The 72,089-nt window shown below is 38.5% G+C and overlaps 1 protein-coding gene across 1 annotated transcript; it reads left to right on the forward strand.

Annotated features, from left to right (window-relative positions):
• Nucleotides 1-5,127: 5,127 nt before the first annotated feature.
• LOC139743082 (uncharacterized) lies at nucleotides 5,128-47,481 on the forward strand. Its single transcript, XM_071653589.1, has 8 exons — nucleotides 5,128-5,166; nucleotides 18,860-19,043; nucleotides 34,191-34,373; nucleotides 37,956-38,068; nucleotides 39,559-39,759; nucleotides 40,594-40,693; nucleotides 43,354-43,443; nucleotides 45,191-47,481. The coding sequence occupies exons 1-8, from the start codon at nucleotides 5,128-5,130 to the stop codon at nucleotides 47,311-47,313; spliced, it is 3,033 nt and encodes a 1,010-aa protein (XP_071509690.1). The 3' UTR covers nucleotides 47,314-47,481.
• The last annotated feature ends 24,608 nt before the right edge of the window (nucleotides 47,482-72,089 follow it).

Here is a 72,089-nt window from a genome sequence, read left to right on the forward strand (position 1 = left end):
TTGTACCCCCCCCCCCCACCCTTGTATTATACAAGGGGAAATGATGTGATAAGATGAGATATAATTAAGTTATTCCTCTGTAGGAGGGATGTCACAGGAGGCATATTTTCAACTGTCTTTCTCTATCTTAACGAGATCTTTGAATTATGATATTATTCATGAAGTTGCAATCAGAATTTGATCGTGTTGGTTTTGGCGTGAACTTGAATCCTGAGTTCGTTTGTTTTGTTTTGCTTTTTTTTTTCCACCAAATTTACATGATTGAAATGTTCACGATTTGGTGTTGATGCAGGCTTAATTTTTTTACAATTTTTATGATTACGCCTGTAGACATAAAAAAAGGGAAAATGGGAACTGCAGTTTTTACACCAAATTCTTTAAACTTTTTTTAAAGCTAGGAGTAAAGACTGGGTATTAAAGTGAATTTTTTGAGGTATCATTCTAAGAGAGCATAATGGCTCAAAGTTCATCACCGAACATTGAGCTTCCGCAGTCTGATTCAAGATATACGGAACTGCCAATACTCTGAAACATGGTGATTGTGCAGGTAGAAAGGTCTAAGACTTGTGCTGGTGTAATACAGTACCAATTTCAGTCATGTGAAGCTGTGAAAACAGAAGTTGCATAATATTTGAGAAAAGATTTTCACAGTGATGGTACTACATGCATACATTGTACTAATGAAGTTCCGTTTTTTGATGTGTAAATAGGGAGAGCACTAATCATGTGGTGATAACGTGTGCAATCTTTTGGTGTTTTATTAATATTGAATAAATTAGATACATTTATACATCACCATCACTTTGTATTTTGAAAAATTTGATGTCATGTGTATGCAGTGGAAAAAAAAAGGTTGTTGCAAAAAGTTTGAATGATGGTAAGGAGTTGAGCATGGTGTGTTATGAGGCACTCTGAAAGAGTTATTATGGTCATGTGAATACTATTACCAAATGATGCTGGTGCAATATTCCTGTTGTTTGTGTGCATGTTTGTGTGTGTGTAAAATGTCTATTTTATTGCTTATCTGGAGGATGTTCATAAAGATTATGAAATGTTTTTATCTTCTCAGGAAGAATTCCAGTTTTCTCACAATGTCAATTAAGATGACATTTTGGTCCTTGTGTGTACACAACAACACCAAAGTTATAGCAGGTCGCTGTGCTTAAAGGGATAGTATAGTATTGGTGAAGATGAGGATTGGGTTTTTAACATTTTGTGAGATATCAAGAAACCACATATTATGAAATACTGTATACGCCATATATTTCGCGAGTCTAAATTTTCGCGAATCGGGACTTCACGACAATTTTGCAAGTAGTTAAATTCGCGATTGTGGAGTCCTGTACTGAACGGAGAAAATGTGTACATGTACGTCACATTCATATCGGCATCAGAGTCAATATTTTCGCGTGTTTTTAATTTCACGAATAGCAGCTGACTCGCGAAATTCGCGAAAATAAAAACCTCACGAAATATTTGGCGTATACAGTAGTACAGACTATACCATTCCAAAAAGAATTCAAAGTTAATTTGGCAAAAATCGGTTTTGGAATGGCTCAGACATCCAAATACAAAGTAAAACAAAGCGATTGTAATGAAAGGTTGGTCCCACCTTTTATAATAATTGCTCTGTTTTGGATATCTTAGCCATTTCAAAACCAATTTTCATCAAATAAATGCTGAATTGCTCTTGGAATTGCATGCTGTTTCATATTTCAAAAGAGGTTTCTCATCTCACCAAAAAAGGTTCGAAACCTGAAATTAGGTCCCAACCAACACTACATGAACCCACTCAATGATAAAAGTGATGATAGTGCATATGACAATAATAATTATGATAATGATTATTGTAATGATTACTATGATGATGATGATGATGATGATGATTATCATCATCATTATTAAGTTGTGAATTTTCTTCTATTTGTCTCCCTCTGTTAAAGGGAGGGAGACAAATTCCTCACCCCTCTGCTTAATATTCTCTTGCTTTCATTATTATTATTATCATTACAAGGAAGAAGTTCTAAGGAAAAGGGCTTAAAAGAGAAAAAGAAACAAGAGGAGGCCACTTTGACCTGAAACCATCCAAGATTTTGAAAGAGTGAACAAAGTATTACCAGCAAAAAGCAGGTTTCTTTGAATGCACATTCAATTGTAGACATTGCAAATATAAAACGTTTAGACCACTGAGTACTTGCTAATATGAGAAGGAGAATGTTGAATCTCGTACTGACAAGCCACCCGGATAGATCCATAAAAATACCAATGTGGTATATATGTGAGTAGTCGGCCCGCCATATCGTCCATCAATGAGTGCTCCCATCAGCAAGGCAAAAAATCTGGTCTTCAGTGACTGTGATGTGAGATGACTTGCTGATTTCCAAGTTTTTGGAGACTTTCTCAAAACTGTTTCCCAAGCTGCTGTCTGAACCCACACTCCTATCACTCTAAGACAAGTCTTCTTGTAATGGTCAAAACTCAGTTTGCAATGGCGTGATGCAGAGTATAGCTTCAACCAATTACAAATGGAAAAAAAAATGTCCATAGTTCAGTTAATCACAATCTCACTACGTATGCGAAGAGACAAAATATACCAAATATCATACTATAATATAGTGTATTATATATAGTATATTATACCACATGTAGGCTTGAAAACATATCTTCCTTTTTGTTGAAAAAACATCAGCTTATTCACACTTTCCTATACATGTATAGTCCCAATCCAAACTCAACATTGAACGTTGAAAGTAAACATGCTGATCTATGTATAAATCAATATGTTTATGAATGTGCGTGTTTGTGTTTCTGTCTGTTTGTCTGTTGGTATGTTTGCTTTTTACAAAACTAATAATTATTGCCTATTTCAAAATGTTAGGAATGCTTGTCATGAATGAGATCTTTGTGAAGTAAAAACCGTGTAGGCCTGATTATAGTACCAGGTATATAGGGTCATTCAAAATTTAAAACATAATTTCTCTTCTGTATGATCTCCTCCTTATGATCCAATGCTTTAATTGCATTTAAAGAAACACTGACACTCAACTCCTGTTAAGATGAGATATTTGCAATAAAAGCTGCTAAAAGACAGAGAAAATAATAAGAAAAATCAGAAATCTTTGAGGTTTGTCTGTATAGATTAATTCAGAAATGCTAGTCTACCAGAAATCGATTGCATTTAGTAGCTGGTTTTTATTCTCCTAAATAGCTATAAATTAATTTGAAAGGGCAGACAAATTGATAATTCATGTGAGAGAAATTAAAATTCTATTAACCTGTTCCATACTGAATTCTGAAATGCCCAAAGACTTAACACGCATGCCACCAGGTTCCCGTATGGAACGGGTTAACAGGTAACCCTTTGATGGGTGCATTATGTACATATACTTACATATGCATGCATGCATACATACAAATATACAGCATTACATATGTGTGCATATATATATATAGAGAGAGAGAGAGGGAGAGAGAGTTTCATTGCAAAACAAGCTAACTCCACTTCTGTTAAAGGACAAGTTCACCTTCATAAACATGAGGATTGAGAAAATGCAACAATGTTAGTAGAACACATCAGTGAAAGTTTGAGGAAAATTGGACAATCGATGCAAAAGTTATGAATTTTTTATATTTTTGTCTTGGAACCGCTGGATGAGGAGACTACTACAGCTTGTGAGTCATATGCGTACAACAGTATAAAGAAAATGTAAAAGAAAATTCAATGTATTTTCACTTTTTTCGCATAATAAAAGAGCACTTGACTTGCCTCTTTCTAAAGGCAGGGGGAATAATATTACCCATAACATTTGTCGGTAACGAGTCAGGGGAATGTATACTTTTTTCAACAGATGGAATTTTGTGAAATTCTCTTTATATTTTCCTTATATTGTTGTACGCATGTGACATCTAAGTTATTCATACACTGCAGTAGTCTTCTCATCCAGTGGGTACTGCACAAAAACTTCAAAAATTCATAACTTTTGAACGGATTGTCTGATTTTCCTCAAACTTTCAATGATGTGTTCTACTAATATTGCTACATTCTCTCAATCCTTATGTTTATGAAGGTGAACTTGTCCTTTAAGTTGAGATATTTGCGATAAAAGCTGCTAAAAGACTGAGAAAATGATAAGAATGTTCAGGATATTAATGATAACTTCGAGAATAATATTCTTTGTTATGTTACAAGTGAGGTATCCCACTGAAAAAGTTTTTAATTTGCTTGATCACTGGAGATACTTTAAAAGGTTTAAAAATGATGCACAGCCCGTTTTGCAATGAAATTCTTCATATGATATGCATGCATGAAGGCATATGATTCTATATATATATATATATATACATGTATATATATGTTATAATTACATATATATATATATGTATATATATATGTATGTTATAATTACATATATATATATATATATATATATGTATATATATGTTATAATTACATATATATATATATATATATATATAAATATATATATATATATATACATACGTATGAAATACTGCACATACCATTTATTTCATGAGTCTAATAGTTTGTGAATTGGGACTTGTAAGACAATTTCGCAAGTGATCAAATATGAAATTGAGAACCACAGAGTGGTGATTGAATGAGGAACAAGTATTTTCCTTTTTCATGAAAATGATTTCCTATCTTGGAGGCAATGTTGGGCCTAGTGGGCATTTGTTTATGGATCCTAGCAAAAGTTAACACAAGTTCTTGAGTTTGCACTTATCAGTTGACCCATAAGAATTTGCAAATTCTATAACAGAGCATATTGACTAGCACAGAGTGAAAGACAGGTCAAAACAAGTAAAATTTTACCTATATAATTCATTTTTTAAACCATTAATAAAATATTTGATGACTCTATTCATATAGCGTCTGCAGTAAAATGTAATTCATAGAGTTATAAGCCAAAATATGACCATGGAGCTACAAACGAAGCTCCATGGTATGACTAACATCTGTAAGATTCATGAAATGCGCCAGCGTGAAGTTAGCAATTAGTATTTTGTATTACGTACAATCACTTGGAAGGCACCATACATATCGTTGTCCAGAGTGATGTTTCATGATCGGCTAACTTCAGCCGAAATATAGAGTAAATATAAACAATGGCGTCAGTGGGCCAGGGCGCGGAGGTGATATACAAGGTAAATTTGAAGGTTTTGATGTTTGATTCAGCCATATTTTTCGTGTAATTCATAGTATTTTATCTGTATGTAGATTGCCACACGGATTTTAGATAAGAATAAGTGTTTCACATCTATGAAATGCCCATTTTTCCATGTCATTTTCGTGCGTCTGGTGCGGATTGTGGAAGCGCGTGCAGCCCAGATATCACCACTGGTTGTGGGACTCCCAGCGGGCTGGACTCGGCTGTGTTGGAGATCAATTCCGCTCCACTGCAGAAGACCGAGTGGTGCGAGTGGTGCATAGTGGGTGTGCGCGCAAGTCAGTGTACATCGTACCAGTTCAACGCGGGTAGCCCAGCCAGCGCAGCGCGGCAGCACATACACAGTAGGATCCGGAAATGACACAGTTCTATTAAAACAGTAGCGGTATTGACATTGCTTAGTACTCGTACTCATTTTGTAGTTGTACGGTGTATCTTGTAAGTGAGTCAAAGCGCCCATATGACAGTATTTTCAGTATCATTAGGTGCCTAAATAACGATCAAATTCAATTTGCTAGAGTGATTTTTAGGGGCAGAAATTACAGACTTTTGAGCCATGGTTGCCGGTTGCACACCAGATAGAAAGAGGCCCGCATAAATAATTACAGTGATGCATGCAGTATATTTACAGTCAGTAAATTAATTCTGAGACACAAGTCCATTCAATACTCAACTATTGTGTTTCCATGGATCAACTGACTTGATTTTAGCCAAGACTGAATTTTACTCCTGCCAATTTGAGGTGCTGATGCGATGCCCTCACATCCCCTACGCCGCGCTAAAGTCTCTTTTAACCCATTGAGCTGAGGATGAGTCCCGAGTATACTCGGGCAAGTGTCTATGGGAAATACGAGTTGTACTGTAGCAAAATCAGCCCATCTTCAACAGGTTAATATTGACCTGTGTAGTGACATCAATCTTCTATAAATTATAGTATAGACTGCTAGGATTTCTTTTAGGCCTAGCATCTAGTTGACATACTACAATAGATCGCCACAAGAATGAGATATGTTGTAATCTTTTTTATAATTGAATATTCAGTACTTCTGTGATATTCCACTCACTAACAATGATTTCTATGAAATGAGGAAAGGGGTTGCACAGGCTATGATAATTTTTACCAAAAACATTCATGAGATTACTGATATTTTTGTCTCTGCCAGCTCCGATAACAAGGAGGTTTATGTTGTTGTTTATTTTTGGGGCATTGGTTTGTCATTCTGTCTGTCTGCCTAGCTATCTGTTTGTTTGTTTGCAAAATAAGTAAAAAATTGATGAATGGACTGAGATGAAATTTGTAAGAAGAGCTGATTTTGACACAAGGAACCGGTGATTACATTTTGGTAGTAATCTGGATGACAGTCTAAATCCTGTTTTGTTTTTGTTTTTGGAGTTTTTGTGTGTGTGTGTAATTTTTGAAGGATTCTTTATCATTGGGCCAACATAGGGCCAACAAATGAGGGAATTAAATCTTTGCATATTTGAGGTATGCATGCACGCACAGAGGGTGTGCTCGAGGTGCAGTGCTGTGAAAGAAACCAAGGTAGAGACACTAGAAAGGATTCTTTACCATTGGGAAATAAAGCCGTTTTTGGCATGGTTGGAAATGAGCTGCTTTGCAGAGATCTAATTCTTGCTAGTTTTGACAAGCAAAATTTGAACGTTCCAAGAGGATGACATTATTGTCATCTTATTTGTATGTGTGGCTGAGACGAATTTATCACTGTCTGTTGAAAACATACAATTGTAATAAATCCATAACTTTCTTGTAAATACTAATTATTATCTCAGGTCAGATTTTGCCTAGACTTTTATGATTCTGCTCATTAGATTTTCCTTTAAATGTGATTAACTTTGAATAGATCCAGTGTGACGTGTGGAAAGTTACACTTTGAGACTTCAATTTCTTAAAGTGAGTTCCCATTGCTTTTGTGTACTCAATTCTTAAATTGTATTTTATAACACACTATGCCTGATCAAAATAATGCCATTCAGCTACAATTCAATGTACCTGGAGTCACTGGAGGTGCTGGCCATTGGGGATTCTTGCCTATGTTCCAGAATGTCTATATTCTGTGCCTCCAGTTGTTTTTCCTTCCTGTCTGTTTAGACTGCAAGCTCAGATTTGGTTGCAGCATTTAATTCATTGTAGCTGGATGCCATTGTTTGTATGGAAATATATGCACTTCAGTACAAAAAAGATAAAAACATTACATATAGTTGCCTTCTACTTGAGTAACATTTTAAGCACAATGTTCTAAACTTCATCCCTTGAACCCCCTGATTCTATACTACAGCCAATAACCACATGTGTATACTACATCACTATGCGTCTATTATTGCGTGTGCATGGTAGATATACGTATGTCACCCATTGTACCATTTCACATGCTGGTCATGTACACGCATTGATCTACTAGTACAGTTGAACCTCTCTTATCCGGCCCCCCTTTATCCGGATCTCTCTATTATACGGACGCAATCTCGCCGTGATTTTCTTTTTTTTTTTTAATAATTACGGGAGGAAAGGGGGATTCCCAACTCCTTGAGAACTCCTACACAAACACACATGAATTACATATACTTGATACATTTCTTAATAATTATTTAGGTAAATCATCCCAAGAATTTATAAAAGAAAATGATTTCATTCTTGCAAACACGAACCTCTATTTTGGGGTCTGTTACTGAGTGTAACAATGAAAAGGTTGCAGTATACACATTACTACATGTGGTACTACAATGGGCTACATCAGTACATGTGTATGTACATGTACATGTATAAAGCATTGAGTCTCCCGTATCCGGCCAAATCCCTTATCCGGATGAGCCCCGGTCCCGACTTGTCCGGATACGAGAGGTTCAACTGTATTATGTAGACCTTCACCCTGTGTATTACGCTCTCTTATTTTTGATAGGCTAATTGAATTTCAGTCTGTACTTGATGGCATTCGTTTGTTTCTTGTTGAGCCACTGGATAATTGAACATTGGCCTACATTATATGTCACCAGGGTTAGCCTTACCCAAGTTTGTCTTTGAAAAAATAACAACACCAAGTATCACAATTCCTTGATCAGGGCTAGCAATGTGTTCGTTTGGCAAAATACTGTTTGTTTTTTTCCCCTCTGTTGTATAACATTAGAGTGAAAGTTAGAAAGAAAATGTGCCAAAAGAATTGTCATAGAAATGAATTTGTCTGTTTCCCTTTTCCAATATCCTCATACCCGTGATTCGCCATTTTCCGTCCAAGAACTGTTGTTATCTTCTGCGACATATATGAGGAATTACTGGATCCCCATACATGGTGTATTACTGTAAACGTGGAAATTTTCGCGGTACATTAATTTTCGCGGATTTCGCGCTACGTCTGGCTAGCGCGAATTCAAAAACGCGCGAATATATCTTCACAATTTTCTACGCACATTTTGAACGGGATGAATTGTGTGCGCTTCATCGATGATACTGCTACGTAGTACAATGTACAGGCATGTTTACGCTACTAGTACTGTGCGAAGAGACGATACCCTAGATTGCTGTGTACTGTAGCATGCATGTGTGCACCGCACGCGTCGATGCTACAGTCCCCCGTGACTACGGTACTAGAGTCACAGCTGTACTACGTATTTGAGTGCTTGTACTCGCAGTCGAGCCGCTCGCTACGTCGCTTGTCGTACGCTGGCATAGCAAGCTATGTAGCAGAGGCTTTGGATGAAAGCAGTGAATGTGTACTACAGTAAAGTAACCTGCTGCGGAGCGCGAATTTAAGAACCCGCGAATACGTTTTCGAGCCGCTCAGCGCGAAAAATTAATCGCGCGAAAATATTGACGTTTACAGTATATGGTTTGCTGTTGTAATGAAAATGTACAGCATCAGTGACAAGATATTCACTTTTGAAAGTACACAATCCAAAATGAAATTGAAATTTTTCCAATCTCGTTTTAGAAAACTTTAATGGAAGTGGAATTTGTCTCACAGAGTTGTGTGGCAGAATGCAACCAGAAGAAACCAGGCATGACTAGAAAACCAGGGTGATTAATCTTGAAGATCAGTGTGGGTTTTATTTTTCATTGAACTTCTTCTCTTAAAGTAAAAAAACACAACACACTACATCACTTCCATCATGGTCCATTTTGAAACAATAAAAGGAAATCGACAATGCTGACAGGGTCTTCCCTTTCCCCACACATAGTGAAATAAACAGGAAAGACGACTAAACACTGCGCCAAACCGATCGATGTGGAATGGGCCGGCCACATTTTTTAGAGGAGAAAATCTTACACCCCCGTTTCGAGGTATAATAAAGAGACTGCTTGACTGCGAACAGTGACCACTTATGGTTTGGCTCTTAGTGATGAGACGTACACAGTACCAATACCAGTTTCTTGTTCTTGACCGAGTCAGATGATCTCTTCCAGCTGATCTCTTCCAGCTGTGTGTGTTGTCTTGAAACAAGACTACATTGTATGTAGAGTGAGTCTGGATTATACCACTTGCGTATATATATATGTGCAATATGTATTCATGGCTCAGTCATCTTTTGTATTATACCAAGGGATATTATTACCAATCCAAGTCCAAGATAAGGTCCCCTCAGAAGGCAAAATTTCATCTTCGCTCAATATTGACATATTTGGTATCATTTTGAAGCTTATGAGTTGAAGTTTTGATTTCCATGGAGGAAAAAATGATTTTATGTAAATTTATGCAAATTTCAAAGGCTTCATTTGCATAAATGTAAAACACAGCGTTACGTATGGGACATTTATACAAATTCATATTTATTCAAAGGAAAGCAAATTATATTTGATTAATGTGTGGACAGAAGAAGTTCATCAAATAGTTTAACTTGGTATGAAAATTTAGGGTTTATGCAAATGAAATGCAAATTAGCTCGTGTCCTATCATGAGATGTCCCATACGTAACAAAATGAGGTCTTTTTTTAGGTTTTTTCTGAAATTGCTAAGGTTATTTGAATGCCCTTTTGGAAAGTTCTAATTTATTGTTTAGAGAAATTAAATACCATAGAAAAAAGAAAAAACAGCAAAAGAAATATTTTTTATTAGACATTGAAATAATGTTACGTATGGGACAAATGCGTTTCGTATGGGACATCCTCATATATATTGCATGTGAATGCATGTAGGTAGCTGGGAAGGTCTCTCAGTACACAAATGGTCAATCATCCTGAAGAAAGCATCCCAACTTTGTAGCTACTTTTTGAGTTATAGACACTTGAAACAATACATGTACTTGACTGAACAATTTTCAGAAAGGGGATGGGGAAGATGGCAAAATACACAATGAAAATCAGCATAAAGGGATGGTATAGTTTTTGTAGAAATGGGGATTCAGTTTTCAACATTTAATGAGATGACTGGAAACCAATAGTATGAATTACTAAAGAGCATACAATTCTAAGACTAGGGGAATTCAAAGTTAATTTGATGGAGATCCAATTTGAAATGGTTGTGATATCAAAAAAAGAAAATAAAGTAAAATGATTTTTTTTTTAATTGCAAGTGATACACAAATTGTCCTTATTCAGTTTTCAGTAGTAGCCACAACAAAATTCATGGGTATACATACTGAGATGTGACTCAAATCAATGACCTGACTGCTAGACAGACATCATACATCTACTCGATTACTGGAATTCTATGCAGCAGGTATTGCTTATCTATTAAAATTAATATTTCTTGTGTCAAGTTGTTTTTCATTGAAACTAAATGGCAAACTGCCCTTCATCAATGGAAGTAAACACTTTAAACTATTCAATTTTTCAGTAGTAACTATCCTGATAAAAATAGGGCATACATACATGTACTCAGGTTGGTCATAAAAAATATAGAATATGATTGAATATGATTATGATGGTAGATATTTGGGGGATATTGTTCCCTTGACAATCTGGATCAGTATTTGAGTAATTTCAACTGATTCCACCTCAATAATTATGCAAAAATTTGTTTATGGGTATTTTGCAAAATTATTTTGCAAAATACCCATAAACATGGTTCTCCACACACTAAACGAATGGGGGACAAAGGGCATACATACTCAGGTTGGTCATAAAGATATAAAAATATGATTGAATATGACTATGATGGTGAATATTTGGGGAATACTGTTTCCTTGACAATCTGGATCGTATTTGAGTACAGTCAAACTCGGATACCTCGAATTCGTCGGGACTGAAGAAAATGGTTCGACGTACGCGAATTTCGAGGTACGCGTACGTCGAATTTTCTTCGACTTATCCGATGTTTATCGATGTTCGACGTTTATCGATGTTCAACATGGTGTCTGTTATAGTGCCTACTGATTGTTTGCATGCTTGTCAATTTGAATTGAATCAACTTTTATATGAATGAATTGAGTGAAAATCGGAAATGAAATCAAAATTTCAGAAATAAAGATTTTGGTGGCCCGATCGCGCCACCAAAAAAAAAAAAAATCGGATGTTTGCCTTTACTTTTGAAAATGAACAACGGTAACAATCGGCTACGTAAGATGCTAAAATAAATGTCAGGGGTTTGCGTTTAATTGTGGAAATGAATGACGGTAATATTCGACTCGGTATGATACTAAAATAAATGTCGGATGTTTGCTCATACTTTTGGAAATGAATAACGATAAGACTCAGCTCCGTATGGTGCTAATGTTAGATATTTGATTTTGCGTTCGGAAATGAATAAGGATAACATTCGGCTCCGGAAGATGCTGAAATAAATGTCGAATTTTTGCTATGACGTTCGGAAATGAAAAACAATAACATTCAACTCCGTACGATGGTTAAATAAATGTCGGATGTTTCCTTATACTTTCGAAAGTATATAGCAATAGCATTCGGCTCCGGAAGATGCTAAAATAGATGTCAGATGATCGTTTTTATGTTCGGAAGAAAATAGCAGTAATATTCTGCTCCATCATGTCCATATGATGCTAAAATAACTGTCTGATGTTTGCTTTTGAATTTCGAAATGAATAACAGCAACATTCAACTGCGTTTAATGGTAAAATTAATGTTTGATGTTTGCTTTGACGTTCGGAAAAGAGTAACAATAATATTCAACTCCTGACAATGATGAAATAAATGCTGGATGTTTGCTTTTACGTTCGAAAGTAAATTGCAATAACATTTAGCTCCGGAAGATGCTAAAATAAATGTCGAATGTTTGCTTTGATGTTCTGAAGTGAATAACAATAATATTCAACTCCGTATGCTGATAAAATAAATGCCGGATGTGTGCTTTTACGTTAGAAAGTAAATGTCAATAGCATTCAGCTCCGGAAGATGCTAAAATACATGTCGAATGATTGCTTTTACGTTTGGCATGTTTGGAAGTGAACAGCAGTAACATTCTGCCCCATACGATGATAAAAAAATATTGGATATTTGCTACGGTACATTTCGATATAAATATCAGTAACATTCAGCTATACGTTTCATAGTCCAAAATGTCTGATGTCTGCCTTGACGTTAAAAAATGAAAAACAGTAACATTCGGCTCCGTGCGATGATAAAATAATTGTCAGATGATTCATTTCACTTTCGGAAGTGGACAGCAGTAACATTCGGCTCCGTTCGATAATGAAATAAATGTCGGATGTTTGAAATGAATAACGGTAATATTCTGCTCCGTACGATGCAAAAATAAATAACAGATTGTTGCTTTAACATTTGCATGATTAATGGTATTAATCCGCTCAGTTAGATGCTAAAACAAATAGCGGATGTTTGCTTTCACGTTTGGAAATGGATTAGGATAGTATTCAGCTCCGTAAGATTCTAAAATGAATGTCGGTTGTTTGCTTTTACATTTAAAAATGAATAACGGTAACTTTCGGCTTTTTACAATGCTAAAACAAATGTCGGATGCTAACAAATGTCAGCAAATGCTCCCATTTTCTCATTTCAAACGTAAGTTTTGACGTCCTCAATATAATGGGCATCAACTTTTTAAATAATCTCTACGCCTATTAACAATTGTCAAATCTTTAAACACAGAGTAAGATGATTGAATTTTCTATTCATTTGTTTTAGACATGGGCATCGGTATCACTTCAATAATGCTTAATATTAATTTGTCTATGTTTAGTAGGACCGATTTAGTTTTTCTAATGTTTTTCCTGATTTTTTTTTTCTTTTTTTTTGTTACCAGATTTTACTTTCGACCACCAGAAAATAAAAATCAATGATATTGGTGGCCCGATAAAACTTAGTGCGGAGCCCTGTGTATTCTATTCTTCATTGTGATCGGCCTATACTTCCAGATTTTCATATAAATCGCATTGCTGGAAAAAAAAAAACGTTTCAGTGCTTGCGTTCTCGGGGAAGTAAACTTCGTGAAAGGCAAAAAAATATATAGTTTTAAAAAAGGCACTACGAGGGAGATTGATGTTTTGACAGTGGAGCGTGATTAATGGCAAAGATATAACTGTCAACGTAAGCAGGTGCGCCCCGACGGTTGAGAAATCTACGCGCACGGTATGACTGTCTCGATCAAAAATCAAAACACAGTGGTTAAAGAAAAGCAAATGATGGGGCAGCGCGTAGTGCTATCGTAAAGCACTCCATTGGCACGGGGTGCTATGTGCATACCATGTACGTGTGTTGGTAGGTGTTGGGGATTTTCCTTGTCAGCTGTGTATATAGTATCGGGTATTTCTTCTTGGGCGCGCAATTGTTCTGGTCTCAGAATATTTACAATCGAGTGTGAAAACATTTGTGACATGTCTTCGCTGTCCACGCGCGCTTAATCGGAGATGCTGAGTGATGTTTGCAATTTCGATCCGAGCAACATGCTAGGAAAAACAATAAGTTAATTAAGATCGGGACATTAGATTTCCCTTCGAGGTAACCGAACTTCGAGTTATCTTTTTCGAGCTACGCGAATTTTAATACACGGAAACTCCATCGGAACAATCGGGACTTTCATTTTGCCCCCGAGGTAAGTGATATTCGGCTTATCCGACGTCGAGGTATCCGAGTTTGACTGTAGTTTCAACTGATTTTACTTCAACTGTATGCAAAATACCCATAAACATGGTTCTCCACACACTAAATGAATGGGGGACAAAGTGTCCCATACGTAACTGTCCCATACGCAACACGTCATGTCTGTCTTTAATTAGAACCTGTAATTAGAGCTTTTTGCCTAATGACATGAAACTTACCTGTGATAATCTTGAGTGTTGTGACTTTCATCACAGTGAGTTACAAGTTGTAGAATGAAATACTTTCAGAGAGTTTTGAGGTTGAAAAAAATGTTCAAAAAAACAAAATTTTTCTGGTCCCATACGTAACGGCACATATTTTCTCTTCTAGAATGTAATTGTCAAGGTCATTTTTCTCAATTTTTTACATGATTATACTTCTTCTAGATATCAATCACCATGGTAAAGTTCAATATGATCAAAGGCCAATAACACTATTTTTCAGGTCATAAAAGTCTCTGAATGTCCCATACGTAACGCGCGTGTTATCTTGGACTTGCCCTGTAATGAAACATGGAAAAAATGTGTTGATAACTCATAGTCCCCCCCGCCCCCACACACACACATAAATACATTTACATTGAATGCTCGGTTTGTTTTATGCTGATAATGGCAGCATCAGAATTATCTGAGTAGATCCCCCCCAAAAAAAAAATAAAAAAAAAAATAAAAAAAAATAAAAGAAAATGAATTAATTAAAAAAAAATAAACAAAATAAAAGAAAAGAAATAATATAAATAAATAAAATGAATAAATAGATAACATTCTCATGTCATATACTGAGGTTTATTTGACCTATGCAGTGCATTCCAGTATTTGCCTGAAATGAACATGAAGAACTGGATTTGATTACTAACTTGATAACTAGTAACTGTTATATTACTACAAATCTGTTACAATCAAGTGCCTTCGGAAGAAATGTATCTAAGGGTTGATAGGTTGTATACAAAACTTTCTTCTTGACCCGTAATTACTTCTTTGAATATATGTACAACTTGCACATTTTTTGTGTTTATACAATGTAGAAAATGCCTTGGACCATTGATGATAGCACAAACCCTGGTATCAAAGAAAGCACAGGCAAAAAGATGTCTTTAATAGCCACGTTGTATCCAAATAAATTGATATTGCCAGAAAATCAAGAAATGCATGATTAGCCTCCACAAGATCGTGGTGTTCTCAGAATTTGATGTTTTCTTTGCTCCCCCAAACTTACATTGTACGTACTTCGTATTTATGTTTATAATTTATATGAATCATATTGCATTCTATACATTTATAGTGCTCAGTTAACTGTACCCCCCCCCCAAAAAAAAAAAGAAAGAAAGAAAGAAAGAAAGAAAGCAAGAAAAGATTGTGCTCCATATTTCACATATGCTGTGGAGATCACAGGAGGTAATTTCAGATGCCATGGTAACATGCTGTGTAAAAGTGAAATATTTCATATTTGAATAGTTTTCTACTAGACTTTTGAATATGTTCAGAATTACTCAAGATACAGAGTGCATCAGCTTTTGATATTTGAACAATTAGAAATTAGAAATTGTTAATTTCAATTTTCAAAAAGAATCTTGAAAAGTTCTTATGTTCTTTTTGAGCTTGTTGTTGCAACAATTGTACTAGCATATCGTCGCTGGGGCGACAAGACCTCGTATGTACAAAATGTCAAATGTTCAGGAGAGCAAAAAAACATGGCGGCCAGAGCACTATAGCGAATGGGATAGCCTTTCCTTTGAAATACCATGGAGGCTCCATTTTTCAAGTAAGACAATTAGGATTTGGACAGGACATTATTTGACTATTGATCCAAAGAAGCCATTTTCACCAAAATTGCAGATACATGTACAAGGTCTTGTCACCCCAGCGACGATATGTAAAATGCATTTGTCAGTATCATACTGGACATGAGCTATAGATGAAATGCTAGTACAGGCAAGACAGTCAGGAGCAACAGTGTGTATCAGCAGATATACATACAATGTACATACGTGTCCTTGTAGTGTATACTACATGTATATCAATTTCATATCATCATACTGTTTAATGTAATGTAGGGGTACATGTAGAACAATTTCTGGGAGTTGTACATTCATAGAGCTCAAAGGAAGAAGAGCTGCGATATAGGAGTGCTGCAGCACGACAGTGTGTGCAATTCCATACAAGAAACGTCACGTGGACACATTTCATGTGACCTGTTTATTTATGCAGACATACGTGTACCTGCATGTACTGTATACAGTATGTGTCAACATAATACATTTCCATGGTAGCATCCACTGCCACAGAATATGGCTGGCACAGAATGAGATAGCTACACTGTACTGTGCCTTGAGACCAAATTTTTATCGTGTTTAAAACTTTATCTGTGAGATAAAACAACAAACAACAACATAAAAAGCCCTCACTTTAGTCACAACCCTTTGCGTGTCGGATGTCCTCTCGAAAACAGGAAACTCGGGAGCTACTGCGGGGTCAGAAACGGTGACGTTAGTCGGCTCCGACAATGCCAAGTGATGATTCCCAAGCTTGTCCTTACCCAGCATGCATTGCAACACTTGATTAGTTTAATTACCCATATGTGCCAGTGATACTATAACCTTGGTTCCCTTTTTTTCAGGAGTGATATAAATCGCACTTGAAACTTTAGCTCGAGTGCACTCTGGGCTGAGGCAGCCAGCTAGGGAATTATCGTGTCACTGTGGAACAAAGTGCTCAAGAATTTATTTTCAATATAGAGGAATACTTTGGATATATTCTTGATTGTACGCAGGATTTTTGTTGTAGTTGTTGTTGCGGAAAGAAAGCTTTGTCCACCTGTTTCGGGCTAGCCTTGTCAGTGCTTTGATTGACTTTAAAATAAATAGAGGGTTTAAACAGGTCGGGAGATGGCACCACGAAACACAGACCTGGTCCTGACAAGTAATGACAATACTCGCTACTGCTTCTACTTCAAAGTGAGTTTTGCAACCTTTGCAACCTTTTCACCGAATGCTGGCCAGCTTTGCTCCTCCGTTGATGGATTAACTTTTTTTTTTTCTCAGCTTGCACCACCAGAATGATTACCTGTCAGACTTTGATAATACTTTAACCAATCAAGTTTCAGAAACAATATTTCAGTTTGCCATTATATCTTTTTAATCATAAATTTTACTATTCATTGTTGTATTCATTGTTCATTGGTAAGAAAAAAATCTCTTTCTTCTGTGTCCTGTGTTGTTAATGTATAATTGTTTAAGTTGCAGAAGTTTCCTCAAGCATTTTTAGCTAAATTGTGAGTTAGTTTTAAATTGGCAACAGACTATAACAAGATAGAAAGATCCTGTCTCCCTCTCTCAAATTGGTAATATTTTTCATTTCTATTTGACTTGTACAGAGTTACTTCATTTTACTTCATTCAACCATGCAGTTAAAGCTTTTCCAGTATACACTGTAAGATATGTGATGAAATTCAGAGTTGCCAATTTGATGATGGCAAGAAGATAACTCTTGCAGTAGTGTTCCCCTCAGCCCTTGATGGGTTAACAGTGACAAAATATGTATTTGGGCCTCTCTTACGAGCTTTGAACAGGTGCCACACTGTGAACCCTCTCACTGTGAACACCAACTTCTCAAACTTCCACTATCATCGCGTTCAGATAGGTTGCCGACGGTAGTGACATGTACTTAAGGTCTATGCATGCTGCTGGTGTCAGTTTTGGCATGCCCGATACAGTATCTTGTACCATAGACCTAGTGAAAAAGAAGGAATCTACCTGGAATTTTAACCTACAATACCACATGTACTACATTGACACTACCAACTGATCTGAAGCTATTAAAGTCGTGGCAGGGATACGAAAGAATTATCCTCTAAATTACTACACTCTTTCAGCAAAAAAAAAAAGCAGAGCAAAACGAAGCGAAAAACAAAATTTTCATCAAATTTATGTTTTCTATTGATGTGCTGTCATTTCCTTTCTTATCTACTATTACTATTACTATTATTATTTATAGTGCGCTTTTCCCACAAGGCCCAAAGCGCTTACAATCAATTCAAAACATGTACGACAGTATTATAATTGGATAAATGTTACAGCTACGAACTTGTTGCTACTGAAAAGATGTGTTTTCAAGGCTTTTTTGAACACACTGACTGATGGAGACTGTCTCACGGTAAGTGGTAAATTGTTCCAGTGCTTTGAAGCAGACACAGTAAATGTCCTATCACTGGCTAAGGTGCGAGTAACAGAATATGTGAGACGAAGCGGATCACTAGATGACCTCAAATTTCTAGTAGGTGTATATAAAGTCAAACAGGCGTCTAGATATTTCGGAGCTTGATCGTTAAGGATTTTATAAACAAACAAAACTAATTTGAAAATTATCCGTTGCTTCAAAGGAAGCCAGTGCAACGACTTCAGAAGTAGCTGAGATGGGTAGTCCCTAGAAACCTGAAACACTAATCGGGCTGCCCAATTTTGAAGTCGCTGCACACGATCCAGTTGAGTTGAAGGAATGGAAGAGAGAAGCCCGTTACAATAATCTATACGGGATAGAACTAAAGAGCGCACTGCGTTATGACATGCAGATTGATCAATAAATCTCCTAATTCTAGCAATATTTCTTCTCCCTCCTCCTCCCCCCCCCCCCCCCCTCCCCCTTTTTTTGATCGATCATAATGACTTATACAGGGCTGGCTCAAAAAGGCTGTGGAACCGGAGGCAGACTCCAAAAAGAAGAACTTCCTCAACAGGCATTCGTCCAGCTGGAAGAAACGCTACGTGGTGTTGCTACGGGAGACGGATGATGGGCAGGATGCAGCCACAGTCCTCATCTTCGACAAGGAGGTCGGCACAAACTTTGACAAACCCAAGAGTAAGTGAAAGTCATCATTAAGGTCAAGAGGACTTTCAATACATGTTATTTTTTTATATACCAAAACTCTAATGCAAGACCTGGTACTGTAGAAATTGTATGCTATGTGCCATCGCCTGCCTCACGATCCACAAAGTACCCCGGTTCGATTCCAAGTCCCACTGAGCAATGTTGTGTGTAATCATAACGTCCCCTCGAGCAAGAGGCAAAACACTCTGTCCCTTGGATAGGACATAAAATGGAGGTCCCATGTGTGAGAAAATCACAACTCATTCACGTACAAAAAGATCCCACTTCATTTATTCATCACAAAGCGCAGGGTGTTTAACCCGGTGATGTGGTCTTGCCTAACATCCAGCTAGACCCCATGGGGATAGGTGAAGACCAGCTATTGCAGCTGAATATGAGCTATCTAGCCATCTTCTCAGATGGAAATGAAACAAACATATTTTCGCAAATATGTTATTTTATCTATTGGGACTCGAGAAACAGTGTCAGTACTGGTTGAATTCATGATCAAGAATCATTGATGGAATGAGAAAGAAATATTATCCCTTTTGAAGAGAACATTTCACAATTTCCCACCTCTACAGAGATGATAATACATTTACAGTGCATGTTGTGTCATGGGAAGCAATATTTCCACGAGTTGTTCAATTCGTGAACAGATCTGTCAACCTGCAAAAAAATTCAACAAAATAAGAATCAGCACAAAATATGGTGCATTTAATACAATATCCCATATGTCATGTAAAAAGTGCGGACTTGCTGCAAGACTTGAGTTAGGCTAGTCCATTCACATTTATATGGCACAGTTGATACTTTTGTATACCTCCAATGGCCAATCTCAGTCACTGAATGGTATAGACTTGGTTGAAGTTCTGACAGAGGGATAAATTGATAATGGTAATAAGATTGGGTGGCCAAATTTTGTGATATACAGCTGTACGGTACTTGAAAATATTGCTCTTGCTAGTACAATATCTTCTGATATCCAATTCAATGCCATCTGATTTTTATGCCCAAATATGGCAAGTCTGTATCCTGTTTTGCCTTTTCAATGTGGGGCACATCCTTATTGCACTACATTGTATGAATCGACAAAAAAATTGCAACATTTGGTGTAATTTCTAATACTGCAATCTCGATGTGCCAGTGTGTGTGAAGTATACATGGCAATGTGCAATGTATGCTCAGTGTATGTTAACTCTTTCAAACATATCGCTCATCGTGCCAAGCAGATTGCAACCAGATTGTATCTGAGTGCAGCATAGAAGGACAGAACATGACCTGAATCCAATAATGTCGTATTCATGGGTTCAAAGAAAAACAAGGTCATCCTTGGACAAGGTGTTCTTAGGGATGGCATAGTTTTAGATGGGGCTTCAGGTTTCCTACTTTTTTTGAGAGATAATGAGAAACCACCCCTATAAGAATCAAAGAGCATACTATTCTAAGAGGAATTGAAAGTTTATTTGATGAATATCAGTTTTGAAATGGCCGAGATATCCAAAACCAAGAGGTCATGATAAAAGGTGGGGCCCACCTTCTATTAGCATCACTCTGTTTGACTTTGTTTTTGGATATCTGGGCCATTTTAAATCCCAATTTTCATCCATCAATAAACTTTAAATTCATCACAAAGAATTGTATGCTCGTTCACATTTCACAAGTGATTTCTAATTATCTCGCAGAAAGTTTAAAAGATTTGAATCCCCCATCTCAACCAAAACTATACCATCCCTTTAAAGTTGACCAATAGTGTCCCTCTTAGTAAGCCAAGGTGTAAAAATGGGTTCTTAGCAATGCTGGGGGCTGGGATGTAATGAAAATGACAGGACACTCGTACAGCAGTGATAAGTAATGATATTAGGCTGCGCTGAGTAAATTATGCCCTTTTGTGAATACCATTAGGAGATGGTACTTAGAGCTCGCAAGGAAAATAAAACAATATTCAGAGGACATTATTGCTTTCTTTGTTTAATTTCTTACGGCAATTTCACATAATGTCTCAGTTGGTGAGGGAGTGTATCACCAGTAGATGAATTCTATCACCAAAAGCAAACTCATTTTCCACACAGTTGCCTTGTTATACCACCCAGGTATCTCACATACTTGTACACTGTAATTGCTTTATCGCAGAACTTTGGAAATTTCTTTGTGAGGCATAAACATTTTTCAGGTGAGTAAAAAAATATATGTTACATGATATGTCTCCAAGAGAACCAAGGAGATAATATGTCATTTGAGTAAGATTGAAATTCATAATATTTGCAGACAAAGAACATGACACTTGCTATCGATGTTATATTGGACATAACTCCAGCGAGATACCAATTGAATGTGCAGTTTGTACATTTTAAGGCATATCAATGGTCAAAATGTTTAAAGTAGTTTTTTATATTCTGTTGCTTTTGTTTCATTGTCTGTACATGGTGTGGGAAGTCTTACTTTGTCTCTTACAGTCGTCATTACCCTATCACTTGCTGTATGATCCATTGAGCTGTTGTGTGTACATGTCTGCAAAGTTTAGTTATTGACGTGTGCATTGGTGTAGATTAAAATCACTTCTAGGGATTACATGTGAGTTCAGACCAAAAGGGAAAGTTACTGTACATCCAACTATGATGACTTTTAAAGTGTACACTTGCAGGAAATTGATACCAAATCAAAGAGCTCGAATAGAAAGTTACAACCAATTGAATGTGGATAAATCATAAGACATACTATCCAGTGTTTGATTTTGAAGTGCTTTGATAGTCATGTGATTATGGTGTCACATTTACAGGTTTTGTTTTTGTTTTCTTTTGTTGTTGCTCACACGAAGGAAGGATGTTACTTCCATTGTCCTGTTGGGCGTAAAAGAAAAATAATGTCACTGACGTACTATCTTGAGCGGAAAATGGTTTGAACTGCAGCATTTCTTTCTAGAAAGTTGTTGAGCAATGTTATTCCACATGGTTAAAAAAAAAAAACACCCAAAAAATTCAAAGACTGAGCTACAATTGTGTCAAGAAAAAGGAGATAATGTTACTGATGTCTATCATCAACAGAATCCTGTTAAAAGTATGTACAGTGTTCCTTTTATAGAAATTTGTAAAGTTATGTTTTTATAAATGTCAAAATCACACAAAGTGTGAAGACTAGAGTGCTACGCGACCAAGATGGCTCATTTATAGTGCAGGGACCATACAACCAAAAACAAACAAACAAGCAAGCAAACAATGATGGGAAAAAAAATCACATCACCAATATTTTTTTTTCTTTTTTTTTTTTTGGGGGGGGGGCTCCCCACATTTTTCTTTTGTCTGAAAAAAAAAAGTTGGATGGGAAAAAAAAATCAGTATATTTTAAAGGTTCCATCTTTACATTCTTCCCATCTAAGCTTGGGGTACCATTTTGACCCACCCACCCAGATTGGGCGTTCAAGTGCTCTGTGTCTGGATAAGGAACTTCGCAAGTTATTTTCGGACTCGAGTGTCGTATGCTTTGTAGCAGTGGGGTCACGAATACCTCCCCCACTGTAACACTATGTACAGCCATCCCTGATACAGGCTTTGTATTATGATTCTGCCAAAGGCTCCCTGAAAATCCATCTCTTTTTATCCTGACTAAAGAATAAAGTGTGAAAAATTTGGGAGTTACTTTCACTTGTCATGATGTTCAGACTCATGTTAGTGTCTCCCTGATGGCTCTGTCAAACCTTTCTGATTTTGATTTGTGAATGTTGGCAGCCCTGATTATCTTGGTGGTAGGACACTAATGGGTTTTTCTTCAACCCCCAAACATAAACATTTATTCAATGCATCCAGCAACCTAACCCCCTCCCTCCCCCCCCCCCCCCGTACAAATGTGACATGCACTATAAATCAACATGCAATTTTCTATTTCCATTCCTTTCAGTTCACTGTGTTGCAGTCAATCGTAAAAACAGCAATTATGCATATCGTATGTACAGGGCAAGCATCAGAAATAGCATCAATGCATGAAAATGAGGTAATTTCACGCAGACATCAAGTTTGAAAATTATATGCAAAGCAAAAAGATATATATTTTCATGAGTACCGCTTGGGTTTCAGAGGAAAGGAAAGCCATAACTCCAGAATTTTTGGTGAGTGGAAACAGAGTATGTGTAAATAATTCAATATATAAAAATGAATAATATGTGATAGATATTACATGTATGATGAATTAGAGGGAAGCACATTGAATAGGTGCAAACTCCTGCATGAATTTTGAAGTTAATCACTAGTAAATTTTCTACCTGTATACAATATGGTGAGTTCACTTTCTACTGGATCTTTTTTCTTGCCACTTTGTAATACTGCGCTGACCAAGGTTACAATATTGTCATTGTTAATGCACAGTTTAGATGTACGATTCAAAAGAACCAGATGTTTGGTAACAATTTGTGATGACCCAATTAGGATTACAGGTTCAAGAAGTCAAGGTACTAGTAACACAGACCAGGTGTACTTTATCTGTATAGGGTATGCACAGAACTCACCACCTACTCCGGACTGTGTAGCTTATTACACAGTTACAACTAGACTTCTCTAGCCAGTGGAACTGAAGAAATTTACCATTTCCGTCGGAATTATCATCATGCTGTTATGCGATAGTCTTGAGCACACATGTTCCTGAGATACAATGGGAATGTTTTCAGGTGATATTTGCATGTCTTTTGCTGTCCATTTGGTTTCATGTAGTATTATACATAGAAAATGTCATGATATATCGATACTAATGGAACATGATACCTCCTTCAGTGTGCAGTGATTGCAGTAAGTGCCGGTAACTTATTTTGAAGAAGAAATTAGCCGGGTACTTGGGAACATCAACAAATGAGCACTTCAGATCAAAATATAACTGCGGAAGCCATCTTCAGAGTATTTTGAATGGAAACATTATGGATGGGATGGATTACTGATGGCAGATCTTTGATTTCTTCTCAACATTTGATTTCTTGTGTTGAATATTGTAAGTTGCATTACCCTAGGGTATGATGAGTAAAGTGATTGTTACAAATGGTGGATTACCAAGGCAACTTACGTATGCGGATGTTAGGAGGGCTGAATATCAGTGTAGGAAGCGGAGGAGGAGGAGGAGGGAGAGGAGGGAGTTCTATAAGAATCCGCACAGGTTCACAAAGAGGTTGTTTGAGGAAGGGGTTTCAGGAAGTTTAGAGGTGTCGAAGGAAGAGCTCGAGAGGCATCTGAAGGCCACATACTGTGATGGGAGGAGAGAGGAGCCTTTTACTGGGGTGGCAGGGCTATTGAGGCCACAGGAGCCAGAGGTCAGCTTTGACTTGAGTGAGTTGAAGTTGTGGGAGGTTGAAGCCGTGGTTAAAAAGGCCCGAGCTGGTAGTGCAGCTGGGCAGAATGGCTTGTCCTACAAGCTGTTCAAATACTGTCCTCGTGTTCGAAGGGTGCTGTGGCGGATCCTAAGGGTGCTATGGCGGGAGCGGATTGTTCCAGTCAGCTGGTGTGTGGCAGAAGGGGTATATATCCCAAAGGAGAGGGATGCCAAAGGCATTGGCCAGTTTAGGCCGATTTCGCTTCTCAACGTGGATGGTAAGATCCTCTTTAGTGTCTTAGCGAGGTGGTTGTCAGAATTTGTCATGAAGAACAAGTTTGTGGACACCTCTATACAGAAGGCAGGGATCCCGGGTTTCCCTGGGTGCACGGAGCATGTCCAGATGATTTGGGAGTCAATCCAGAGGTGCAAACGTGAGAAGGAGGATGTGGATGTCATCTGGTTGGATCTTTCAAATGCATATGGATCAGTTCCTCACAGGTATCTCAGCTTTGCTCTTGAGTTTTTCTGGGTCCCTAGGGTGATCCGCGAGATGGTGCAGAGCTACTACAGCCAGTTCAGGATGAGATTCACGACCCAGACTTACACAACAGAATGGCAAGCGCTAGAAATTGGCATCCCCATGAGGTGTCCAGTCTCACCGCTGCTGTTTGTCCTTGAGATGGAAGTGTTAACCCGGTGTGTGGCCCCGAGAATTGAAGGGTTGATGCTGGCTGCGGATGTGGTTGTGCCTTCGATTAGGGCTTTCATGGATGATCTCACAATCGTGTCTGGCAACGAGACCCAGGTCAAAGATGGCCTCCATAGGTTAGAGGAGTTGGTGGCCTGGACACGGATGAAGTTCAAGGCCAAGAAGAGCCGCTCAGTGTCAGTGCGGAAGGGGAAGGTGGTCGCAAGGAGATTTCAGATTGGGGGAGAAGATATCCCTCAGGTCACTGAGCAGGGTGTAAAGAGCCTTGGGCGGTGGTATGAGGGCAAGTTGAATGACAGGCACCGAGGAGTTCAGATCTATGAGAAAGTGGTGGAGTGGTTGAAGAGGGTGGACAGGACACTTATCCCTGGGAATGCGAAGGTGTGGTGCTGCCAGTTCGGCTTGCTACCACGGATCATGTGGCAACTGCAGGTGTACGAGGTGGCAGTGTCCAGGGTTGAGAGGATGCAGCAGAAGATGAACTTGTACTACCGTAAGTGGTTAGGCGTTCCAAGAATGCTTACAGATCTGGCATTCTTTTGCAGATCAGGCAGGTTGCAATTGCCTATGACGTCAGTGGTGGAGGAGTTTAAAGCTGGCAAGGTTAGGCTAGTGATGATGATGAGGGAGTCAAAGGACCAGGCAATAGCAGGAGTTAGGCCACCGATCCGCACAGGGAGGAAGTGGAGGGCGGAAGAGGCTGCGGACGAGGCAGTGGCAATGGCAAAGTGGAAGGAGATGCAGGGTGCGGTTCAGGTGGGTTGGAAAGGGGTCGGGTTTCATCAGGGTGTTAGATGGTACAGCAAGCAAGGCAGGAAGGGTAGGAGGGAGTTGGTGGTGGAGGCGGTTAAAGGACAAGTCCACCTTCATAAACATAAGGATTGAGAGAATGTAGCAATATTAGTAGAACACATCATTGAAAGTTTGAGGAAAATCGGACAATCCGTTCAAAAGTTATGAATTTTTGAAGTTTTTGTGCAGTAACCGCTGGATGAAAAGACTACTGCAGTGTGTGAAAAACTTAAATGTCACATGCGTACAACAATATAAGGAAAATATAAAGAGAATTTCACAAAATTTCATCTTATGAAAAAAGTACACATTCCCCCGACTCGTTACCGACAAATGTTATGGGTAATATTATTCCCCCTGCATTTAGAAAGAGGCAAGTCAAGTGCTCTTTTATTATGCGAAAAAAGTGAAAATATGTTGAATTTTTTTTATATTTTCTTTATACTGTTGTACGCATATGACTCACAAGCTGTAGTAGTCTCCTCATCCAGCGGTTCCAAAACAAAAATTTCAAAAATTCATAACTTTTGCATCGATTGTCCAATTTTCCTCAAACTTTCACTGATGTGTTCTACTAATATTGTTGCATTCTCTCAATCGTTATGTTTATGAAGGTGAACTTGTCCTTTAAGGAGAAGGAGGAGGAGTATCGCTTTGCCAAGGCTGTACAGCAGGGAGTGCAGGGAGCATGGACTCGATGGGAAGGGGTGGAGCAGAGGAAGGTGTCATGGAATGACCTTTGGTCAATGTCCTCTGGAGCTGTGCGCTTCATGATCAGTTCCACCTTTGATGTTTTGCCATCTCCAGTAAATCTCCAGAGATGGGGCATTGTGGAGGATGGTGGATGCAGGGTTTGCAACAAGGCGAAGGGCTCACAGAGGACATTTTGTCAGCATGTGGAGGTCTATTACAGGCCTATACATGGAGGCATAACCAGGTGTTGAAGGAGATGGCGGAGGTGGCGAGGGTGGCAGTGGAGGCAAGGAAGAAGAATGGGCCTCCTAGGGTGAGGGGAATCCGGTTTGTGAAGGAGGGGGTGAGATGCAGTGTGAGAAGGAAGGGTCAGAGGGATGATGGTGGGGGGATCTTAGCAGCGGGGGATGATTGGGAGGTGCGGGTGGATGAGGGAAACCGTACAGTGCCAGAGGAGGTGGTAGTAACTGCCCTTCGGCCGGACATGGTGCTGGTGGCTAGGTCTGTGCACAGGTTAGCAATGGTGGAGCTGACTGTGCCATGGGAGACAAGGATGGATGAGGCAAGGGAAATAAAGCTGGATAGGTATGCTGAGTTGAGGGAGGAGTGTGAGAAAAGGGGGTGGAGAGCGGAGGTACATACTGTGGAGGTGGGGTGCAGGGGATATGCTGGACGATCGGTAAGGAGGTGGGTCAGAGGGATGGGAATAGGTGGTAGGGACGGGGAAAGGTGGATCAGGAGAATTTGTGGGGCAGCAGAGACAGGATCTGCATGGATAGTAGGGAAGGCCTGGGGGGTGGTGGGAATAGGGGGGGTGTAGAGAGAGTGTTTCTGGAGTGAGGAGAGGTGATTGATGCCAAGCGTTTTCCTTTTTTTTTGTCTTGTTTTGTGATGTTTTGCTTTGTTTTGTTTTGTTTTGTTTTGTTCTTCTTTGAAATGCCATGGGGGTGCTGTCAAGGGGATCCTAACGCAGCACCGGCCAGCAAGGGGGAGGTGTACAGCACTTAAATGGCTGAAACACTGGTGATCCCTGGTGTGCTGCTGACGACCCATGTCATTTGCGGAGTTAACATCTTTCCGTTTATTATCTTCCTGGGTATGATGAGTAAAGTGATTGTTACAAATGGTGGATTACCAAGGCAACTTACAACACAATACCACATAATTCTGTCTGTCACTTGCACCCGCTGAGTACACAAGACAGAGCAATTCTATGCAAGCATATGCACACACAAAAGCAGCACTTGCCATTTTTATCCTTTTGCTTACCAGAACTGAGTATAACACATAGTACCGTACTTAAAATCTACATAGGAAATTTTCTCCTCTCTGAGACATAACTTGGAAAAAAGATTGAGCTGCACATGAATTCTATTTAGAAAATCTGTGTAGGTACTGCTTTGTTCTTCCATTCATAAATAGCATCATTACTGTGACTACCGTAAAGTTCCGTGTATAAGACGCACCCGTGTATAAGACGCACCCCTACTTTCGGACCTAAAATTTAAAAAAAAAAAAAAAATCCACGCAAATATTGCGTGTGTCATACATATTTTTTCTGCTCAAAATTTCCCTAGAATGCAGCATGTATTTGCTCTATTTTTCGTTTCCTTTTATACTTTCTTTAACGGTATTCATCGGACATCGGCAAAATATGGAAGACGCAAAATGCGAGACTTGTCTTGGTACTCACTTGCTATTGTTTGGCCTTTCAATCATGGTACATGTGTCATGCACATCGTACTCATGAGTGTACAATACGATCTTTGCTGTCATACATGGCAGAGGGTGTCTCGCGTATTGACGCATGTCAGACTGGAAGGTTCATTACGAAAAATAAGAATAACATCAACAAGTGTAGCAGAGGGATCATACGGCGAGACGTACGGTGCGTACGGTAATTACACTCACTGTTGTTTCGCCCGGAGGGATTACCAGTAACATGTGTGTCTCTTGTACCATGCTTGTATGCACAGTGCTAGCCTTTTGCAAAAGGCAGCTCGCTATAATTTCAGCACACGCACACAGAGAGCAATGGACTTGCACACACAGCGCGCAACGGGCAAGCGCGTTACGATCCGATCGCTGTGTGCACGCGAGTCCATTGCAAAAGCCTCTCTGCTGCAGCTGCTGCCTTTGCCAAAGCTAGCTAGCTACAGTGTAGCTATGCTATCCTAGCTGGCCTCGTGGAATGAAGAGCAAACGAACGACACGGATATGCATGCATGCTTCACACATCGTTCATATTTACGGTGACATAGTGTCGATCCTACTCCGTATTTTACAGCTTTTGTCTATGGCCATATTGATACTAGTACATTGATAAGTTTTACGGTATTGGTAATTTAGTAATGATACCTGTACATCGCGTATTCCAGCTACTAGGTTGGCTGTTGGTAGCTTGGTAGACTGACATCGGTAGCATACAGCAGTGCTGTTACAGCTGTTGTCTATGGCCAGATTGATACATCGTTACTGCACAAGGCCGATCGTAAGTTTATCTCGTATTTGCAGCTTTTGTGTGTGTTCCGATTGAAAGATCGCTTATTTATCCTTAAGTTTTAGTGATTGCTTACCTTCCAAACGTCGATGGGCATACATGGCCCCAAGTTGGCCTTATAAAATTGGGTGTACATGACGGATTTTTTTCCGTGATTCGACTGTACCCGTGTATACGACGCACCCCCGATTTTCAATGTTTTCTGACGAAAAAATAGTGCGTCTTATACACGGAACTTTACGGTAGTTTATATTTCTGGTCACTTGTTGTCTATGTTGAATAAAGAAAGAAGCAACAATCATTACTCACAAGTATTTTCAGATTTTTTGCTTTATCTCTCACAGGTGAAAGCAAAAGAGAAACAAATTGAATATTCAGTGGTGTGGTTATCATTGAGGAAAGATTCAGCAATGTTTTAGATTATTAAGTACCATCTTCTATAGTGATGGGGTACTGGATTGCTGCCATGATATATAAAGAGATTATGCTGTAAATAACATTTAATTTTTCTAATATTTTTCTTCTCTTCTTTTTTTTTTCAAAGAAGATCTGTACAAGATCATGAAACTTTTATTGCGCTTCCCACTTAGTCCACTTCCGTCAAGAGAAACTTGTGGTATAGGCCACAATGACAATTTGCAGAATGTTTCGAATCAAAATTATCATCGTCCCTGTTCTCGAGAGTATAAATACACTTGAAAGGATGTCATGTCAGAATGTGGTTTGGAAAAAACAAAAAATACGTGAAGCAAGTAGGACAGGAAAATGCCAAACCAGCACACACACACAAAACGAGAGTGGTTGTCATTGTGAGTGTTTCATCAGTTTGTCATCTGACTTTTAGTTTCTATGTACTGTGCAGGAGGGAGGAAGTTCTTTGATATTTTTTTACAGAGGGAAATTCAGTGCAGATAAATGTTAGTCTGGAAAGAGGAAGGCAGAATTTTCTTAATAACGCAACAATGAAGATATAATAAAAAATCAGATAAAAAATAAGGAAGTTTCGCTAATCTTTCAGGAAACAGTTCTTGAACAGTCAATATATAGGCGAATAGTGAAGTGATGATGTCATCCCTCACAATTTCCCATAAAGTTTTTACATACAAATGGTAACATGTTGAAATTTCCTGTTTTTCATCCAAATGCAATTACGCCCCAGTCTCAAATCCTTCTATCTAACTGATCATTATTCTGAAGTTATTCAACCAGGAACACCGTCATTATACAGTTCAGTTTGATAACAGAAACATGGAATTTTTGTCATATTTTTATACACGATCAATGAAATTATTTGGTAGTGACATCATCAGCTCACTCATTTGCACATTCATATCAACTGTATGAGAAATTTTCTGCAGAAGTACTTGTAAGCAAAACTTCAAAGTTTCATAACTTTCATAATCTTTATCCAACTTTTATTAATTTTTCACTGGTTGTACTCATAAGATTTATCTCTTTCTAATCAGACTAACTTATAACTGGGCTGGAATTCCTCTATAACATTAGATAAACACTGTACACGTACCAGGTACTAGTGTTGAGGCAGTCAGTTGAGTCAAGCAAGTTCAAGAAATCCACAGCCAGATACTTATGAAACCCATGTGCGGATTTTGAGGAACTACAAAGCAACTAAACAGACATTTGAAATAGAGTTATGGGAGAAATTGTAAAACCCTTCTTCAGTTGAAAGATTTTCCTGAATTTTCTATGCAAAGGAATCTTGTACATTTCTATGGAAGAAAACTCCTACACAAAAGTTACTTTATGTAACAGTGGTATAAAAATGCATAGCAAGTTGTGATGTGATACCAGAAAAATTACTCCCTGTTTAAACTGACAAATATCCTAATGAGACTTCAAGGATCCTGTTTGTATGGTTTTACTATTGTATAGTTTTTCAAAGTCATACCGAACACAGAGTAGCATTGTGCATTTATTAGGCCAAAATCAGGTTAGATCTGACCCTATGAAAACAAACAAACAAAAGCAAAAACAACAACAGAGTTACCAGATTTGTGTAAGATGTACCAGTAATTGAAAGTTTTCCACCATGATACTGGGAATCAGAAATACTACTGGTACAGTAGGGATGTACACAGTACATGTAGTGAATCTGTCTTTCCCTCCTTTTTTTTTTTTCCTTCTTTCTTTCTTTTCTGTCTCTCTCTGCTCCGTGTCTCCCTGTCTTCTCCCATCTATTATTCTATCTCTCTCTCCCTTTATTTTTTTAATACTATCTCATGTACATTGTATACAATGTATATACAGTTGAACCTCTCGTATCCGGACAAGTCGGGACCGGGGCTCATCCGGATAAGGGATTTGGCCGGATACGGGAGACTCAATGCTTTATACATGTACATACACAAGTACTGATGTAGCCCATTGTAGTACCACATGTAGTAATGTGTATACTGCAACCTTTTCATTGTTACATTTGGGGATGTTTGGGGATGTTAAAATGTCTGAAGGTAAGCAATTTGGAAGGAAATTTGATGTAATGTATGCTAATCATGTTGGAAGTAATATGTAATTCCTGTGTGTTTGTGTAGGAGTTCTCAAGGAGTTGGGAATCCCCCTTTCCTCCTGTAATTATAGAAAAAAAAATCACGGCGAGATTGTGTCCTTATAATAGAGAGATCCGGATAAAGGGAGGCCGGATAAGAGAGGTTCAACTGTACACAGATTGGTGACACATGTATAGTGCATAACAATGAATGTTTGACCCTACGCAGGAATTGAAACTGGAAGTCATATTTCTGTTTCTTCCACCTACTCAGTTCAGTCCAGCACACATAACATGTATATATACCAATTTCCATCCTGTATTTCGTTTTCTGTTTGCTTGTTGATGGCCCTTTTTCGTTTTCAAGAATTTACAGTGTAATTGTACAACCTTTTATACATTGCAGGCAGGTGGACTGTATACAAAAGTAAACCATCTTGCTTGCCTGCTTCAAAAAGATTAATGGTTAAAAGTGACATGTGCACATAAAAGCATGCACAACTCATGCTATCTTCAAAGACACTTTCAATTAAAACATGCCAATGCTAGGCTGCAATTATAAGTGTCATGCAGCATTCTGCAAAAAGATTGTTTTTGCACAGGAAAACTTGTTCCTACAAGGGGAAAAAAAATCATTTTGAAAACTTGCTGATACATATTATCAAACCAACCCACATCACTTTTATTAAAGGACAAGTTCACCTTCATAAACATAAGGATTGAGAGAATGTAGCAATATTAGTAGAACACATCATTGAAAGTTTGAGGAAAATCAGACAATCCGTTCAAAAGTTATGAATTTTTGAAGTTTTTGTGCAGTACCCGCTGGATGAGAAGACTACTGCAGTGTATGAATAACTTAGATGTCACATGCGTACAACAATATAAGGAAAATATAAAGAGAATTTCTCAAAATTCCATCTTTTGAAAAAAGTACACATTCCCCTGACTCGTTACCGATAAATGTTATGGGTAATATTACTCCCCCTGCCTTTAGAAAGAGGCACGTCAATTGCTCTTTTATTATGCGAAAAAAGTGAAAATATGTTGAATTTTCTTTTATATTTTCTTTATACAGTTGTACGCATATGACTCACAAGCTGTAGTAGTCTCCTCATCCAGCGGTTCCAACACAAAAATTTAAAAAATTAATAACTTTTGCATCGATTGTCCAATTTTCCTCAAACTTTCACTGATGTGTTCTACTAATATTGTTGCATTTTCTCAATCCTTATGTTTATGAAGGTGAACTTGTCCTTTAAGATCTGACAAATGTCACAAAAGAATGTGATTTAATCACACACACAAAACAATCACCATTACTGCTTATCTGGGCCTTGATCTGTACAATGTTGAATCTTGAACCAGTGCATTTCTTGCCTGAAAATGTCAATTTACATTATATTGAGGACGGGGTGGTTTTACTACAACATATAGACACTTGCCCGAGTATACTCAGGACTTGTCGTCAATGGGTTATTAGATTATGAGACTTTATATGCCGAAAATAGCAAAGTCATGTGATCTAAACAGTAATAGGAATATTCATTATCAAAAGCTCTTTCACTCTCATCTGTATTTGTTCAGCATTTTGTCAAAGATCTACTAGTACATATTTTTGCAGATGTTTTGCAAGTTTGTTTTTTTTTTTTTTTGGGGGGGGGAGTTGATTTTTGCTAGTTCTTTCATATCAATGGGAGTTTGAGTTTGTAAGTTGTGAGATTGATCATTCACATGACATCCTGTGGAAGCTGATATAGAAAAGCCATTTTGGTTTCACAATGGCTAGAAGTACCGGTAAACTTACTGTGTATGAAATGAGGTTTAAAATCACAGCGTATACATGTATGGCAATAATGCAAGGTAGGGATAATATTGAAAAAGATGGTATGCCCTCAATGTCAAATACAGAGAGAGGTGGGAAAACAAAGTTATTGTCATGAGGGCCCAGTATTTTTTGTTGTGTTGACCATTGTATCATTGTCTTCCAACTACTGGCTGTGTTTATTCATGCAGAGTCACAGGTTCATGCTCCAAGGTCATCTTAGTCTTATGTCCAGATGTTTGGTCTCTTTTTTTTATCATTATTCATCCAAAGCAGTTACCCAGATAGGGATAGACTGCATGTAGATTGTGAACAGTGCCTTGAGTGTACTGCACACAGTTGTCATGAACATTCTGTAAACCTACAACAGTGCAGTATGGGTATAACAGCATCTACAGGGAGATTGGTACATCATGTGGCTGTGGCAGTGAGTCTAGTGCCCCCATTATTCTGAAAACAAAAAAATAAAAACATACGAGGCATCCATGTACAAGTAGATGACACAAGAGGGCAGCTTGTACTCAGCATATATGTGAACCTTTTATGATGTCAGTGCATCACCCCCTTCATAAATCTCCAAGGTTTTGTGTCACATTCAATATGTGCATGAAGTCTGGCGGAAATGAGGAATAAAATCCTCTATTATGTGTATATTTGGAGTATACTGGTAAATGATAATTTCGGTGCATGTTAACAATACCCCCTCCCCCCCCCCCCCCTACATCGAAAGTAGAGATGTGATTATAATATGGAACATTTAGGTAGTCTCATTACAAGCCTCAATCTTTATTTTTAATCTTACCATCACATCCTCCCTTCCCCAGGCAGCCTCCGGCTGGCGCCCTACTACAGGGTGGACAAGCGGCACGACCCGACGGGCAAGCAGCACATCTTCGAACTTCACACGCCCAAGGTGAAATGGCGCTTCCTGGCGGACAGCCAGATGGTGATGGACCTCTGGGTCTTCTACCTCCAGATCCAGACCAAGCTTCGGGCAGATTTTCCAGGTAACCATGGCAACGAGCCTGCGTCGCGCACCAACCCCATGAATTATACATTCTATTCGTCAGCAGACTCTTATGATTGTATGCTTCTGCCCTAAAGGGTGCTAGAAGCAATACATTCACAAACTGTCTGTCTGTCTGAACATTCTCAAATGACAGGGGTTAAAGGGATCGTATAGTTTTGGTTTAGACCTAATTTCAGGTTTCTAACATTTTTTTGTGAGATAATGAGAAACCTCTTATGAAATATGAAAGAGCATGTAATTCCATGAGAAATTCAACGTTTATTTGATGAAAATTGGTTTTGAAATGGCTGAGATATCCAAAACAGAGCGATTCTAATAAGTCTGGGACCCACACTTTATTACGATCGCTTTGTTTTACTTTGTTTTTGGATGTTTCAGTCATTCCAAACCCGATTTTCATCAAATAAACTTTGAATTCCTCTTTAAATGGTATGCTCTGCACTATTTCATAAGTGTTTTCTTGGTATCTCGAAAAAAGTTAAAAGCCCAATTCTCATCTCCACCAAAACTGTACCATCCCTTTGAGGTCTAAATGTCAAGGTCAAAAGTCACTGAATTTCAGCTAAACATGAGATTCTGCCAAGAAAGTCTGTTAGTAAGATTTGATAGTTTTGATGTACAGTACTGGATTGAACCAAAGTTTGGAACACTTCCTCTGTGCAGAGAGGTGTGAAGGTTAGTTCTCAAAGTCAATAGTAAGATCAATAAACTAACTGTAATAGCTGTAATAGCTTGCGAGGGTTAATTTACTTGAATTTCGCGAATCAATGTTGGACCGTGAATTTAACACCACATGAACATATTGCCACCTGGTCTTGATTGCATAAAGTGGCGGAGCAAACGGACAAGCAAAATACACTTAATGCCTCTCTGTCCGGTCGCAAAAAAGAAAAAAAATCATCTTCCGAAAATGTCTGTCAGTGTGACCTCATTCATGAAAAATATGTATGCAAAAATAACAGCTTTTACAGTACTTAAAATGTAAATGAAGGGACATGTACTCATGACAGACATAATGTAGCCATTGCATGAGAAAGCCGATACATCCCTATTGACTGCTTGCTGCAATCAAATATCTCTAGTTGATCTTCTTTTTGCCTAGTCCACTCCTCTGCTTGCATACACATCGCAAGCGAATGCACCTTTAGGCAAGTGAGTAAAAATTTAGGCCCATGTGAGCTTCTCATGGTAATTTGAATATGACAGTATATGTCTTTGTGTATCCGTACTTTCTATCAGACTAGGGACGACCTGATGATATGTGGTCAGTGTTGTGTGTGAACTTCCATATTCACATTGTGAATATATACAATGATTGCCACATGTGCTAGGTTTTAAATCAACTATGTATATAGACCATGGGGGGGGGGGGGGCAGAGAATGAAAAACAGCTTTGCCGGGAAATTCAGTTCAATGGTGGGTATATTATTGGATTTTTGTCAAGCTATTTTTCCAGAAGTATTGGGCTTTGTGGACAACAGGTAGTCCGGTAGGCAATTTAAGAGGTAATTATGCGGAAAGTTTGAAGAGCCGGCAGAAGTATACTGTGCTACCTGATGTACTGATAGTGCATGGCCTCTCATTAACCTGGATTTTTAAAGACATAGTCACAGTGAAGCAATTAGTGCCACAATGTAAGTCAGATGGGATTATTGCACTTTGGCATCAAGGGCTAAGTTTCAGTGAAGTACTGACAGTGGGCAGTGATTACAATGTACAATCATCTGCAGCTACCATGGCAATAACTTGGCAACAGCCAATCGGCTGTGAGTATTTTCTTTTCAGATTTCGTGATGGTAGCTATCACTGCAGAGGTACTAGAATCTCAGAATGTTGTCATAACCAATTGAGGATGAGCTGATTTTGCTTCAACATGCATTTTCCATAAACACCTGCCCGAGATACACATGGGACTTGTCTTCTACGGGTTAATCATGAGGTGTTTTTACTTGTTTGCCACAATATCATGTCTGTGCTCAAATCTAGGCATTGTCAAATCCCTTTACTGTATGTTGCTCCTGATATCCCTGATATACGACAAGCACATTTTATTACCCTTAGTACATACTACTGTGAAAACTTTTGAAGAAGTCTTCATGTATCAGGTAGATTTTGTATGTGAGCCATGCATTTTGCAAGTATATTTCCTGCGTACGAGGACTTGTACGGTAATTTTCGCTTGTCATAGAATTCGTGATCAAGAACCGTAAGTGATAAGAGTGAAAAATTATCATCCTTATTCGGAAAAAAAAAAATGGTAATTTCCAACTTTAGATGGACGGTCTGTGATACTTTGATATTTTGTGTTGTGATACTAAAAATGAAAATGGTTTTAACATCTTATATTGCTGGGCATATTTTTCTTTTTCTTTTTGCCTTTTCAATATTATTAAGGCATTTCTTGTTACATCATCGGAGAGTTCACTGATTTTATCTAAGATGTTGAATGGCCTGCCTTCCGTTGACCTGTGTGAGGAAATATGGAAAGAAATTGTGATTTTTTTTTCATAATTGCAGAGTATACAATTGAGCCAAGTTGTGGCTCTTCAAAAGTATAAGTGCAAAGTACTATGTAAGAGGAAAGAATTGAAATTGTGATATAATGTGGAAAAGTTGTGTAATAACCATTTTTTCTTCTTTTTTTTTTTGTGCTTTCTTGTTTGCTTGCTTGAAAGCCTTTTATTAATCCAGCAGGGTCAAGGCTATTTGAAAAAGATAATTGTTTGTGCTGGAATGGTCTGTAGGATCGTCTTTCATCTCAGTATGAAGGTTTTTGCCATAGGATGATAGACTTGTCTCCCAGCCTCTTTATAGCTTTCCTTGACCTTCTCCACTTGCAATTGATCAGGCAGAATATCAAACTACTGGTGCATAGTACTATAAAGGCATTATTTTTAGATCTGAGCACGAATATACAATTGCATATTGCTTGTGTTCAGTAGATTTTTAGTCGGCTGACCTACTAAAAATCTGTGTATCACAAGAAGCATTTATAAACACTAAAATGTTAAAGCTGGAAATTTATTGAGATTCTCATCTAAAGAAGAAATGAGCTGTTGACTTGTAAAATGAAAACTATGTAGCTGTTTCTGCCGAGTGTCATGGATTCAGAGTAGTGGTATTAGACTTGTTAAATATGAAACCAGGGGCGGATCCAGGAATTCCGTGAAGGGGGGCACAAAGTGAGCGGAGTGAGCAAGGGGGGAAGAGTGTGGGAAAGGATGTTCCCCTGCCACGGTGGGGAGATTTGTTGATATTTATGTCGGTCATCGTGAGATTTCATGCATTAGTTTGGTATACATTTTTGTGATTTTATAATTCTTTATAATTCAGGAAACATTTTTAAAAAAGTAAGCGGGGTGTTGCCCGATTCACCTTTGAATTAAATATTGTTGTTGTTGTTGTTGTTGTTGTAGTTGTTGTTATTATGATTATGATCATTATTATTATTATCATCATTATCATCATCATTATTATTATCATCATTACCGTCATCTTCACTATTACAACATGAACCTCTGTCATCATTGCTGCTCTTTTCCTCCTTTCAATGATCCAGGCCGGTGCTTCGAAGTGAACCCAGACAACTCAGAGTCTATGCGAAGGATAGGAGCCAGGGCCTCCAAGTGCCTGCTCCACCTCTCCAAGTGGGGTATGACCCTTGCCATCAAGGTAGGTACACACTGATATTCAAGCCGTCCTCTTCCCCACACCCTTGGTTTCCACCCAAGAGCAGCACTGCTACCTAGTTACCTCCGCCAAGTGGGGAGGTTATGTTTTCGTTACTGTTGGTTTGTTCGTTCGTTCGTTCGTTTGTTTGTCCGTGCGCAAAATAACTCAAAAAGTATTGAACGGATTGGGATGAAACTGCAGGAAAGGTTGAGAATGACACAAGTACCAAACGATTAACTTTTGGTAGTGATCCAAGAATTTTGGGGGAATTTATGAAGGAATTTTGATATTTTAGCAGGTAGGGTCAATGAACTTGCGAGTTCAGGCTGCGCGCATTTGAGGTTTGCATGCGCGCACTAAAGTGCGTGGTCTAGTTTCTGTTAGGGCGAGGCGCGCCGTACAGCTGAGGGTTTATGACGTAACAAAGGCTTCTATATTGGGATTCGGGCGACTCTGCACACATTGCAGTACGTATGGTGGAAATAATAGAAGAACAAGATCAGTGGTGGAAATGAGCTGCATGCTTGGCAGAAGTCTGCGCTCTCAGAGTGCTTTTCTAGTCTTACAAATTGATTTTGGCAGGATGCACCCTGAAAACTTGGATATTTGGTTGAGATAGGGATTCAGATTTTAACTTTTTGTGAGATAATCAGAAACCACTTATATGAAATATTAAAGAGCATACCATTCTAAGAAGTGTTTAAAGTTAATTGATGAAAATCAGTTTTGAAATGACCAAGATGTCCAAAAACAAAGAGGTCGTAATAAAAGGTGGAGGACCACTTTGTTTTTCTTTGTTTTTAGATATCTCCAACATTTCAAAATCAATTTTCATCAAATAAACTTAAAATTGCTCTAAGAATTGTATAAAATACTCTTTAATATTTCATATAAGTGGTTTCTAATTATCTCACAAAAAGTTAAAACCTGAATCCCACCTCAGCCAAAAGTATACCAACTCTTTAATATTCTCACAAGAGGATATAAAAACCTCCCTGATTTTGAAATTGTTATTCCCTGCTGAGATGTATGTAACAAGCAAGTGTTTCCTCAATTGCTTTTTGAAAACTTCCTGATTTTGATCTGTCAATGTAGGCAGCCTGCTACAGGCTGGTATACAAGTGTACTCAAATTTATGGATATTTTTCTGTGGGCCTGTGCCAATAAAATATCTCAACCAATTAAGGAGCAAAAATCTAGTTTTCATACAGTAGTTCTTGCTGTGTGTGGCAGAAACAATGGTTACCATTATTGTGAAGATTTGCAGTACAGTTTGAATACATTGGCAAACATGTCGGTTTTTTTTTTCGTTTTTTTTTTTTTTTTGTATATCTTTTTTTTGCATCTGTGCCTTTATGTTTGCGTTAGGAAGTAGTTGAATTATACAACTTAGGTCGGATGAATTCAACTTGTCTCAGAGTCAAAAATACAGAAGAACTGTGTGACCGACGTAGGCAATACATAACTGTACTAATCCTTATGTCTCCCAGCGCACACGGTCTGTGGTTGCTCAGTGGCCACTGAAGAGCATCCGAGAGTTTGAGAGCTCGGAGACGGGGCGGTTCTCCTTCAAGGCGGGCAGGAACGCCCCTATGGGCGAGGCGGAGTATGACTTTGCGACCCTTCCGGGCCAGGACGGGGAGATCTACGACCTCCTGGACACCTACACAACAGAGGACATCGGAAATCAGGTAGAGTAGACATCCCAGGCAGTTTGACTTCATCTGACTGGTTGAAGTCAATGTACACTTTATATTGACTGGTAGGGGAATATCACATGTTATCACACATTCTCTGACTCAGGTAGATCAGACTCCAAAATAGTTTAAAGACATCAGACTGATAGAAGTCAATTTATACATATATTGACTGGAAGGGGAATATCACTTGTTATCACATGTTCTCTTTAATAATCATGTCAAGCTGACTCTCAAGAAGTGTGATGTCATCAGAATGGTGGTAGTCAATATAAAGCATATTGACTGGTAGGGAATATCACATGTTATTGAGGAGTTTGATAACATGAGACAGGAAGGCACCGTAACTGGTACATTAATGAATTTGAGAACACTTTTTATATTGATCGGCAATAAAGACAGCTTTCAGTATGATCAAGGAGTGTGACAACATCCAGCAGAATAATTAGAATTGCGTCTCTATGTGTGATGATGTTAAGTAGGAAATGGAGCAGAAGAGCATGGCTGAGCAAAGTTGGACTACATCCACAAAAGAAAAATCTTACTTTGGAAAATAACTCCCATATTGGGTTGTGTACTTCCGCAGAATCTGTCAATCAGTACTCACTGTGATGATGTGGCATCAATCAGTAAAGCTGAAATTTGATGTTCAAAGTTCTTTGAAAGGATGTACCGTTGAAGGAAATCTTTCAAATAAGCGTTAAGGCAATTTTTTTTTTCTTCTTCTTCTGTATTTCTGTAGAATACAAGTCTGCTGAGGCATTGCATCTTGTTTTTGGTAGTGAGCTTTTACAGCTAACCGTGCAGTCTGTTCGTTCTCTGATCTAGGGAGAAGTCCAGGCCAGGCCAAGTGCAGAGGAAATCAACCAGGACTACGAGAGGCTCCGATTAGCAACTTTTGGACTCTTGCCAAGGAGGGGGTCACAAGGTGATATTTCTTCAAGTTTACCGAGCTCAGCATTTTTTTTTCTTTAAAACTCCGCTTCTCATCTGTTGATGGAAACATTTTGATGCACCTTTACCTCTTCTTTACAGCCTGCTCGTAAATCATTGCTCACTGTGTATTTGATGTTTGTGAAAAGAAAATAAATTCTTCTTGATGCAAATCCATCAATATTACACTCTGCCAAATATGCTGTCAAAGTTGCACCCTACCTGAAGAGATATTTAAAGAAAATCATCACTTTCAAAAAGCATCACTTTCCCCAAATTGTGGCTATTGCTTGAATGGTGTAGTGTGGCACTTGCAAAAATCCCTCCAAAATTATCACTTCCTCTCCATACTTAAGTTACGCTACATGGTTTTTGAATTTTACTCTCTGCCTTGGTGCCGTGCTAGGAATCTTTCAATCTGAATGTGTGCATTGCTGTGAATTTGTGTTTCTCACACTGTCTTCTGAGTGTCACGAAATGCTCTGATGCACTTTATCAATTCACTAATTTCTTCGTGTATTTGGTACTTTCTCTGTCATGCCTGCAGCAGCAGTATACCAGTTCAACAGCATGGGCAAGAATATAGCTCAGTTGTTTTCCTTTTCAACATTCTTAATCTTCATAAAAGTGAAGAGTTTAAAAGATAAGATAACTCTTCAGATGGCTGTTGTATAACATGATGGTTTGAGAGCAATTGCAACTAATATGAGTCAAAAGTGCTACCTAAAAAAAGAGTGCTGAATATATACTGTAAAAGTGGTTTCTTTCGCGTACGGAAACTTTCGCGGTTTCCATCGGTGCCGACTTTTTCGCGTGTGTTTAAATCCGCGGTCGGTAATGATAGCGTTGTAACAAGCCACGAGTTCAAAACATTTTCGCGTGATGTTAAATTCGCGGTTCAACCTCAAAGCGCGAAAAGCGCGAATATAAAACCACCGCGAAAGAAACCACTTATACAGTACTGAGATTCACTGAGATAATACTGTTGTATTTACCTTTCCGATAATACTTTTGAGGCATTTTGTGGAACCACTGTGTCATAAAAAAATGTGACATTCTGTTATGTTCAAGTGACATAATTTCCATTTTAGTAGATTGTATGATTGCTCTATTGAACTTGAAAATTCAAAGTAGTATGAAGCTGTTGCAAATATCAAACTGTCCATGGATTACTCTTCTCACATTTTGATTGCCATTTCTCGTCACTTTTTGGTCGACCAGATATTGCATGTTATTTTTTTGCTCTCTGGTATTAGCTTGGACTCAGCTAGTAGTCAATGTTCTTGCACACTAAAGCTAGACAATAGTGTGTGCGTGAGCATGCCTTTTTGCTAAATGTGTCCTTTTCTGCTTTTTTTTGTAGCATCCCTTAGAAGAACACAAAACAAAACAAATGCTTTCTTTTGACCCTTACTGTGCCGCGCTTGTGTGAATATGCAAACGTTGAAGCACCAAAATCAAAGATGAGTGTGACTGTGTGTGTGCACGTGTCTATATTTAGACTTCAAGCATATGTGCAGTTGAAATTGTTTTAATGGCTATCGATAACTGCAAAACACACTGTATTTTCAAATAAGTCCACCATTGTAAAATGAAGTGTGTACACCTTTCTCACTCTCACTTTGGCAGATTTTTCACAGCATGAATCTTAATGCGTGGGATTAAGATGGCCATGTATTTCTCTCTCTGCTGAAAATATAAGGAAAAAAAAAAAGAGAGAGACTTGATGGTAAAGGACATCCATCACGGCACAGTAAGGGTTGCACTGCAATTCCAGATAATGTTTGAGTTGGCTTTGATAAATAGAGTCAAATCAGGTAAATGGGATTTTAGAAGATACATCAGAATCAGCCATGAAATATGAAAGTTACAAAATTCTTAAGTTTACATGTGTTCACAAAACAGTGATACTAGTAGCAGCCACATATGTAAATTTGGTGAAGTGATGACGTCGTGACTTTTCAAGGGTCCCATCAACCCACACACAAATCTTCAATGGTTTTCTGATTTCAATATGAAGTATATCGATATGAAATGAAAACAAAAACTTTATATCCTTCAAAGCAATATTTGTTGCGCTATATAACTCAGTGCAGATGCTATTACGGGGCTGAATGATGTGGTTTCTGAATTATTGACGAAAACACAATTTTTTTTTTCTAATATTTATTACACAAACCAATTGCATAGTTATGAATTCATAATATCATGTCAACTAATTTGTGTATTTGGTTGGATAGGATACCTCTGTTCAGTAAAAATATCGTGAAACATTAAAATTCCAGAAATCATTATAAGTCTGATTATCATGAAACTTCTAATATTCTATTCATCTGATTCTATCTCTGTTTTCTAAAGCCAACATTAACTGTCAACTAATTTATGTATTTGGTTGGCTAGGATACCTCTGTTCAGTAAAAATATCGTGAAACATTAAAATTCCAGAAATCATTATAAGTCTGATTATCATGAAACTTCTAATATTCTATTCATCTGATTCTACCTCTGTTTTCTAAAGCCAACATTAACTGTGAGTGGTATTTCTGTTTAAGCACTCCACTGTATGCTCCTGCAAAATCCCCATGCACTATATCATATATAACCCATGCATGTCTGTGCTTGTTTGTTTTTTTCTGTGTGTGTTTTAAAAAGCAGCTAGAGCCGCCTCTCCCACCCCCCACAGCGCCGCCGTACCGGTTCCAGGTAGCCAGAAGGTTTACGATCGGCTGGACCGATCTAGAAATGGTGCGTTACTATGACAATCCCAAATGAACTCTGGCACCAAAGTGGGGCCATGATATGCACTGACAATATACTTTTGTCCAGTATGGACAATTTTTAAATACTGGGTAAACTTAAACAAACATAGACATTTATGAAATGGCTTATTTGTGGTATGTACAAGCCCATGTGGGGAATGTATCACGTAATATTTTCATTTTTTGTAGCTCTGACTTATACTATCAAGATGTACGGATAGCTTTACTGTTAGTGAGGTGCAAAGCAATAGTATATTTGACTTTTGAACAACTTCGTTTGGAAGTGTGTCTTCTATTCAAGAGACTTTGGTATAACGAGAGTGTAAGTGCTTTATTAAGAATATATATTTTTTTTCAATTCTAAATTTAATCTGTGTTCCATGAGTCCTATGGGATTAGTGATGACTCCTGAAAAGCTTGAAATAATAGTTTGCCGAGGTAAAGAAAATGAACGAAAGGTAGCACACAATTCTGCTATGCATCAGCTGGTAAACCGCACTTTCTGTGGAGAAACTATGTGCCATTTCTTCAAATGCATATCAAAGCTTTCCAAGTAGAGGACCCTCTTACTTTGCTTTAGTTCTAATTAATGTTTTTGCACTATGCACAATTGTATGTTTAAAGGGATGGTACAGTATTGGTGGAGATGAGAATTGGGCTTCTAACTTTTAGCGAGATACTAAGAAAACACTTATGAAAAAGTACAGAGTGTACCATTTTAAGAGGAAATCAAAGTTTATTTGATGAAAATCGGGTTTGGAATGACTGAAACATCCAAAAACAAAGTAAAACAAAGCGATCATAATAAAAGGTGGGTCCCGCACTTTATTAGAATCGCTCTGTTTTGGATATCTCAGCCATTTCAAAACCAGTTTTCATCAAATAAACGTTGAATTCCACAAGAAATTACATGCTCTTTTATATTTCATGTGAGGTTTCTCATTACCTCGCCAAAAAATGTTAGAAACATGAAGTTAGGTCTCAATCAAAACTATACAATCCCTTTAAATATTTGTATTTTTCTTGTTTAAGATATACATTTAGCTAGAAACCTGTGTGTGCTTGAATTTGTAGGTTTTGCTGTGCATCATTGGGAAACTCCCCAACAATTGAAACCATATTAAAGACATCTCATCCACTGAGTAAATAACTAGCACCATGCTTTCTCTCCCTTAAGGAAAAAAAAAAAAAAAAAAATCACATCACACATGCAAGATGGAATATATAGATATATAATATGTATATAATATGTTGCAAACAATGTATTCTTAACCCTTTGAGGACGAGTCCCAAGTATACTCTGGCAGGGGTCTATGGGAAATGTGTGTTGAAGCAAAATCAGTCTGTCCTCAATGGGTTAAAGATGCATACCATCTTTCAGTAGTCTTGATGCTTCATTTTACCCTTCAAGGTGTTTCCTTCAAAGCTGCCAGTAAGGTTTGTATACCTTGAGTGGCTAGTTAGTTAAATAGTTTGTCCAGCACACCCCAACAATTCCCATTAACCTACCCACCCCCCCCCCCCATGAAATTTTCTGTCGCTTGATATTGATGATCTTCTCATGTTGGTATTCAAAGGCTGTCAACTTTGTTGTTTTTTGTCTGAAGTAGGCAAATAATAATAGTTCAAGTGATATGAATGATGTCATTTTAATCATAGACATTACTGCTCTTTCAAGATAAGACAATACACTCATAGCCATCCACATGCATGTGTGCTCTTGGTCTTTTCAGGATCAAAGCATCGCCTTGACAGGACAAGGAGTGAGCAGGTGCAAAGGACTCAACCACCTCCAGTTGTACCACCCCGGGTTCCGTCCCTACCACAGAAGGTGTACCATCCGCGAGGTGCCACGCCCTCCTTGAGCCAGGACTACAACTTTCCCTACACAGAAATGGATGAGCCAGGCAAGGAGAATTTGCCTTACACCGAGATGGGCGCGGGAAGCATGTCCGGGTCGAGCACCCTCACCAGGGCCAGCCTGGGTCGGGACAGCAAGGACCGGGCCAGTTGGGACCGGCCCATCCCGCGCACCCTGACCCAGAGCACGGCAGCCAGCGACCGCTCCAGCTACCAGTCCATGGATTTCACCCCCCAGTCCTACCGCAACACGCTGACGCAGAACTACGAGAACACACCCCTGATCGGCAGCCCTAGTCCAAAGGGCCTCAAAGGAATCGGTAACGAGGGGTACGAAGGCTCCCCTGTACAGGTGACTCTGGCCGACATGAAGCCACAGGACCACAGTTACTACATGGTGGAGACCAAAAGAGGTGCCTCTGGCAGAGCTGCCGAGGACAAGAGCCCACCCAGCCCCCTCATCCACACCTACTTTGAAGGGGGCTTCCAGGAAGAGGGGGCCTCCTCTGCCGAGAGAGAACACTTTTATCAGGGTGTGGACCCAGAGGGCGCTGTGGGTGGAAGCCCACTTGCGAGGTCGATATCTGTGGACAACATGCGAAGCCCCTCAATTACAGACTCTTACATCGATCGATCACCGACACTTGGTTCCCTTGACCTGGCATTTGCATTCTCTCCAGCTAACCCTGACTGGGTAAACTCTAGGGAGCTTCCATCACTGCCCCGCGACGCTGTACCTCCCCTGGAAGACAACCCCTACATTTTGTCGCCAGAAAAGACCCGGTATGCCTACGAGGAGGTGAACACTATATTTCCCCCCACCCCCGCGCAGGATGCCGATCAGACAAGTTACGCGGGGATCAGCGATGAAGCACCACCTCAAGAAATCAGCGTCCAGGGCCACGTGATCAGGAACAGCACATTCTCGGTGGGCTATGTGGATGCGGTCACTACCTATGAGGACATGGGAGAATCCGTGGCAAACACTGCGCGGTTGGTGCACCGAGTATCAGCACATCAGGCGGAGACTGGTGTCTTGGCTCCCGGTGTAGTGTACAGCCAGGTGGCAGCAGTGTCGGAGATGGATGGAAATGAAATGGAACCTGCAGTCAAGAGAAAATCATTCAAAGCCCGGACGCTGGAGAGAGTGAAAATGATCAAATCTAAGTCCCTCGTGGATCTTTCAAAGCCAGAGAAACCTCCCTCACGCAGTTCTGTTGCACTTGAGGACGTGTTGAGCAAAAGGGAGCACGTCAAGCGGGAGTTCAAGCGTGGAATGAAGAAATCCCAGTCCAACCCAGATCTGCTCTCTGAACAGTCCCATGACATTGCCATGGCGCCGGTGCACTTTGACTCCCCACAGAGGAGTTCCGATAAGCAGAACCAGGTCTCAGGGGTGAGGAGGAAGTTTGGGCTCGGGTTGAAGATGATGAGGCAGAAGAGCCGCAGCCGGGACGAGGAGGGGGAAAGCGGAGAACCGAAAACACCCCAGCATCTGAAAGACGTGAAAGGTATCGCTGCCACCAACAAGACAAAGTCCTACAGCAGACGGTCCCAGGGACAGCTGAGTGACCTACCTGCTGATGGGGCGGTCCAAACCAGGGTCAGACAGGGCAAGCTGGGAGGCCCTGGTGGACAGCGACAGAGGGCGATTTCTGCGGGATCGGCGGCTGCCGTTGAGGCGATGCTCGGCGAGAGTTCCAACTCCCCCGGCATGTTTTCAAACCCTCTGGCATCCGGCAGCAGGGGTGCCCGGCTATCAAATGCCGGTAGCGCAGCATCAGACTCCACTGGAGTTGATGAAGACGGGTACCTTACTCCATCAGAGGTCGGCTCTCCAGTCAAGATGCTCCCCGATGTGCAGCTCGAGGGTCCGGACATGAGTGACAGACCCCTTCCATCCCGTCCACTCCCCAGCCCACCGGCCCATTCCCAGAGCGCACCCTTGATGCATTTAAACGGCAGAGTGCAGACAACCGGTGAGGTGGTGCTCTAGCTAAAGTTTGCTTTCTGCTCACGTTTACTGTGAAGGAGCAACTGGACTGTTTAAAAGAAAGAATATGACACTATTATTTGGACTCTGTGTGAGCACTCGAACAAGAAACCACCTTTCACCAAGCGACAAGACATGTGCAAGTGTATGCGACATACACAAGTAAAGTGTATCCCAAATGATGTCTTGTACCCATCCCTGTAGATTCAGATCTTTGAATGTGCAGCTCGTCAAGTTGGTGTTGTGGAGTGTGTGCTCCAACGCTCTATGTCAGGGTATGAGTAGTACAGACAATGGTGTCTTGTGACATTTCATTATTTATCATACTATATAAAAATTATTGTATGAAAAGGAGACTGACCTTCCTTCAACATGTAGCAACCGCAAAGTTTATTTCGTACCAGGGAAGCACCTTCGGGGAAACTGCCATATTAGATTGTTCTTAACACCTCCAATTTATGTCTCTGTCTCCAAGGATTTCAAGAAAGATTTTGGAAACAGAGAGCCGACTGGAACTTATAGAATTCAGTGAATACCCTTTTGCAAGATTGAATAATCACGGTCCATGAAAATTTGAGTAATTATCATTACTTTCAGTCAATGAGACCTGTCACAAAGATATTTTCATGTTGCTTTCAATCGTTTTTCCTCTATCTTGCTCAAGTCTTTCAGAAAGTCCTACACATCAAAAGTTTGTGGTACCCAATATACTCAGAGGTATTAAGGAATTTTTGTCATGCAGTAAACCTGTGGACATTTCTAAAGAATGGTTTAGTCCCAGCCAGTTCAAATCCTTTAGGCCAGGGTAAAAAGGATGATCAGAAGCAGAGAGATGGACGAGTGTTAAATAACTATTTTTGTTCTTGTTTTTTTCTCCACATGTAATGCATTTTCATTCTTGTGTTTTTCTGCCCCACCAGATCTTACTGTGATGCATATCGCCAATTCATTTTTCTCATCTATTCCACACCAGTTTAAATATGGCTGAAATGTATTTCTTCCGGAATTTTTCCTGGTAGCTCAAAATGGCAGAGTATGCTAAAATGGCTTCCATCATACCATTAACAGTACTACATGTTACTGCTACTCGTACTTGTTTTTTTTTAACCATTCCAAAACATGCTTTGTACTAACTACAGTAGTAATGTCCATCTAACTATGTTGTAAAACCAAACCACTGTTTTTCTTTTATTTGTCTGTTTTTAATAAGATTTGAAGATCTTCCAGTACTTAGCCACAGTATCTTTGTTTTCATTGTGAAAGTGCATGTGGCCCGAAAATTCTTTTTTTAATACACAGCTTCTCACATTAGCATGTTATATCAAAAGACATGATTATTCCCCTCCCCACCCAAAAAAAAAAAGAGAAAAATGTGTATATAAGTGTATTCTTATGTACCCACTTCCCCCCCCCCCCCCCCTCCACACATACACACACACACACACACACACACACACACCCAACCACACGAGCACACCAAAAGTAGCTCAAACGTTCAGGAATGCTTTGAACTTAATAAAGTAATCAGCATTGCTACTGTTTGTGAAAAAAAACATGCACACAATATATGCCTTTTAGTATTTCATATTTCACAGTGAGACATAACACACACAAAAAAAAATGCCCTCTCTTTCTTGTGTTTGTCGAAAACTATAAACTTTTGTACAGACATGTGAAGGGAATGACCACTAAAAAGTAATCTGTGGAAGTAATTATTCATATAGTTGAGTCTGAATTCTGAAACACAGAAAAGGACAAGTACAGGGTAAAAACCAGAAATGCCACATGGAACACAAGTGTTCTGTAGTTTTCTTTCATGGTGTAATTTTTGCCTAATTTCGGTCAACCATTAACTTACCAATTTTTGTTCTTCATGAGACATAATTTATGTCACTGCTCATTAGATTACCTAATATGTTCCAATGTTTCATGTAAATTAAGTTTATGCCTTCAGTAGCATTAAAAAAATACTGTATATATATATATTTTGTACAGATTATTCTCTTCTCACAAAAAAAAATTATTAATCCCCCCCCCAAAAAAAAATGATGTACTTTGATTTAAGTTGTTTTAATTTGATGTAATGCACATACAAATCAGCATATCTGTACAGAGTTGCACTACAAATATTATCACACTAAAATTTTTTCTTTACAAGAAAGCCATATTTGTATTTTATTGTAATACAAGTCAGAATAAATAGCATTGTACTTTTTATTTGGGGGGGGGCAGGAGGACATGCCCAAAATTTCATGTTCATGCAGGAAATTTTTCATGTGTAATATTTCAAATTATTTTTTATCATAGCTTAGTAGTGCACTAGTGTCAGCAGCGTGCGATGGTGTCAAACAAAATGGTACGCTGATTGCCCCATGGCTTCAAGGCATTCACAAATTCAGTATTTTCATCATGCAATTTTTGTGTTTGAAATCATGTGATATAATTATGTATAAGCGCATTGCACAGCCACACATCAGTGGACAGCTATCACAACATTTGTAATTGTTTAGCCTCAGAGATAACACTGCTTGCTCTTTCAAAAAGAAATCTAGCAAAGTGAAATCAGACACAAAATTATGCCTCACTTCTTTTAAGACGATGTCGCTGTGGGAAAGCATACCTTTGATAAGTTAGTCTCATTATGTACTTAAATTTGCAGATGTGCTTCTGCCAGTTGTAGACCAGTTCACCATTGTACTTCTGCTGTGATTTGAGGTGCAATGTTTCCATGCAGCTTATTGTCATGATAACTCCAGAGTGTGCTCATGGTCTACCAAAGGGCGGGACCTTCAAAGTAGCTACAATAGGCATGCATACAATGTTAAAGGTGCATGGTCCCGGTGTTTTAGTCAAATGCGTACGCGGGCGCACGGCGCAAGTTTCCTATAGAGACCTACGCTATCGACTCCTCTTTAGCGCTTATGTTGTGGCCCACTTCCCCGAATCCGAAGAAGTCCGATTCACTGTAGTCAGTGGTCCGATCACAGTTCGGCTCATGATTCGGCTCAGGGGGATGACAGCTCTAGCAAACTTCTTTTGTGATGTCATAATAACAAGCACATATGCACGCACTCTGGCATTACTACAGACTGCGCGATGCGCAGAGAAGACTACGAAGGCAACGTTACTTAGCAACACCTACGCACTTTACTCTTGATGACAGCCCAACTTCGGTAATCTTCGTATCAATGCTAACGGTGATCGGCAGTATCATCAACAACGCCCTTTAGACTACCGGGACTATGCACCTTTAACAGCCTGACACATTAAAATTCAAATTTTGTTTTCCCCCCTCCCTTCTAAGAAGGTTGCTAATAGCTGTTCAAGCCGCCTGTTTTCTGTTGAATTCATTTCTGTACTTGGAGTCCAGTTTGCAGCATTAGTTGTTGCTATGCCAGGCATGCCTTGGGGAGGTGTACAAGCATTGTAATAGACAATTTCTGTAATGTACCATGTGGTGCATGTATTACAATTTATCTATACTTCTTTTCCTACTGCTCCCTCCCATTAAGTTGTATAGGCAGGAATTCACTTAATTGTTACTAGGTAGGACAAGCCTCCAGCAAGCTTTGTGGTTGTTACGGTTGTTACGGGCAACTTTTGTAAACAAAGCCAGCATATGACATGAATACAAAGCTGAAGCTGTCTATTTACAGGAAATGAATTTATTCCTAGGAATACATTTCATCTCATTTGTGAGTTTTCCTTTTGATTCTTCGTACATGCCTCAAAATGTATACCACAACATTTTTATCACCTCAATGACGCACCCCAAAACTGTCACTCTCCATGCATGTACAATATATGTCTGTATGATCTTTTGCAATAATGTTGCTGATTTGCTGAACTGCCAATTATTTTTTACTGTGTTTTATATATTTCAGTCTTTCTATCTTTATCAAGAAAAAAATATATATACACATGTTTGAATTTGCTCTTTGCTGGTTGACTAGCTACATGTTGTAAAATCATGTTGTGACTAAATGTAGCCTTTTGTAAGCAGTAACTCCACGTGGGAATATCGACGACATACGCAACTGAGTTGTGAATATAGCTACAAATGTAGTAAGTAGCATCATTTCCAAAGACAAATTTCAGAGGTATTGAGTATTTATTTCTGTTGATCACGAGAAGAATATAGTTTGGTTTTGAATGTATGGATTATAAAGTAGATAGATATAGAATTATAGAAGACATGTATGTGTAGAAGATGTGTATAAGCCAATTATTGACAAATTCACGCTGTGTGATACTACCTGTCTCACTTGCAACTCAACAACAAGGCAGCATCTACAATGTGTATTAGATTCCAGTCCATGTTTTGATGATTGTGGTTGTGACAACTTAAAAGCTCTCAGTTTATGTCTTGAACAATGATGAATGTTGCATCTTTATGTGCATGCATACTGTATTTCGTGTATATACACATACATGTATATCATATATCAAATTGTGCATACACACACATGTGCGTACATGTGTACATGTTCCAGTACATATTATTCACATTTCTCACAATCTATTGGTGTACACACATGGTGTACTGCGTAAAATAAGCTTCAGAGGCTCGAACTATTCAAATGAATAGTGTGCTACATAACTTCTTAAAGTGAAAGCACAGTTCTCATATGGCTGCAGATTTATTGATTTTTGCTCTAAAATGTACACAAATGGATAAGAAATGTGTGAAATAGTGCTGTGATATGATATCAGTTGGGTAAATACCAAAATGCAAAATATTAGCCAAAAAGGCTTTGCCGGAAGTGCTACAATCTCAGATCTTACCAGATCGTGGTTGCCACATGATGTTTCATATTCAATCGCATCCATTACAATTGGGCCACAGCAGTATCTACTCCACACGCGAGTGGTTGCCTGTAGAATGTTCTGCATGTGATGCAATACTACTGCCTAAACACGATTGGATTATTATGTACTAGCAGCCTTCTTCCCACTGCTGAATGGGGGAGGGCGCTTCAGGAATACAAGTCGGTATACTGACTTTATATTATTTCACATTTTTGATCTTGAAACACTGCAAGACAACTCATTATCCCAACAAATCGCATCAGTCAGACAAGAGTCTTTGTAGAGTTTTCCAATATAATGCAAGCAAATTTCAAATGGTGGGAGATGGATTTTGAGCCCTTCCAAGTACTACCTTTTAGCTTTAATACTACATATGATTATAATTTTTATGATATGATTTTAATCCTTCAATATGACATCACTGAGTACAACAGATGTAAAGCTCAGAATACGTGGCACTTCATATGTATAGTACTAATAATTTGATAGCCAAATGCATTGTACTAACCCAAGAGCAAGAAATTTTAGAGTTAGGGCCTATTTAGTTTTGCATCCGTGTAAACTCCTGTGTTTGAATACCAGGGATGCATTTCATTACAGAATTCGACAGCAAGCCTCTTTCAGCGCTTTCTCTCTCTCGGCCAGATTGACGTAGAAATTATAGTTAGAGATTGGCCGACTTTGATTTGGGAATCCCTGCGCCCAATATGAAGCTTTTAAGCTTAATAAAGGGAGGGTACAGTATTGGTGGAGATGAGAATTGGGCTTTTAACTTTATGCAAGATACCAAGAAAACACTTATGATATAGTACAGAGCATACCTTTTTAAGAGGAATTCAAAGTTTATTTGATGAAAATTGGGTTTGGAATGACTAAAACATCCAAAAACAAAGTAAAACAAAGCGATCGTAATAAAGTGTGGGTCCCATACTTTATTAGAATTGCTCTTTTTTGGATATCTCAGCCATTTCAAAACTAATTTTCATCAAATGTTGAATTCCTCATAGAATTACATGCTCTTTCATATTTCATGAGAGGTTTCTCATTATCTCACCAAAAAATGTTAGAAACCTGAAATTAGGTCTCAACCAAAACTGTATGATCCCTTTAATGTGAAGGGATCTGACTCTTGTGTAGTTATGTGGAACATCTGTGAAAATATATTCTCAAGGGCCAAGCTTTTGCACCTACCTCTTAGTCTCTCCTCGAAGGGATTATAACTTCCACTGTATGTTGCTACGTGTATTATTATCAAGAGCTTAATTTCATCACCCCAAAAAATTCTCAACACATTGGTGGCATCATATTTTCTGGCAAAAAATGATAATAATAATAATAATAATAATAATAATAAATTGAAGTGAAACGTAAAATTTGCATCTATCAGTATTTAGTGAAATATGAATATCTCCTTCCGTGCACATTTTTTTCTTCTTTGCAAGCCATAATTTGAAGTTGACAAGCATACATTGTAATAGAGCTCTATATTAATCCTTCCTCTTTGTAGGGAATTGTTAACTAATGTAAATGATGTATTGAAGTTGCGTATCCAAACCTGTCCATACCTCTGCCCTTCATTTGACTACACCTAGCACAGTACAAAGATGCCAAATGTTACCTTTTTTTCAGTTTTGTTGTACTGTTTTTAGTGAAAAATACTGCAGATTTTATGGAAAATACTATTTGTCCCCAATATCATTACAACACATGTCTATTGCAGAAAAGGTAAAAATAATGTTTTTACACCAAAAGTTGGCATTTTCAGCCCTCAAAATACACTACTGCAATGCTGTGTACAAGGTTGATATCCCTGCCAATATTATGGTGTCAGAATATTCATGATGACAATGTACAACACACTGAACAGGTGTATGAAAAGAAACTTTGTCCAAAGAAAAAAGATACCTGCTGAAATTTTGCTGTGTCAGCTTTTGCTTCATTGTTGACTGTGTCTGAGTGTTTCCGTGAGGAGTGAGCAGGCAACACATAGTATTCATCATATTTTGTGCAGGGCTTGATATTAGCGGTGGCCTGGGGCCACTAAAAACAAATCGTTGAGCCACCAAATTTATGTTTTGGTGGCCTGATCGGGCAATTATGGTTCAAAATAGATCGTTACTTTTTTGTTGTTGTTACAAGCCTCTATTTATCTTTTCCATGCCACCAAAATTTCAGATTTAAAGATTTTAGTGGCGCAAACGGCCCAGCATACAAGAAAGTAAGTGTAGAGCCCTGTTTTATGCATGTATGCATTCGTGTGATGCAGACTAGAAAGGTAGAAAACACACACAAACACACACACACACACACATATATATATATATATACATATATATATATATACATATATATATGTATATATATATATATATATATATATATATATATATATATACATATACATACATATATATACATGTATATATGAAGAGTTTGTTTGCAAAAACCGATAAGTCCATATTTGCCAAATGGAGATATTTGCAATTAAAGGTCAGGAAAAATAAAGAGAATAATAGGAAAATATTTGCTTCTTTTGACCATAACTTCAAAAATGTACCTTTATATGTAGGGACCAGTATGTCATTTAAAAGATATCATTTTGTACCTGATGACCGAGACCGTACTTGTATAGACCGTATATACACACATATATATATATATATATATATATATATATATATATATATATATATATGTGTGTGTGTGTGTGTGTTTGTGTGTGTTTTCTACCTTTCTAGTCTGCATCACATGAATGCATACATGCATAAAGCATATATATATATATATATATATATATATATATATATGTGTTTGTATATATATGTATATATATTATATATATGTATATATATATATATATATATATATATATATATATATATGAGAGGGAGAGAGGAGGATAGAGAAAGGGAGAAATGAATAAGACACAGAGGGAGAGAGAGAAAGCTACCCCAATAGACAAATCGTATATTTCTATACCTCATTTTCCTAATTATAGAATATACAATTGTATACTGGAGGAAGCTTTATAACAGATGGGGGGGGGGGGAATGTGGGGCCTACCAAAGAGATTTTCCCCAGTGAAAACTATCTTTGGTGCCTACACAGCCTAAAGAGGCATAGCGCCACCAACGATGATCATATACACGTAACTCTGCAAGTACAGTACGCCTAATGAATCTGTCGTCTTGACCCGATTTGTTTCTGCGCAGTTTGGAATACATTGTACTTGTAATCATCATACTAATGACATATTACATTAATGATTTGATTAAGTAAGACTTTTTTCTTTGGGTATAGTAATATACACACAATATCTGGACGAAGGCGCCATTGCAGCATTGTTTTTGTTTGTTTGGGGGGTTTTTATGTGAAAGATGTGGTAGAAGTGTACGGTTTGGTGGTTGTTGTTGTTGTTGCTGCTGCTGCTGCTTCTTATTAATGTTAAATGCGGTAAAGGAAGGCCGACTATGACTGTCAGTGTTTATCAAATGATAAGTTTTAGGTGATCAGTCATTCTCTGAAAAAAAAAAGAGAAAAAATCCAAATGATGTCAGATATCTCACGCCCTCTGGTGGTGCAGGGTAACCAACACGTACCATTATTGTTTTCTATGATACCAACTGTCCTTTCAAAAGTTCCCCTACCCTTTTTACACGCAGTCGATTAGGAAACTGCAGGAAACAATCTGGAAGTCTTTCACACCTTGGCACAACATATTTTTTCAACCAGAGTGAATGCACTTTTGGCGGATTTCGCCTCATAACAACCGCAGTCAAGCGGCGAACAATAGTATTTGGAGCGATTGTTTGGAAGTTTGGCAGCGAAAGAAAAAAAAAAAGGAAAGAAAGAAGAAAAAATGCCCCAAGCTGGATCAGAGAGACGACAATAGCTTTCACGCGGGATAAAGCTGGCCACATGCATGTACACCTACGGCGATACACACTGAACTTGTACTTTGCGTTACCGAGGCTTCGTGAAAAGGATGTTTGTGTTCGTTTAAGAAGTGGAATTTTGGTTTCCCGATCTCGATAATGACACGTTGTTTGATGCACATGACAATAATGAATATCTCTTTACGTTCTGCAAATTAAAGATAGGAAAAGTGTGTAATTTTTCTGCATTAAATATGCTTATTGGAAATCAGGGAACAACAGCCAAAAAAAAAAGGAGGAAATTGATATATATATATATATATATATATATATATATATATATATATATATATATATATATAATGATCGACAGACTGAGGCTGTTACATATTTGAAATTCATAAATTGATTATTCCTTTCAGAAAATTGGGACGATATAACTTTTGAAAATTAAAATTTCATCGTGTGATGACCAATATTCCAGTTTGTGTCGAGCTTAGTCGAAATGACAGTTATGATGAAAATTACTTCAGTAGGCGATAAATGAAAAAGTGCAATTTTGACTGATACAAAGTCAGTTGATCTAGTTCATTTCACTGTAACGACCGTCACGTGAGGATTTTGTTCTCCATTTGTTTGTTCGTTTGCTTGTTTTTAGTGATCACGACGGGTGGGGATCTTTACGAGATGATGCTGCTAACGATGAAGGTGACGACTTTTTTTATGGTGATGGTGTTGATGATAATTGGTGCTGGTGATATAGTGGTGGTGGTGGTGGTGGTGATGACAATGATGATGATGATGGTGGTGGTGGTGGTGGTGGTGGTGATGATGATGATGACTATGGAGGTGATGATAGTGGAGTAGGGCATTGAAGGATGTGGCGATTATTTTGGAGGTGGTTGCAGCGGAGTTAGGTGGTAGTGGTGTACGTGGAGGTGGCGATGATGTTAGAAGTTGTGGCAGTGATGTTGGGGGCGGTAGAGGTGGAGTTGGGTGGCAGTGGTGTATAACTTACGTGGAGGTTGCGAAGATGTTGGAGGTGGCTTCGATGCTGTTGATGGGGTGGCTATTGGTGGTGGTGGTGGTGGTGGTGGTGTTTTAGATGGAGATTGCGGCAGTCTGTGAAGTGGTTGTCATGGCGATTGGATGACCGTAGAGGTGTATGGTATTAGTGTATACTTGGAGGTGGCTGCGATGTTGGAGATTGTTGCCATGGAGAAAGAGGTAGTGGTTGCGGTCTTCCAAACGGAGAAATAGATGATCGTGGTAATAGTGGTGATGAATGTGGAGATGACGAATATAATGGCAGTCACACCATGTCAATGAAAACGACAATGACAGCAACGTTATTGATTAGATGACGACACTCTGTCGTGAGGATGACGATATTGATAATGGCGATGATGACGGTGGTATATTGAGATGAATAATAGCAATGATGAATGTGTATTTATTTTTGTAAGAATGATGCGGGGGTAATAGCGGAAGACGGGCAAAATGAAATTCATACTGTCATGCTGACTGTTAAAGGGATAATAAAAATAAATGATGATAAAATAGCGAATGGTAGAGGATAAATCATGACGTATCCATAGAGATATCTATAAAATTGTTGGATTATAGACTTCACACTAACAACACATATGTTGTTAGAAATGAATATTATTGACGAGGTCGAAACAAGTCAACAACTGTTATATATTCCTTTGTATTGCCATCTATCTTCGGCAAACTGCGATTTGTAATCTACATGATGCATGTTAACTCATTCGCGCCCCACTCTCCCAAAACTTCATTGATATTGTATACAGACAGGTTGCCTGTGGTAATGACAGACATAGTAAGGTCTGTCACTAGTCGTGTTAATTCCAATCTTTATTGCACAGTAATCAATAGAAAATTCAGGCATTTTACAAGTCATAACAAACTACAAGCTGAAGCTCTAGGCCTTTTTTTTCCCTTTTTAGTGTATGATAAAATCTTTAATATATAATTATGTTTAATTGACAGCAGGAATTTGAGTGCGGCGCGCAGCACGCGGAACGGAAAACTCAATTTTCTGCATTGATGTCGACGGTGAGATGCAAGCACCTGTTATTTGTAAGCGTCAAAACTTCCGACTTCCAATAGGAAGGGGGAAGAAAGGTAACTATCTGGGCTTAATAAGCGGAAAATAGGTCCAAAGTAAGCGCAAAATAGACTCAAATTGCCCCCAATACTGGCAGTATGCGGTTTGGAAAGAAAAAAAAAAGGTTCTAATCTCCTAACCCACAAACCAAAACAAGATTCGAATTGAATGCTGCGCAGAAAAGTGATATGGGCAAACTTTGTGATGTGAAATATACGATGCGATTGAAAATGGGGAAAAACAACATTATATTGCGGTCGCATATTCATAGCAAAAGACAATGAATGAATCATCCTTTGTGTCATAAAACCTGTCTGTGAATTCCAACAAAGGATACGCCACGTCTTGATGTGCGGAACTAGTTAAAAACTTGAAGAAGCAGTCACGGCCCTTGCATTGTCATGTTCTTATTAATCATTAATCACCACTATAGCTTTGAATATTACAAAGCAAGTACAAATTGATGTAAAATAGCCATGGGGGATTTGAAAGGTAAATGGCTAAAACTGATATTATCGCATAAGCTGAAATGGCGTATATTTCATGCAATGTGTTCCTGCCTCCTTAATGTTTATCGCTGATAAAGACCTTTTCTATGCACACTTTCTGAAACCATGAAGCTCGGCATTTTCGTGTTTCCTTGTTGTCAGTATTCGCCGTCATCATGCTTGTCATCACCTTTTTACCATCATTATTCTGGCTTTATTTTGTTCTCATCAGCTCATATCCTTCCCCCCCCCCCTCTTCTTCATTTTCATCTTCTCCTTTTTCAACCTCCTCCTCCTCCTCTTCCCCTTCTTCTTCTTCTTCAGCTTCTTCTTCACAAGTAGGCATAGTATGTGCTGTTTGAGGTGCTCGGCAAGGGAGAGCAAGGAATGGAGTAGTGGAGGTATTGGATAGTGACGGGAAAATGTGAGGAGGGTAAACTTTGGAGGTGGTACGTGAGTTGTAGATGTTCAGTTTCGAAGGAATGGCTGTGAAGAATTGATTGGCAGTGTCGCACACCTTGCTTAACAAAATTCAGCAAATGGTGCACTATGAGAAGGGTGGGGGATTAAGAGAAGAGAATGAGAAAGAAGGCGTTATGTTTGTGTGTATTGTGGAAGATTATGCGTTTGTGTGTTTGCGTGATGTAGGCCTATTTGTGCATGCTTTTGCGTATTATGATATAATATTCAAGCAAGATGCCGAGTTCATGCTGAATAAATCTACATGCGCCTTATAAAGAGTAGTTCGTGTGTCGTACCTGAATGACTTGTTTGAAGCTTGAGAGGGTGACGAGATTTGTTGGATGCACGTCACGAGTTCAACACCCATGAATCATACAGCCCACGAATCAGAATCCACGGATCATACAGCCAACGAGTCATACAGCCCATGAGTCATACAGCCCACGAGATAATCATACAGCCCATGAGTTCGACACCAAGCGAACAAGGCCCGCGAGACCGACACATTAAGCTCCGTGTTGTAATGTCGAACCGGTGGGTTGTTTTCACCTGGTGTCGAACTGATTGGCCTTATCTGCCTAATGTCGAACTCATGGGCTGTATGAGTCGTGGGCTGTATGACTCATTGTGATGGCGCACTGGAAACTCGAAGATCGATTCACATATCTTCATGGTTATCATGGTTATAGAGATACAATTAAAAAACAGATATACCTGACGAGGAAGGAACGAAATAAATGGAAAGAAATTAACAGAAACAACAACAACGACGCCGACGAATGCCACGACGAAGACGACAATGACTACATTAACGAAGCTCGCAGAAACTGACCTGGGCAATCTCAGGCATATCAAGCAGGTCATCTCGCTTTGCTCCGTCGACTAATTCTTTTACGTTTGGCGGCGTTTGTAAGGAATAAGCCATATAAATATTTTCTTCCAACTTATATTTGCAGTTGACATTACAATGTCAGGTCCCCGGCATTACACACCTAGTTTAATCCGTTTAACCTTGAGCTAATTTCGCGTTTCTTTCAAAAGAGAATCAAGGGTGCGAAAACGGAAGAACTTCCACTTCGCGGAGACAAGGTCATCCGTTGATTTTAGTTATATGGAGCGAGAATTCATCGCCATTGTCAGAGACGTTTTCTGCCGGGGTGGCGGCCCGTGAAAATCGGCCCACACTAGGGGGAGAGCCGCTAATCCCCGTACCCGCGAATTTTCACGCGTTCGGATAATATGAATTACCTGATTCACAGCGATAAATACTTTTAATAGGTGGGAGCAGAAGCCCGTTTGTAAAGGAAATTTGGCAACTCTGAATGAGGCTGAAACTGAACGAAGTGTTGGAATGAGTTTCCTGAATATTATGAAGCTACATGCTGGCTAAAGTCAACAGGAATCGTGAAAAACTTGTTAACAAGATCCGCTACCTCCGACAAAAAGTATGAGATACGATAGCTAGTGTGTTCAAAGTCACTTTCATAGGACACGAGACAGCTGCCGAATTTCCAGAATATTCGGTTGCTTTCAGATCATCAATGCCGACTCTGATGACTGGATTTCAGCAGATTTAATGTCAGTTTATATTATACATGAATATGCCTAATCATCATGAACATGAACATCTGGGGCCTGTTTCATAAAACTTGTCATCAGTGACAACTGCCACATTTCTATGACAAATTTGCTCTCAGCCAATCAGATGCAAGGATTTTAGTAGCTTGTCACATCTATGACAACTTGTCACTGATGACAAGTTTTATGACACGGGCCCCTGATCGATGGTCTTGTATTCAGTCATTTTTCATTCATTTATTTTTCCATTTCCAACAGAATCATATAGATATTAAATTTTACAGGAAACGAATGCATGAATATATTATTAACATTACGTCGTGTTATTCGCATTAATTTGTTCATGTCTATAAATTTACCTTTCTGTCTTTTTGTTGGCAAATGAATATAATATAAATGTATAGATAGATAAACAGATAGATAGATAGGTAGACAGACAGACAGACAGACAGATATATAGATAGATAGATAGATAGATAGATAGATAGATAGATAGATAGATAGAGATTGAGAGTAGATATATTCAGTACCTTTTCTTCAGAGGTGTCATGCTTACTTATAATCTATCATTGTCGTTACACTTAATCTCCTTTTTGTGAAGAATACCAACGGAATTTTGAGAAGATAGTCCTCTGACAACTGTCAGAGAGAGTATAAAGTAGTCATGTACACCAACGTCGCTCTCTCAGTAACATATTTTCATCTGCCATCAACAACCAATGCACTTCCCACACTTGCATGAACTCATGCTGAAGTACAATGCGTAAAAGAAAAAAAAATCGGAATTAAAAAAAAGAGAGAGAGATTAAACGTTTGATCTTCAAAATTCCAAAGCCCCTCGCGTGTTGATAGAAAAACGATCCAGACAAAAGCGAATCGCACCCAATCCAGAGGTACACCGCAACTTCACTTGTGTCTGCCAAATTGTTTAGCGTCTTTAGATAATAAAGCCCTTTTAGCGGCTAATTTTTCGGCTCGATACGTTCATTTCCGGATTTGAATGCGCACCCGTTTGATGCGAAGTCGTTGAAAACAGGCGAGCAAAGCCCTCCCTAAAAGGTGTCAAGCGCTTTGTCGGTCGATTTTCCCTGGATGAGTACTCGTCAAAGTTGTCTAAATAAGTGGGCGATTTCATACGCCACCGCAAAAAGAAGAAGAAGAAGAGAAAATGGAAACTAAGTTCGCAGTTGAACTTGTACTGTTGGTGAATTACCGTGGAAAAATAAGAAGAAACTATTTGGGGGGGGGGGGAAGGGTAGTAATTCCTTAATCATTTTTTTTTTCTCTTGTTTCTCTTCGTCCTGGTGGTCTCGACTACAGATTGTTGCAGTTGTTGTTTTTTATTGTTTTTATTGTTTTTTTTGTGTTTTTTTTTTCCTTTTTTTTTGGGGGGGGGGGTTCTATTTTTTTGCTTTCATGCGGAATATACATATGCCCGACTCTGATACTGGTTTCAGTCTTTTCTTTTCTCTTACTTTTTTTAACCTTCCTTTAGATACAATGCTTCCAACCCTTCTCGCCAGGCTTACTTTTCGTTTCTCACATTAGTTTGCTGTTAATTCATCTTTTATTGATGGTTTCAGACGAAACATAAGATTTTTTTTATGATTGCAGGTAAAATCATGAGAAGACGAATACAGTATGGAAAGAAGATCAAGTGTAAAATTAACATTTGAAAGCATTAGTTTAAAATATTGTACAATTTTCATTAAACAAGAGGTACACTGTATTATAACAGTATCTGTATTACCTGCTAAATAAAGCCTCACATAATCCCTTATGCTATAATCGGAGGAAGAATTTTTGTTGCAAAACATATACAATTGTAAATGCTAACACGCTGCACTACAATCCGAAATACTGCCCTCTATTGTGAGATTCTTCCCGTTCACATGCTATTTTCTGAAACGATTCCTGATTATCTCTGCGAATTTTTTTCTTTTTAATTCTGAGTCTCGACATCAATATACCCATGGTGATACGAAGAAACGAAGTTGCTACCTTAAATGTAGCAGATATTAGTAAGGAAGGAAACACGATCTTGCATTCATTTTCTCTCAAAGTTAAATGTTCTTGATATTGTGCAAAGTATGTCATCGAATAACATTAACTTCGATTTGTCATGCTTCTAACATTGAATACCTGCCCTTGAATGAAGTGACCGCATCCAAAGGGACTATAATCTAATGTTGATTGGATTTCTAAAAATTCTTACCTAACACTTCATGAACATATTGATTATTCTGGTACACCAGCACATGATGTGGATAGTGTGTGCGATTAATTCTTCACTCTCGAAAAGGGTGATACGGTATTATTAATACTTGGTGTTGGCAGTATATTGTTTTCATGATGATGGTGATTCTTTTTCTTCTTTACTACTATCTTTATTATCATTATAATTATAAATATTGTTTTTGTTGTTATGATTAAGATTATTATTATCATTATTATTGTTATTATTTATCATTTTTATTATCACTAATATTATTTATTATTCATTATTTCAATTATCGTTGTTATTATGGTTGTAATAACTGCCAAAATGTCCTGACGTCTTTCCCTCTTGTCTGACTTGACTTCACTTGCTCTCAGCTAGAAGGTGTAATTTTACACCATGTTCAACAAAATCACACAAACGTCATGGAATGAGAAGTCTCAAATCGGGCCGAAATTGGGTAACTTCAGGAATATCAATTTTCACACTATTGCAGGCAAAAGTGATTAGTAGCAACGACATGATGCAAACTGGCCTCTCAAAACTTCCAATGACCTAAAATATTACAGATTCATTATCTGTGGAAGTGAAAGGTTGACATAAAATTAATATAGCATTGAAAAGGAACTCTTCAGTCTTTCGCATCCGACTTTTGTTGTGTTGCCACGAATTGTGTTGCTGAATTATCTACAAAAAGAAAGCACGATTTCTATGACATTTGGGCAAAAAAGAAACATTGGGAAACTTGTTAGCTGATGGCGTATAGTCACATCCGTCTGTATATATATAACAATACGTGATTGAAGGCAATGTTGATAATTCTATTGAAAAAAAAAGTTTGGAAAATGAATATAAGGTTTGAACTTCACTTTATAACTCTTGTTTTGACTTTCTAAATGTATGTCTAATTTCAGTGAAACACATCCCATTCTGCATGTTCGTCGGAATTTATTCTATCAAATTCACCTTGATGATTGTGTGAAATTGTATTTTATCCATAAATGTAGTATCACACTGTCATCAAATTGTTATGAGCTCACGAGCCGTCACTTCTTTGTTATATTTCTGATGCCCATATCTCTCTCTCTCTCTCCCTCTCTCTCTCTCTCTCTCTCTCTCTCTCTCTATATATATATATATATATATATATGTATATATGTAAATATATATATATATATATGTATATATATGTATATATATATATATATATACATAATTCTATCTCTACCTCTACCGTTATCTCTCTCTCTCTATTTCTATCTCCCTCTCTTTCCCTCTCTATCCCTCTCTATCTCTGCCTCTGTCTCTCTCTGTCTGTCTGTCTCTCTCTCTCTCTCCATATATCTATCTATATCCCCCTCTCTCCCTCTTTCTGCCTGCCATTCTTTTTTCACAAACACAATTATCTTTTGCATCGAAGCGATTCTCACAGTTAACGAGACGGACCAGAAGATAAAAATAGTCTCACGATTATGCCTCTCATTTACACAGCCTGACTTGAAAAGCTGTGGAAATGAAAACTATTATCCACTTAACCTATTTTCTTTCTTTACATATTTTCTATCATGTTTTATTTTGATAAGAATTAGCGCCAGCGAGGTGAGAATAACGAAATCATCTGCCCGCCCATGCACAAGTCAATCGCTGCAGAGTTTTGTGAAAAGAGAATCAAACAAAATATATACAGGAAACGTGTGTAGAATTTACTTAAAATTCACTCCACATCTAGGCCTGCTTAGAAATACCCCTAAGTATGATTAACAACATTTTACTGCAGTTTTATTACCTGTGAGTCAGCTAAATGTGTCTATCATTATTTCTCACAGGAATGAATGAACAAATTTGTCAACATTTTCAGCATCATATAACGGTTCTTTTTGAGCGTTCCAAAAAGCCGCTGATGTACAGTATGATAGGTTACAGAACCCCGTTGTTGAGTTAATTTGAATTTAAGTTGTAATATAGCCACTTTAGCTTTCTCTCTTTTTCTCAAATGAAGTAAACAATCCCTTGAGCAGATATATCCCACTTATAGATATAATGCGAAGTAGACTCAGATTTGACTCATTTCTTACTTACCCCAGGTCAAATGTGAGCTTTCTCAGGGGTAGCATTGAATGGCACCAAATGGCTTAATAGTTGTACATGTTACTTTTTGTGTCTTACTGATCATATCCTGGTGAAAGTTTTATGCAACAATGGTTTATAGTATATACACCAAAGTAGGCTGTATAATAATGATGGCTCGGTCACAGTAAGTTCATATTAATGTATAGTTTGTTTGTTTTTCTTCTACTTCTTTTTCTTCTTCTTTTTTATTACATAAAATTTGGCAACCTTACATCATCATTCTGGTCTTCTATCCGTTCTCCGTTTTTTTTTTTCACAAACACTAATTACTCGGGGCTTACAGCCAAACAAGCTAGCTTTCATGTAGGTCCCGTCATACTTCTCTTTGATCAACCCCATTTCGATTTCGATTTTGACCAGTTATCATTACATGTAATTACTGTGTTATCACCATGTATATTGTTTGTTTTCTGCACATTGTTCACAAGGTAAAAGAACTTGTCTGGTTTCTGTTGTAATGTTCATAAATGAGAAGTATGAAAATAAAATGAATGAATGAATGAATGAATGAATGAATGGAGATTGTTGATAGTATAATCATGCTACTTTGCGAGATCAAACCATAAACAGCGCTAAAATGTCCTATACAACATATAACATTCTATGTCCAGCAGTTCTTTCTGTGTGTATAAAATTCCACTGAGCAAGAACACTCTAATTGCAGCATAGGACAGCTAAAAGCTGCACTGCTTCATGTTTACGTCAAAACTTAAAAAAGCAAAATCGGATTACGATACATAGAATAGCAGAAATTTCACTGGAATTGGACATAAAATAAGAAAATTGTCGAATCTAAAATATTCACTACCTTTTACGAAGCAGTCACGTCTCTCGCAAACACGATCATATCCAAGAAGATAGGTCTTATCTATCCAGGGTAGCCTCTTCAGTGTTGCCACTGCTCTATCACAGGGCCCTGCCATTATCATTGCCCTGAAGTTGTCAGGTACCCACTTATATATAAACCTGGGTAGAGATGGGCACGGTGGGTAAAAACATCTTGTCCAAGAATGTAAGGACTGGGCGGGAATCGAACTCGGGTCCTCCGATTTGGAGTCGGGAGTCGTATCCACTATGCCACAGCGCCGCTATATTCTATAGAATAATTATTATAGACGATTAAGAACGTGCGAATTAGCGCATAATATGATTCAGTGCATTGTTAGCACAATTCCTCGAGTGGTCATATTGGCTACTTTCATCAACGAATACAATCAGGACAGATTGATGGACATTCATTAAAATTGGACATGAATACGAACGTCTTGGAATTTTGAAACATACGTTTATCGAAAAGTATTGGACACAAATCATTTAAGATCACGACATGGCTTGATGCTTCACACAGTAAAGAAAAGGTGCGACAGGAAAGTAGGGAAGAAAATATCATTAATTTCCATTAAATAAAAAGAAAAACCCGACATGAATGCCGGTCATCAGTTTCTCCTTGCTCCACGCAGAGAGATGAATTAGACAAGACATACACAAAAAGAAACAAATCTTTGGCAATGGGTGACAAAGAGTGAGAGATGGGGGAGGGGAGGGGCGAGCTCAGAAAACGGACAAAATAATCGCATCGGATAATGTCGGATTTATCGCACGCAAGCAGTCGAGTTATCTCATCCCACTCAATGCAGGCCGAGCATTTTGGATGTTGGGGTTGAAAAGACTCTCGGAGACATGTCGTCTGCTCGTCTCCACGTCTTTTGTGGTGGGAAGAGGGGCATCGTCTTCCAGGGCTTTGTCGTCGCCGGCGAAGGTGTGAAGCTTACAGAAAGAAGTCGCCTCGTCTGACACCACTCTCAAGGCGCGGTATTGATTTTGATACGGATACTTTTAAGCGGAAAAACGGCCCGAAACCAAGGTCCTTAATGATGGAAAATTGCCAGCGTTTACTTTATACAGTGCCCTAAATTATTTACATGCGTCTTTGCTCATTATCGTCTTCTTCTTTCTCTTTTTCTTCTTCATTTTCTTCATCGTCTACTTCTTCTATTTAGAGTCTGTTCGGGTGAAAGGATAGGACCGAGACAGACAGACAGATATATGACGGAGAAGCGTGGTTTAATGTATATTGATCAATGTGTCAGTCAAACCAACAAAGGGTAGTTATCATAATCAATTAGTAACTGCGCTCCATGATAGCGACGATAGTACGGAGGGAAAATAATTATCATGACAGCCATCTAAAGAATGCACTGTAGTAGAGCCGGGATGTAACGACATGGAAGAAAAAAGAGAGAAGGGGAGGAGGAGGAGGGGGGGGGGGGTAATGAGGAGAGAGGGAGAGCTGGGAAAGAGAAAGAAAACCAAAACCAAACAAACAAACGAACGACCGAAAGAAGAAAATAATAGAGACGTGGCTGATGAGCGAGAGCGTCACAGGGAAAAAGACAGCGAAGGGAATTCGTGGAAGTTTTAGAAGTTTTTTTTTAGGGGTTTTCTTGAGCAGATGTTTTTCATGTTTGTCATCAATTATCTCAATTATAGGGTTAAGATATAGCCTTGTCGTTTTCTTAAACTGTTTTTCCTGCAAAATTATCAGCTGTAAGAGTGAAAAGGGAGTGAAATGAATTGTGATGTGTTTGCCTTTCTTGTATCTTTTTTTATACTCAAAATACTTTGCTCATGTTCAAAGTGTGTTTCATAAAGTTTTACTATCATGTAGATGTTGGTGCCTGATACTTTTCACACAAAAGAACAGGTGTCAGCTTTCTTCATACAGGCTTCATTGTATTTATCATGATAAGAAACATAAAAAAATTATTGAAATGATACTATGGAATGTTGCCTTTGAGTTTTCCAGGCATATTTGTGGTGGCAACACTTTCATAATGGCCATAAAAGAACAAATAAAACGACGAATAGGGACATAATGGATTTTACGAAAACTTTTGATTGCTGTATAGATTTCAACCATGTGCATGATGTTGTGATGAAAACACCATATACCGCTTTCATAATACTTAGACACACGACCTTTGCTATTATATCAATTCATCTTTCCCTCATGTCCTCGTGTCCTCATCTCATTATCTTTGTAACCTTGAAACTTGAACAGGCCTTTAAAAAAGAAAAAAAAAAACCTTCTTCCTTTTGAATTTTCAATGAAACGATGATTTCGTTTCAAATGTGTCATAAACCTCTGGTCCCGATTTATTTGTGAAAAGGTAGCAGAGGTCGAATGCTTAGTACAATCCCCGGAACAAAAGCTGAGTTGGAAAGTAAGAATCTTACACTGAAGGACTGTGTCTGAAACCTCCGAGTCTGTTTTCATTACATAGAAATTTATACATTAAGTCCCAAGAGACTAACGGACAATTTCGGACCACTTGAAAGTTATAGTCTGCAAATAAAGAGTAAAATTTGACGAGCACAATATTGCACATTAAGGTTGATCAAAATCGAATAAAGATTAAGGAAGTTATGGAATTGTGAATTTGCACTAGGTTTTACAAAATGATTCTCGGACAGTTTAAAATTTGTATGCAAATTGTGAGTTGATGATGTCATCGCTTTACAACTTATTATAGAGTTTGTGCAGTTTTAACACATCATCATGACCCAATCTCAAATCCCAAAATATCTTACCGATCATTATTTTGAAGTTGTTCAGCCAAAAATAACAATATATTTTACTCTCTTATGGTAGAATTCTTTTATATCACCTCATTTGTTGTATTGTAATGTTATATGGGGAAACACTTTTAATTCCAGACTTGATAAGTTATCTAAATTTCAAAAGAAAGCAATTCGTAATGTTACAAAATCTCCACATTTAGCTCGCACCTCTCAGTTATTTAAATGACTGAAAACACTTAAGTTGCATGATACAAACAAACTTCAAATAACTTCCTTGATGCAACGTTTCCACACAGATACACTCTCTCCTTACATCATGAATATGTTCACATTAAATTCAAATATACACATTCATAACATACGGAGCTGCAATAAATTTCATCAATGGAAATGTCCTAGTACGAAATTAAAACAAACTCTTCGTCATACAGGACCATTTTTTGGAATGCAATAAACCCAGATAATTATAATAAGCAACATAATAATTTATTTAAGAAGCAGTATTAAAGACATCTTTCGTCTTTTGATTAGAATTACATTGATGTATTTAACCATCCTTCACATCTTTGTTTTTGTTTTTGTTTGTTTTTTGTTTTTATGTTCTTTTGTGTATCTTCTGTACATAGGCGTACCCAGGATTTTTTAAAGGGGGGTGTTCAGTGGCGTACCGTGGGTCAAAACATTGGGGGGGGGGGCACCTCATGGAAGCAACATCAGAATTGCATAACTGTACAATTAAATGCGAGCGAGCGGAGCGAGCGAGCTTGAAAATTTTGACATTTTACAGTCCCCAAACTGCCGTTTGTAGCTATATATGATAATATATGTATATATATATATATATATATATATATATATTTGCTTTGGAAATTAAGGGGGTTGCACCGGGTGCAACTGCTGGCAGTTGCTGGCAGTAACATCAGGAGAATTGCATAACGATTAAATGCGAGCGAGCGAAGCGAGCGAGCTTGATAATTTTGACATTTTATTCAGTCCCCAAACTGCCGTTTATAGCTATATTTTTTCGCTTTGGAAATTAAGGGGAGGGGGCGCACCGGGCGCAACTGCTGGCAATTACTGACAGCAACATCAGGAGAATTGCATAACGATTAAATGCGAGCGAGTGAAGCGAGCGAGCTTGAAAATTTTGACATTTTACAGTCCCAAAACTGCCGTTTGTAGCTATATTTTTTCGCTTAGGAAATTAAGGGGAGGGGGCGCACCGGGCGCAACTGCTGGCAATTATTGACAGCAACATCAGGAGAATTGCATAACGATTAAATGCGAGCGAGCGAAGCGAGCGAGCTTGATAATTTTGACATTTTACAGTCCCCAAACTGCCGTTTGTAGCTATATTTTTTCGCTTTGGAAATTAAGGGGAGGGGGCGCACCGGGCACAACTGCTGGCAATTACTGACAGCAACATCAGGAGAATTGCATAACGATTAAATGCGAGCGAGCGAAGCGAGCGAGCTTGAAAATTTTGACATTTTACAGTCCCCAAACTGCCGTTTGTAGCTATATTTTTTCGCTTTGGAAATTAAGGGGAGGGGGCGCACCGGGCGCAACTGCTGGCAATTATTGACAGCAACATCAGAAGAATTGCATTACGATTAAATGCGAGCGAGCGAAGCGAGCGAGCTTGATAATTTTGACATTTTACAGTCCCAAAACTGCCGTTTGTAGCTATATTTTTTCGCTTTGGAAATTAAGGGGAGGGGGCGCACCGGGCGTAATTACTGCTGGCAATTACTGACAGCAACATCAGGAGAATTGCATAACGATTAAATGCGAGCGAGCGAAGCGAGCGAGCTTGAAAATTTTGACATTTTACAGTCCCCAAACTGCCGTTTGTAGCTATATTTTTTCGCTTTGGAAATTCGGGGGGGGGGGGCGCACCGGGCGCAACTGCTGGCAATCACTGGCTGTAACATCAGGAGAATGGCATATAACGGTTAAATGCGAGCGAGCGAGGCGAGCGAGCTTAAAAATTTTGACATTTTACCGTCTAAAAACTGTCGTTTGTAGCTACATGTATATTTTTTTCGCATTGGAGGGAGGGGGCGCCCGGTGCGCCCCCTGGATCCGCCACTAGTAGTCAAGGGTGTCGGTTTATGTTCATGATTGGGGGAGGTATGACCAGCGAGGGGGCGTCGAATTAGTGACCAAGCGGGAGAAAGATGTCCAAAATCTGTACTTTATATAGAGCATCCTCTAATTTGTTTGTGTTTGTGAGTGTGTGTGTTTCATATAGATGGAAAAGTTGGGAAATAGCCAAGGTCAAGTCTTATTATTGGCAATGCAAGGCATTTTAATAGAGACTATAGTATGTATAGCAACACTGCATAATCAATGATCAAGCTTTGATAGCAAAATGTGTACAACCTATCAAACATCACATTGCGCAACATTGCAGCGACTCTTTTTGCCATTCCGATATTCTGAGTCACTGCGCACATCCTGCTTGTATTCAAAATGCCAACCAGGAATCACGCTGAATCACAATCTTTTGTCGACTCCGGGCTTTTTGAACAATGTTATACCTCTTTATTATGGTTAAAAGAAATCTTAGAAAAATATCTTTTTTTCTTGATCATTCTTTCATGTCGATTTCAAAAGCAGTTTACTAACCCTTGAATTATCATTTTCGTAGGTTTTTCCTTTTTATCCCTTGTTTTTTCTTGCTTTTCTTTTTTTTTTCTTTTTTTTTAACCAGCGGATTGGGGGAGGGGGGGGGGGCACGTGCCCCCCATGCCCCCCGTAGTTACGCCACTGTTCCTAGACCTAGATATCTAGTGAATTTTAGGCGCAATAAAGTCATCCAACCACAATTTGTAGACTCACACTCAGTTATCTTTCAGTTTTAACTTTCAGTCATTGAAAAATTCATATCTACTATTACTAAAGATTACCAAGTCCATGTGCTATTACTAATTACCTTGAGTAGCAAGTAACTTGCTACTCCCAGAGCTTCCAGAGCTTGCTGCTTCCAGTAGGCTACTACTAGTATACTGACTGTACTTGGTAGTCAGTGGCGTATCTAGGGAAAACGGCGCCCGGGGCAAGCGCGAAAATTGCGCCCCTAATTTCTGAAAAAGTGTTCAACCCCATCCCCATCCGGTAGGGACTTAAAAAAAAAGTCCTCATGATATGCTTTTTGAAGCACTTAAGAGGGGTCTTTTGAGGGTGATTTAAATGTAATAGGCAACCCTAAATTTTGATATATTTTGGCGAGCGAGCGCAGCAAGCTAGCCGAAAATTTTTATATTTCAGCTTTATACATAACATGGAATTCTTGTCATTTTTGGTTATTAAATCTTCGAATTACAATTCTAACTATATAGTGACGGCCTTATAGATAACGATTTATACCAACAGTGTCCAACCCCATCTCGGTAGGGACTTAACAAAAGTCCACATGATATGCTTTTTCAAGCACTTAGAAGGGGTCTTTGAGGGTGATTTAAATGTAATAGATATTGAAGAATTTTGGCGAGCGAGTGCAG

This window comes from Diadema antillarum, unplaced genomic scaffold (assembly GCF_040938485.1).
Source record: "Diadema antillarum isolate AM-2024a unplaced genomic scaffold, OU_Dant_1.0 seq00001046_RagTag, whole genome shotgun sequence".
NCBI classification, from domain to species: domain Eukaryota; kingdom Metazoa; phylum Echinodermata; class Echinoidea; order Diadematoida; family Diadematidae; genus Diadema; species Diadema antillarum.

Excerpts from the sequence above, each read along its gene's own strand:
- LOC139743082 (XM_071653589.1), top strand. The coding sequence starts at position 5,128 with ATGGCGTCAGTGGGCCAGGGCGCGGAGGTGATATACAAG. Across the intron at positions 39,760-40,593 it reads CAGAGGACATCGGAAATCAG|GGAGAAGTCCAGGCCAGGCC; the intron begins GTAGAGTAGACA and ends TCTCTGATCTAG. Across the intron at positions 43,444-45,190 it reads GCTGGACCGATCTAGAAATG|GATCAAAGCATCGCCTTGAC; the intron begins GTGCGTTACTAT and ends TGGTCTTTTCAG.